Source organism: Thrips palmi, unplaced genomic scaffold, assembly GCF_012932325.1.
Source record: "Thrips palmi isolate BJ-2018 unplaced genomic scaffold, TpBJ-2018v1 HiC_scaffold_10, whole genome shotgun sequence".
Lineage (NCBI taxonomy): Eukaryota > Metazoa > Arthropoda > Insecta > Thysanoptera > Thripidae > Thrips > Thrips palmi.
The window spans coordinates 19,657,326-19,711,648 of NW_023144621.1; the positions used below are offsets into that span (position 1 = coordinate 19,657,326).

The 54,323-nt window shown below is 62.8% G+C and overlaps 1 protein-coding gene across 1 annotated transcript; it reads left to right on the forward strand.

Moving 5' to 3' along the window:
• The first annotated feature begins 25,555 nt into the window (after positions 1-25,555).
• On the forward strand, positions 25,556-52,107 carry LOC117654133 (protein bowel). The gene is made up of 3 exons (XM_034400334.1): positions 25,556-25,832; positions 32,792-33,675; positions 49,533-52,107. Exons 2-3 carry the CDS (start codon positions 32,804-32,806, stop codon positions 50,782-50,784), a joined length of 2,124 nt encoding a protein of 707 aa, XP_034256225.1. The 5' UTR covers positions 25,556-25,832; positions 32,792-32,803; the 3' UTR covers positions 50,785-52,107.
• Positions 52,108-54,323: the final 2,216 nt, after the last annotated feature.

Below are 54,323 nucleotides of genomic sequence, written 5' to 3' on the forward strand. Positions count from 1 at the left end.
GCACCTGCAGCAGCGCCGCAAACGAGTGTATGTCAGTGCACCGCCACGCAGAGAGGCGGTAAACCTCTAAATAAGTCGTGAAGGCCTTTTTCTCGACGCGCGATGTCACACGTCGATCGTTAATTACGTCTCGCCGTCGCTCCCCGAGCATCGACAACGACATCGGCGGGGCGGACACGGGGGCCTGCGTGTAGAACAGCGTCGTGCAGCACACCGTGCTCCCGGTGGCGCGCGTCGAGTATGTTTATGTGGAATGAACACCACTTCCTAATTTTATGGCGCCCATGTGTCATAAATGCTGCCGTGCGGCGCGGACGACACGGACGACAACGAGTATACGGTGGAGGCACTGGCCAGGTCACGCTGCGCAAACGGCCGCCAAGCACACGACGGCCAGCTGTGCGTCCGAGAGTGCTGGTCTCCATCGAAAGGTAAAATCCCTTTTTGACATGAATTTTTGCAGGAATACCCCCAGGCCGCAGCACTCGTAATTTTAGGCGGTTCGTCGACTCGCTTGGCCCGTCCTTGTGGAAAATAGGCTTGTCCATTTAGCCTGCAGCGGTAGGCGTGGATACACCGCACGCGTATTTTTGAATTTCATGACAGACACATACACATACACACACACACAAGCGCGAACTAGCGAGAGGAAGACACACACACACACACACACACACACACACACACACACACGAATTAAGTTCCGAAGTATATGGTGGCGCGTCACGGCGGTGACTCTGGGCGGTATGGCACGGCCAGTGGAGGGGGAAGTTAATGGCCAATCTGGTTCGGACGCTCCGCGGCACTAAATGGATTTATTTGAACACATAAATCGACGCCACGGTACGCTGCCGCTACGCCCCGCCCCGCCCCGCCCCGCCACGCCCCCGCGAGGCCCTAGCCGTGAACACGACGGCCTGCCGCGACGACCCACCGCGATGCATCGCGCGGTCGCCGTGCAGCGCCTGCAAATAAACATTTCGAGATGTCGGACAAGGCGCATTCCGAGCGGGGCTCTCGTCGCTCTGTCTCTCTCGCACCCAAAGGGCGTTCCGCGGTTCCGTCGGGGTGCGAGGGAGACAGAGCGACAGAGCGGAAATGGCCGCCGCAGCAGCGCGGCGGAAGGAGGAGTCCGCATCCGCAGCTCGAAGAAACGCCGAAAATTCCATGTCACCGCAGCGAGATAAAGGTTACAAGTTTGTTTAATCGTCTAAGTGGCGTCTGCCGTCTATCGGCTCCCGCGCGTCGCAAGAGGTGCCATTCTTGTCATCATGCTGTCATCCCGTTTATTTGATGTCATTCTCTGTCTCGTGACGCGTATATCATTACATCACGAGAGACGCTGCGGGAGAGATCGAAGCTCGGAGTATTCTGAGGTACCCAACCCAGTCTGCCGCACAGTGTGCCGCACCTGCTCAGCGGCAGGCTCATTCCGAACGGTGCCTTTGTCGCGGCGGTCTCTCTCGCTCCCACGGCGGCGTCCAGTCATGCCGCGAGAGAGACAGAGCCGTGAGTGTGGAAGCTCTGTTCGGAATCAGCGCAGGGGGCGCATGTTTGGCCTGTGAGGCGATAGACAAGGGTTTACGAGTGTCGGGCGACATACACGGCCCCAATGGCGGTGCCGGCGGAGCTGCGGTGCTGTGTGCGCGCAGGGGGCTGTAAACTAATTCCAAGGGCTGAGACATAAAATCCAGAGCCGATAGGCGCCGATCGGCGGGGCGAGGCGGGGCGAGGCGGGGCGTGGCGGGGCGTGGCGGGGCCTAACTCTACCTAAAACACACCGCCCACGCCCTGTGCGCCGCGCTGGCCGCCCCGAAGGCCCGAAGGCGCGACACGTTTACTGTGGGTGATCCCCGGACAGGCTGGGCCCCGCTCTGACGGGCCACTCAATTCAGTCCAAATAAACCCCGGAGTATTGAACTTGTGGGGTTATATGGTCCATCAAGCCGCGCGCCCCGCGCCATCTGTGCGACTGCGCCTCGCCGGCCCGGCGTGGCCCGGCCAGACACACACGACCAGTTCAAACAAAGCGAGCGACTAAGGACGGCGGTACGAAGCGTGTCGCTGAAAACTGGGTTCAAAATGGCCGCGGCGTACGTAGGGCGTGTGCGGCGCGCTGGCGGCCGCGGACACGGTTGGCTGTGCTGCTCATGGCCCCCGCCAGGCTGCCGCCCGGTCGCTGGGCCATCCCAGCCGCGCCGCCGCACGAAGAGCTGCCTACCCGCACGGCGCACCGCGTCCGGGCCTCACTCCGCGCCTCGTGCCCACACGGCCCTGCTTGGCCTGGCTTGGCCCTGCTGAGAGTGCAGCACACGCACGCACACTCATTCACACGCCACGATGCACTTGTTGCACCGACGCGCGGCCCGCAGATGGAGATTAGTACGGCCATGAGCACCACGAAGGGCGGCAGGCGCATCCTCACCCAATAAAGCGTGCAATATATGGCGGGGCGTGGCGGGGCGGGGCGGGGCGCCGCTTGACAGCAACACCAACACACCCTCGGCCACCCTCCCGCGCCACCCAGGAGTGGGGGAAAGGGGATCCCGGAGGGGGCGCGTCCGGGAGGGTCGCCGTCGGCCGTCCTTGTCGCCCCGCCAGGGACGTGCCGAGGGTGCGAGAGAGAGCGGCGCGGTGCCTGCCGGTGCCCGAGCGGGGGCGGCGGGGGGTGGCCCTATCAGGGGCTCGCTGTGTTCCATCCTTCTACTTTACGAGGTGCGCAGAGCTGACACCTTGACGTCAACACGAGGCCCGGAGTGAGAGAGCGCGACAGGCAGAGGGGCGCTGGGCCGGCCGGGCCATGGGCCAGGCGCCAGCATCGCGCCAGCATCGCCAGCAGGACGCTCCAAGTGGCGAAGAAGGGCGGAAAAGGACACCGTTTTTTCAGCTCTGGCATTTCAGCTTACGGTGTGGTCGCCCACCAAGCCGGCCTCAAGCACGCGTGCTTCCTAGAACTTGTCCGCCACACCGTGCGCACGTTGCTGGCCGGCTGCTGGCATATGCTGCTCCCCTGCGTCAAGGAGTACGTCGGGGAGGACCGCGGAGGTTGGCAGTGCGTGCAGCGAGTAGGGTACCTCGCGTCGCGGGCGTTGGTACCCGTCGCCGACGCCGACGGTGCTGCGGCCGGGACAACCGGCGGGGAATGCGAGAACTGAGGCCGGTCCAGCGGGCGTCTGCGCCCTCGCGTGTCTGCCGCGAGATGGCGCTGTGGTCTCGGCCCAGCATCCCGACGGGCAGGGCCGCGCCGCAGCCTCCGCTCCGGACCCCGGACGCAGGGCGGACCGGCCGCCCTGCCCGCCCTGCCCGCCCTGCCCGACGGGCACTACGGCAGCCTGGCGGCCAGCCTCCGGACGCGGCCTACAGATGGCGCGCGCGACGCGCGGGACGCACAGGATCGTGGAGAAGAGGAAGGGGGAGGGGGCAGATCCGGGACGCGAGCTTTTATTGATTCACGCGACGCAAGGCCCGAAAGCAGTTCCAGGTTCCAGGGCCGCCGGGAGGCTCCAGGAGGCTCCAGGCTTCCGGAGGACCTCCAGCGAGCGAGAGCGGCCCAGCACTCCCTGAAGGCTTCTGGGTTATTTTCTATAGCATTGGAACGGCTATCCTGCAGATTGGACACAAGGTTCAAGGTTGGAGGCTGGACTCTCAACAACAGCTCCCACTGTTACTCAGTGATGTTCACTGGAGGCCCTTGGTCCGCACAAGTTCAGGCGCAAAAGTCTACGTGAGTCCCCAGGCCGAGCTCGCGTACACCGCTCCCCAGGGCCTTCTGGAGGCCTTCTGGCGGCCGCCTCGCCGTCGTACTCAGGCACCTGAGTGGTACAGGTGGCCCTGCAGGGCATGCCAGGTGATGGCTGTGCCATGGCTGTGCCCCACGCCCCGCACAGCCCCACACTGACACTGAGTGCAGCGACAAGGGAGCCACAAACGTGTTCCAATGGCCCCACCATACCGCCCCGGCCAGGCCGAGGGCCAGGCCGAGGGCCAGGCCGACCCGCCGGGAAAAACATTGCAGCTGCCAGAGAGGCAGTGCGAGGCAGGGCAAGGCAAGGCGGGCCATCGCGGGCAGCCTCATTGATATGCGACTGCCGTGGCCACCGCGGCCCCCACCCAGCAGCCCGCTCTTCCGGCCCCTTCGACAACAACAACATCAATAACAACAACAACGACAAATACTGTTGATACTCAATGGGCGTTTTCATACTACGGCGTTTAGCGTATCGACGAACCTCCGTTGCTGTCGACTTTTCCTTCGGACAGTCTTCGGACACGTACACACGTGCGCGCACACACACTCACACCACACACACACACACACGCGCACACACACGCACACGTCGTCTAGCCTATCACGGACGAGATTAATTCCAGTGTTGCGGCTATTCTTACGACGGTAACGGCTCCGCCGCGGCCCCGCGGCACGCCGGTGTGAATGGAGGGCTAATTCGGGTGTTCGGTGGCCCCCCGGCTGCCCCGGCCCTGGCCGCCTCAAAGCCCCCGTCCGCGCGAAGGGCGCTCTCTCGGACGCGGCCCCCGAGGCCGGCCCGGGGCCCCCCGCGGTGTCCTCCGAGGGTTTCCCAGTGTTCCCACACGACGGCCGCGCACCGCGCCGCCAGCGCCGCCAGCAACCGCCACTGGCCGACTTGTTTGTTGAACGGCGCGGGCGCAGGCAGGCCGCCCTGGCCGCCATGACCATCCTTCAGGGGAATCGGGCCAGGAATTGAATCGGATGATGGAACGGCCGATTCGGCCGCTGCGCTAGACCGGGCGGGGCGGGGCGGGGGGCGGGTGGGGCGGGCGGGGTGGGGCGGGGCGGGGTGGGGCGGGGCGGGGGGGGCGGGGCGGGGCGGGGCACCACCGCGACCGGCACGGTGCAGTACAGCACCGCGAAGTAGTACCGCGGCCTCCGTGCACCTTCCTTCACCTTGCGCGCCTTGCGCTCGCATACCTCGGCGTAGCCCCGGCGCAGTGCGCCGTGCCGTACCGCGCCGCGCCTTGCAGATCATAATGAGTGCATTATTGCTTCCGGCAGGATGTGAGAGGCTTCGCCGGCTTCGCCGGCTTCGCGAGGCTTCGTGAGCGCGGCCGGCAGGCAGGGCAAGGCAGAGGGCACGGCTGTCACGCCACCGCGCGCCGCTGCGGCTAAGCGTTGGATTTACGCAGAGAGTGACAGCGAGAAGGGACCCGGGTTCGAATCCCCTCACCGCTGCACTGCGGATACTTTGGCAAGCTTGCTTGGCGCTCCGGTTTGAATGCTGAGATGAGGCCTTCTGGACCTGCGCCCTCTGAAATAATAGCCAAAGTTTAGCGGGCCAGGCCGCCGAAAAGTGCCAAATTTTGGGATTGGAAACGGAGCTTCTCCAGAGTGGCACGCAAACTTATCAATGGATTTGCAGTGTCGGTGGCTTGGCGGCTGGGCGGCTTGGCGGCTTGGCGCGCGGGCATCAAAACATTTCCCCCGGCGATCCGTGTGTGGCGGGCACTGGGCACGGCGGCGTGGCGGAGGGGGGCGGCTTCTAATGAAAACGGGTGTTGACTCATGATTTGCGCCATCCGGTGTCCGCTGCCCATGATACAGGAGGCTGAATCCGAACAGCGCTTTCGTCGCTCTGTCTCTCTCGCACCCCAATGGAGCGCCTCGGGGGTGCGACAGGGATGGAGACGGAGGGTCTCGAAGGGCAGCCGGGGGAAGCGGCAGCCCTGCAGCCAATCACCAGCACTGTTTGGCCAGCAGATTAGCAGCAGAGAGCCGGCCCGCCTCATACAGTGTGGTGGCCTGGCCGGCCCCTCGCTTCGCGCAGCCTGCCCGGACGCCCGCACTCGGCATTTGCGTAATCATTGAGCTTTTTGGAAGAGCGATCGCGAGGAAACGGGAACCAAAGCACTGTTCTTTTTGGGGGAACTTTCAGATTGTATCGAAGATGAAACAAGATTAAAGAATTTTAAGTTTGACATAGATGAATTGTCATATGCTTTTTAGATTTTGGAAGCAAATCTTCGGGACGAGGGCTCTGGAAAGGGATGTCCACCCCCACCTGCAGTGTCCACGTCCACGCAATCTTGAAACCCAACAGAGAACTATTGGCACGGCGCAAACCGTGGAAAACTCCAGCGGATACTGCAAACCCTGCACTTCCAATTGCGGATGTTGAAAATTCCACTCCTCGTCATTTCAAAGTGCGTAGAGTTGACCGCAGTGGGCTTCACAGTGCAGGTGCCCGCCTTTTCCCACGTGGCCGAGGGCGCCGAGGGCGCCGAGGGCAGAGGGGTGGGAAAGCCGCCTTTTATCTGGCGTTCGCTTTATCTGCGTGGCAGGCGCAGCCCGGCGCAGCCTCGATGCCGGCCGCCACACTGTCAATACGAACCTGGATCCGAAGTGGCGCCAGCACCGCCAGCACCGCCAGCTCCGTATCTGGCCCCCGACAGGTAGGCCAGCTGCGCCGCGCCGCGAGCCACCTGCCGCGATACAGTGTGCTGCGGGGAAGGCCTGCCTAAAATAGGGAAAACGTAGGGGTAAGTTGGGGAAGAAAAGTGTAGGGCGAGAAAAGCAGAGAAGGGGTACGTTGGGGATGAAAAAGTAAAGGGAAAGAAAATTGGACCCTTCCGGAGCTCAATCTTGACTTTGAGCCACCCCTTCACCGTCAACTGAACGGTAACACTGAGTGTGAACTCCGTGTTGGTTGGATGTCTGTCTGGGCAGGGCAGAAGAAGGCCCCTTTTTCACCCTACCCTCTTGCATGCCGTTACCGTTTGTTGGTTTCTAGTCGACTTTCATCCGTAATTCCCCGTGCAACTCCCATGCCTGCTCCGCGCCGCCACTACACCTTCATTTTCCAGTGCAGGCAGTGCAGGCAACGTGGGAGCCGCGGCGGCCGGATAACGCACGCACGTGTCGTCACGCACGTCCAGCCGAAGAGCGGCGCTTCGTCGCCCTGCCTCTCTCTCTCGCTCGCTCCCTACGGGACGCCCTGCGAGTGCGAGCGAGACGGAGCGACGCCGCGTCCAGCGCGTTGTTTGGGACGGATGCGCGGTTATCAGGTGAGAATGTACGCAGAGACACGCGACCACCCACGCGCGCGCGGCGTGTCGTGATATGATTGGGGGTTCGGCAGAGATAGCACGCGGCGTGGGTGCGGCCGACGACCTTCCGGGACTCTTTCCAAACAGTACTCTGTCTCCCTCGCATCCCTTCGGACTCCTGGCGAGTGCGAGAGAGACAGAGCGACGCAAAAACACTGAATTTCTCAGCTGTCGGACGGATCAAGGTTTGCCGTGCGCTATTAGCGAGACGCTGTTACGTTACACCGACTCGGCCAGCGCAAACTTGGCCGCCGCCACGGTCCACGGACCCGTCCACGGGTCAGGCGGTTATCTGGTCGTTCCATCGCGAGGCCCACGCCGTTCCACGCCGTTCCACGCCCCGCGCAGTTCCCCGTAGTTCCGCGCGCAACGACCTCATTACCGGGCGCGCGATTAACGCATAGCCAAGTCACAATGCCGCCGTGACGTCACCGCCAAGCCGCGCAGCGTTCCTTCGCTATCTGTCTCTGTCGCACTCCTGCGGGAAGCCCCAAGAGTGCGAGAGAGACAGAGCCTGTAGGAGCGGTGCCTGGTGGCGCTAGTCCAGGCGATAACCTGTCCGCGCCCCTTGAATATGCATGGCGGCTGCTGTCGAGCCACTGCGAAGGATCGCCCCCTCTCTGTCGCACTCGCGGGGCGTCCCCTAAGGGCGCGAGAGAGACGGTGTCGGCCAGCACAGCGCACGCGCCGCGCTGTGCTGCAGGCTGCTGGGCTCCTCAAAGATGATGGATAGCCTTGAGCCGCGTTTTTGTGCTTGTTCGTACGCTCATGCTGCCCGGGCCGGGCCGGGCCAAGCCCACCAAGCCCCATCGGGAAGTTATACGATGTTGTTAGCCGCCTGATTGGGGCGCCGGAGTGGAATTTACGCCCCTCAGTGTGCCCACACTGCATCACGCGCCGCGCCGGTCCGCCGTTGGGAGCACTTTAGTGTAGCGTTGCCGCCCTGCTGCTGTTGTTGTTGCTGTTCGCTGCTGTTGTTGTTGTTGTTTCGCGATTGTGTCATTGAGTTTTCGTGTTGTTTGATGTGTTTATCGCCGGGGGTGGTGATGTGTATCAGCTCTGGGGATTTATTGCTGGGGAATGAGAGAGAGGGGGAGAGGGTGGCTCCAGGGTCACCACCCCAGGGTCACCCTCCGCGGGGGGCGGTCCACCAGAGGGGGCGTGGCCGGCGGGGCGGGGCGGGGCGGGGTGGGGCGGGGTGGGGGCGGGGTGGGGCGGGGTGCGTTGGGCGTGGCGCCTGGGTCCTCCCTCCGCTTCCTGGAGCACGGCAAGGAGGCCGACAGCAGCGCGCCGCGGCCTTCTCCGGAGGCCCTGCGGGGGGCGGCCAGGGGCGGCGCGGAGTCGCGAGCTGCTGCGCGGAAGAGAGTGAGGGGGGTGGGGGCGAGGCGGATGGGGAGGGGGGGGCAACAAAATTAGGGCCAGGCACAAAGGCCGCTCAAAGCGCGGCCCGGTCGCCTTGTCGCGGGCCTTTGGGCCTTTAGGGTGTCGTGTTGTGGCCCCGTTTCGCTCCACCCGAAGAAAAGGAAGGCGCGTGGCTGGAAGCTGTTGTGTGTCCCAAGCTGCTGTCTCTCTTGCACTCGTGAGGCGTTCCACAGGGGTGCGGGAGAGACGGAGAGAGACCTACAACGCCTGCTTCGCTTCCATTACGCACTGACTGTGTCAAGGACGCGCGCCCCCTGTCAGCCTGTGTCCAAGACCACACTCGGGCACACTGTAGCACCGCGACCACCCTGGCTTGCAGTCTGCTTGCAGTCCCGCCAGGTGGGCGCCTTCATCAAAACCTGCATGCGGAATGGCAAAAACCAAATCTAAGTGTATGTGCTGATATCATTGTGAATTTAGGGGTACTACGCAAACAATTTCGAATCTCAATAAATTGGTCTGAAAAAAGAGGTTATTCTTCTACAGCGGCCCTGGAGAACCCGAAAACACGCCTGAACATTGTTGAGTAGAAACACCGGTGAACTTTGAGGGAACTTTAGGGAAATGACTCGACCCCCGTCTGCCCTTCTCGCTGGTCGCCCACCGATGCAATGCTGCGAATCCTGAGGGTGGTGGCAGTGTGGTGGCAGGGTGGCCCGATTTCTCGGAAATGTGGGTCAGATCGGAAGGCCACTCCGCCAAACGAAGACAACAACGACGACAACAACAAAAACGAGGCAAAAATGAAAAGGAGAGACGAGAAGAAAAGGACGCGCCAATTTTGATCCAAGGACGCGGGGACAGGAGGCGCGCGACCTCGACTGACTGTCCTCGACACGCCGGCACGCCATAAAGCTTCGCGCCGGTAGCTGCAGGAGTCTGCAGGACCGCCCCGAAACAAAGCCGACGGGGACGTCGAGGACGTCGAGGACACTGTTGGCTCGCTGGGGCATTGGGAGGAGAGCACCACGCGCGCGCCACCCTTCAGCGGGCATTCAGTATTATCAGGACGCTGGAAGTAGGTCACCGCGGAGAGTAAAAAATGTGTCATCGCTGCTGCCCCGCTGCCGGACCGGCGCAGCCCCATTGACACGAAGAAGGTGGGTTCGTTACAAACATGAAGATGTTCTCTTCACTGTAAATCTATTATGTTTCCTTGTTCGGAATTCTGAGAATGCCAAAATTTGTCGGCCCAAACGGTCGGAGAGCCAAATTTTCGTTTTCTCCGAGGGCGTTTATGGGGTCAGGTGATCTAAATTTGGCATTATTCAAAACGGAGTGTCACTGGAGCTGAGAGAAAGCACTGGAGTGGCATGGAAACTGACCTCCAACACACAATTACAAGTCGCCAGTGAAGAGTGGAAATATTACTAGTACCTCCTTTCAATTTACTGGTGGCGTTTCCGATCGTTGAATTCGAATCCCATTTCTCACCTGATTCCCTTTACTTCTGCCTCCAATTCGGCCGTGACTCACCTCACCTCGCCAAGCCAAAACATTGGTCTTCGACACGCCTTATTCCGCTCCCGATTTGGCCGCGTGGCGGACGAGGTGGACGAGAGGCCATTCGCCACGCCGCAGGCCCGAAGGCCCCGAAGGCCCCGAAGGTCGTGTGGCTGGTCGCGCGCCTTGATTCAATTGCGGTACGCTAATTTCTGTTTAACCTACATTCCCCCAGCAACCTCATTCCGTTGCTCTGTCTCTCTCGCACTCATAGAGCGCGCCCCGTGAGTGCGAGAGAGACAGAGTGACGAAAAGATCCTTCGGAATCAAGCGGCAGTCGGGCAGTCGGCCATTCAGGCCATTGAGGGGTGGCCATTGTCCGCAGCGCCTGGCAGTGCCACCGTAGGGCTGCGGGGGCTGCGGGGGCTCCGCCGGCACCGGAGCCCCAGCCCAGTGACCTTGCCGTTTGAGGACGCCGTCGTCGCGTGGCCTTGGCAGCGGCCTCGGCAGCCTTGTCTGCCTCTCTCGCACCTAGACGGGAAGCCCTATGAGAGGGAGAGAGAGAGAGACAGTGTGCAGGCTGAGCCGGTCGTCTCCACAGTGTCCCCACCCCACGCGGGGGGCGCGCGTCAAAGTCGCCGCGACGCGTCCTGTGCGGCCGCGGCCTCCTAGCGACCAAGGGCAGTTTTTCGGAACGGCACACCAGCGAAGCTAGACAGTAGTGGCGGCTCCAGAAATATGTGTGTGTGTTTGGGGGGGGGGGGGATCCCCCTCTCTTCGGTCAGATCTGGTTCCGCCCTGAGCGTGGGCAACAAGCATGGCACTGAAAGAAGGCAAGTGGTGCGACATGGTTCCGTTACGTCCGAGAAACAATTCTAGAGCCGCCCCTGCAGCGCGGCAGGCAGCGGCAGTCGCATCGCGGCGGACAATGAAATGAAAATTTGGAGCCGACGGCGCTGGCGGCTGGCGGGAGTTTCTAAATAAAGCCTCCGCTGTCAGACTCGCTACGCGCCGGGACGGGTGGCATCGTTATTAGCATTTCCACAGAACGCATCGGCCGGCCGGGCAGCTGACTGATTCCCAGAGTCGTCTCTCTCGGACTCGCGGGGCGCCGCGTATGAGTGCGAGGGAGACAGAGCGACGAAAACGACTTTCGGGATGAGTCTGCGGCGAAGCGGCGAGGCCCGCGGCGCGGCGCACTCAGCGAGGGGCCTTTCGACACTGCCGGCCAGCAGCGGCAGGTGGCACGCCCCCGCCCTGGCCCCCGCCTTGGCCCCCGCCTTGGCCCCCGCCTCCCAGCGCCGTCCGGAGGGCCGTCCGGAGGGACCCCGAGGTGCTCAGGTGGCTCCGGGAGTACCCGTACCCACCGGGCACCCTGCTGCCTCATTCGGGGGGATCGCTTCGTCCTGTCTCTGTCGCACTCATGGGGCGTTACATACGGGTGCGACAGAAACAGAACGACGAGATGACACCCCCCCCCCTTTCAAATCAGGCGGCTGCGCCAGGCGAGCGCCAAAGACATGCAAAGAAAGCATTGCGCCGGTGTGTGTTTGTGTGTTCATGGTATGGTGGTGGGTGCTTACAGTGTCGCCCCCTTAGCCCTTTGCGAAGTGACTCAGACACTGTGGACATTTTGCTCCGGGCGATATGATAATGATGGCTGCGGACGCCGCGATCGGCCCGGCGCGCCAAGACCGGCAGACACAAGAGGGCCGAGGCTCGGCGGGGCCACTGCGGGGCCCCCGTTCGTTGCTGTGGCTCGCGCCGCCGTCCCTGCCGCCCCGATGCATATTGAAACCTCAGTCCAATCAACGTCTTCATGAATAATGGAGCCCACGCAGACGCCCCCCCTCCCCCCCCCCCCTCCCGCCCCTTTCCACCCCAATATCCACCACTTCCCGCTCGCTAACCGCGCCTTCCGGCGAGGGAGGCTTCCGAGGCCCCGGAGAACCCCCGCGCCTCGACGGCATCCTCCCCCGCGCACGCCGGGGAGGCTCGCGGACGTTTTCGACGAGCTTCCTCGCCACCATCACCGCCAGAGAAGAAACCGCGCGGCGTGGCCGCAGATAAAAATCAGGTAAACGCGGAACGGGCGGCGCCGACGACGATCGAAATTCCGGAAGTGAGATCACCGCCGCCACCGCGGCGGAGCTGCGTGACCCGAGTGCGTCACTGCCCGCCGCCCGAGTCGTGTGACGCCCTCCTGCAGACGGATTCCGAGAGTCGTTTTCGTCGCTCTGTCTCTCTCGCACCCATCCGAGACGCCGCTTGAGGGCGAGAGAGACAGAGCGACGAAAACGACTTTCGGAATCAGTCTGCAGGTCCAGACGATCGACCGCAAGGTCCAGGACCCCGTCGCCGCGTCGTCGCCTTCGTGCAGACCACCCGGCCGCCCACGCGGCCACCGGTAAGTCCCGCGGATACAGCGTTTTCATCGCTCTGTCTCTGTCGCACTCGTCGGGCGCGCCGCACCGGTGCGAGAGAGACAAGACGAAGGCGCCGTTCGGAACGAGCCTGCCGCGGAGGTGCGCGCCGAGCGCATTTAAATGCACTTGTTGCGCGTAATTGCGCATAACGCCCTAATCGCCTTTTAGAAAACGCATCTTGAATGATGCCGTGAGTCCGAACGACGAGAACGACGCGGCGGCGCTAAATTAATTGCGGCGGCCACCTACGCCTCGCTGCAGCAGACTGAATCCGAGAGTCGTTTTCGTCATTCTGTCTCTCTCGCACGCACACGGGACGCCCCATGAGTGCGAGAGAGACAGAGCTACGAAAACGACTCTCGGAATGAGTCTGCACCGCGCATCGCGCCGTGCGGCCCGAGATAGACATCTCGCCTCCGACGCGCGCAAACTGTTTATGGAACAGGAGGTCATTCAGTTGGCAGAGTCTTTTCGAGAAAGTAGCGAGGCCGCGCTGGACAGCAGGCCGCCGGTAATAAGTGATAAATTCCTGTTGCGTTTGCCCCCAGTGCCCGGCTCTGCCCCACAGTGGCGGGCCGCCATCTTGGTACCAGCCCGCCCCCGGCGTGCCGGTAGTAGTGATAAGCTCTTCGGAATATTCAAATGCGTTCCGGGTGTGGGCTGCGCCGGGCTGCGCGGCCGCGAGCGAGGCACCCGCTGCTGCCCCCGAGTCCGGCCGGGCCGCGTCCAGCCGTCGCTCTGTCTCCCTCGCACTCGCGGGGCGCCCTGCACGGCCCTGTACGGTCCGCAGGGGTGCGAGCGAGACGGCGCGCGGCTGCTTGGGAGCAGGGCACCGCGCAGCGTGGCGCAGCGTGGCGCAGCAGGCCCTGCAAGTCTAAGTACGTGACAACAAAGTGCTTCATTACCGAAATATATGCGACTGCAGCGCCCCCTGCCCTGCGCCTTCCGCGGCCGCCGGCGCTGCGTACCGAGATAGTGCCGGACAGAGAGCCGTCGCTCTGTCTCTCTCGCACTCGCGGGGCGTCCCGTATGGGTGCGAGAGAGACAGAGCGGTGAGGACGGCTCTCTGTCCGTCTGCAGGTGCTCGGAACAAAGTGAGCAGGCGCGTAGGGCGTTGGGGGCGCAGACGCAGTGCGCGGCCAGCGGCTCGGAAACAATTAATTGTTGAGCCAACAATGTAATTGCCAGTGCTACTGCAACACCTGCGGTGGGTACCTGCACTGCGAAGTCCGGTGGGACGTGACAAGATGGACGGAGCGGACGGCCACTTGCTGCCGCTTGCCGCGCCGCGCGCAGCGAGCGGTCGAGTGTAGTGGCTCCAATTATGTTCCAATTTCCATTTGCACCGCGTGCAGGCTGAGGATTTTGAATCGGCGATGAGCCAACAAGGCGGTCCCTGCGGGTACTATACCACGCGGTACTACCTGGCGGGCTGCGGGGTCGTCGCCCTGCTTCTGCTTGAGCCAGACCACGTGGTTTCGCTTTGCGGCTCAGCTTTTTCGCGTGTGCCTGCGAGGGCACGCGCTGTTGCGCCGCCGACAGCGCGCTGACTTGGTCGCTCTGTCTCTCTCGCACTCGAAGGACGGCCCGTGGGGGTGCCGGTCTGGGCGGGGCGCCCGGCCGTGCCCGGCCGTGCCACCCACGAGACTCACTGCAAATAGAGATGCCACCCCGCTGCAAACAGCGCCGCGCTCCGCAACCCTTTCCTGGCCGACTCCTCGAGACTTGTTCGCGGGGATCGTTATCTCGGGCAAACAAACAAGAGCGTGCGCGTCCAAGGGCGCCAAGGGCGCCGAGGGCTAGCTGGGTCGGACGCGCGACTCCGTGTGAACCGAGGAGGAACCACCTGACAGGCCGCCTCTATCTTCACGATGAGGTGCGGGACACTGCACTGTGTACGGCTAGAGTCCTGTCTTGCCGCGCAGAGCCGAGCAAAACCCGCGCCGCCGTGTTTCGCAACCCATTCGGTTTATGGGCCTGGAGGCCTGTAGACTGATTCCGAGAGTCGTTTTCGTCGCTCTGTCTCTCTCGCACTCGGAGTGTCCCGTGTGCAAGAGAGACAGAGCGACGAAAACGACTCTCAGTTTGCTGGAGGAGGCAACGAACGCGGAGCACGCTGCTTCGCGAGGGAAGCCTAGGAAGCGCGTTCGACAAAAAACATGAGCACCGTCGATACGCCACGTGAGAGGGCCTCTCGAGTCGGTATTTTGGTCACTGAGGGGCGAGGGGCGGGTTTTGCTGCGCTGAGCCGATTGTTTGGTCCCTGCTTGGTGCTTGTAACTGCATTTCTCACACCACATCGAGCCGTCACGCAGGGCATGGGAGTGCTTCTGGAAGCAGCAGTCCCCTGCTTCAATGTGTGGACCCTGCCCGGCCGGGCCGGCTCGACTCGATGGGCTCGGCTTCGGCCTCTCGTATTGCCGGCCTCGGCCCATATACTTGTGTTTTAGCACCTCCCCGTCAATTCCGGTCGTATCTGTTACCTGTCGCATCCATCCAGTTTGGGTGGGATTGTTTGTCGGCCATTAATTGTTCAGGGAAAGGGGAGGAAGGGGTGGCCGTCGTCGAGGGAAAGTGATTGACACGGATGGGCAGCGCCCCGGCCAACCGAGTGTTTGTTGCTAGACTGATTCCCAGGGTCGTCGCGCTGTCTCTCTCGCACCTCTACGGAACGCCCCATGTGAGCGAGAGAAACAGAGGGAAGAAAACGACTGTCTGCAGGCCCTTTTGGTTAGATTGGCGGCGATGAGGACGGAAGCGGAACCAGCTCGCCTCAGTCGCCACACTGGCGTGGCGTCTCTTCGGAGAACAAGGCGATGATGACCCGCGGCGCACCTGCCGGCCCGCCAGTGGCGTGCCAGTGGCCTGCCAGTGGCGTGCCCCTGACGGAGTGAGACGCTTTGCATTTACGACTCGGGGCCGGAGTGGGAGGCCGGACGAGGCGACGCCGCGGGCGCGGACAAATTGGCGATCTCGAGCCAACCGAAATAGAAGGGAAAATGACGTGAAATTCGGATTTGACTTCCACTTAGTTTTAATTATTTTGAGCGCACCTGGTGGCTTAGGGGCGAGTTGGGGAAGAGAGGTACAGACAGGGTAAGACAAGTATACATACACCCTTATATGCAGCTATCCTGACTTTTAGCCATCCCTCAACCAGGCAAACAATGATTTCATTGCTCTTGGCACTGGATCCGCCACTCGCCCCCCCAGCATGAAGGGGCCCGGTGCGCGCACCGCGGTGGAGAGACAGAGTCAGAAACTCGCACCTGTGGCTGCAATGATAAGTCACGACCGCCACGCGCTCCCCGCGATAGCCATCCAGTACCTGCCCGAGGTCGGCGTCGGCCCCGTGCGCCCAGCGGGCTGAGAGTCGTTTTCGTCGCTCTGTCTCTCTCGCAGTCGTGCGGCGTCCCGTCCAGGTGCGACGGAGACAGGGCGACGAGAAAGGCTCTCGGAATGAGGGACACTAAACAAACACATTCGGCGGCCCGGGGGCGGGGCGGCGTCCGGGCGCGTCGAGGACTCGGCCCGCGACTCGACCTGCCCGATCAAAGTGCCTAAATTTGGTCGATAAGCCGTTCGATTAATTACCGGTGTGCCTTGCGACACCTGAGCCGTTTTGACCAATGGCTCGGCCCCTGGGCCCTGCCTGGCCCTGCCCTGGGCTCCGACACGCCCCTGACAACTTCTTCGGGGCCTCCGCCGCCCCCGCCCGCATATGTGGCGGCCGGGCGGGCCGGAGTTGAGCGGGTGTTGCGCAGACGACGGCGACCTGGCCGGCCGTCAACCAGGTGTGTTTGTCTGGCCAAGATTACGAGGAGATCGGCAGAGACACCGTCGCCACCCCCAAGCGCCCCGAGCCCGCCGACCCCGTGCCCGCCCTGCCCCAGTGGCCCGAGCCGCCGAGCCGCCCGAGCCCGATAGCGCGGCCGCTGATGATAGTGCGGCGATGACTGCGGGCAAGCGTCTTCATTTTTCTCCGGCCTTTTATGGTAATTTTGTTTATTTATCGTTTCGGAACTGTGAAAAAATAAGGGACGCAGGTCGGCAGAAAAAACGCGAACGGCTTTTTAATGTGTGAACCCCTGTCCGCAAGGGCGCCAACGGGGTGGGTCGAGGTTCTCATTAGGAAATGAAGGATTTCAATTTGTCTGGCAGTAGGCCACACTCTTTCCCCCGCCTAGGGCACAACTTGACCACTGCAAATTTGTCACCACCGGCCGCTCGACCGGCCGTGCTAGGTTGGCCAAAACGGCGACAAATCTTTGAAAGTTGTGAAATGAGCTGACTTTAGGCGGTCCCAGCTTCAAATCTACAGCTTTGGCCACAGCCCTCCACCATGCAACACCTTAATTTCTCACACTTCATCCCGTTGGTAATCGTGCCACATTTTGGTGAGAAATTTGATTTTCACCACAAGGTGGTGAGAAATTTTTATCGTCAAAATTTGGTCACTTCTCGTCCTTTACTAGTGAATCGACGGCGCTCCACCTTCAACTGGAAACACTGTGGAAACTAGTACCCTGTCTCGAGTCCGAGGCCTAACCAGCCTGACCCGGAGCCAAAAAGGCGCGCGCGCGGTGGTGTGCCCCGATGTGTTATCTCTCTCGCAATGAAATATTGACGCGGCCGAAGCGCGGCATATTAAAAACAAACGACCCAAGTGGCGACAGTAGCGCCCTGGGCGACGGGCGGACGGGCCGCGCCGCCGCGCCGCCACCCCGCACCACCTGCAGCACGCGCAGCACGCGCAGCACGCGCTGCACGCCGTGGAGGCGAGGGGCGCCGCAACGACTTAGTCCAGAGGAGCCGTTTGGCGATCCGAACCATTTGCATGCACTCCCACTGAATGGGGAAGAGCACTGTTCTCGCGAGCGAAGGGCAGGTGGCAAGACGGCACTGCCACCACAGCTGTAGTGGCCCTCCACCGCGAGAACTCAGAGGTCTTCTCAAGTTTGCTTAGAGTATACAGATGCAAATGGGTCTCTTTAGCACCTACCAGCCGTTTACTTTCTCTGAAAGAGGATTACTACACTGCACTATACGAAATCATGCTATCTAGCTACGAAGTAACTTGTACACATGGTAAGGAAGGAATCTTGGTTTCCTGATGAGCGGAAATTTGGAGGCAAGGGTTGAATGAATGCAGAATGGCACACGCATGGGGTGCGCGGGCGACGGCAGCGCGCCCACACCGTGCGGCGGCGAGGCCCCGAACTGCTGCCCCCGCAGAGGGGTGGCTGGGGTTCGCCGTCCCGCCGGCAGGGGGCAGCACCGAGCGGCCGGCGCGGGGGAGTGCTGCATCCATGGGGTATCTACCCACCGCCGCCCGCCCTAACCCGGCAAGCCCTCAGCAGTTTGATTCTTCATCGCTCCCATTTCCGCGGCAGGGCCCGTGAGTGCGAGCGAGACAGAGCGACGACGCCACTGCTCGGAATCAAACTTCAGAGTCCCCTGCCTTCCTCCAATAACTCGGGCTTCTTGATGGCGGCCAGAGCGCCCCGCCGCGTCCCGGACCGCGAGCCGGGCTAGGGCGCACCGCTGGAGCACACCGCGAGCATCTCCGGGAGATCTGATTTTGTTTTGCTCTAATGCAGATTCCAGCGCGAAGCGGCAAGCCCATAATCATAGCCTTATCGCTAGCCAGCACGGCTCGGCGAGGAGGGGAGGGGGAAGGGGGAGGGGGAGAGGGGGCGATCGGCGCGAGCGGGCCTCGGGCGCCGCGCACTCACTGGAAGACAGTCGGAAGGGGAGGAGGGGAAGGGGTAGTGCCGCGTATGTCATACCATACCACCGTAAAGCCCTTCGCCCGCGGGCCCGGCAGCCCAGGCCTACCCAGGCCGGCCGAACCGCAATAACATAATGTGTATTGCGGCAACATTTTGCACTCCCCTCCCTCCCTACAGTGCAGGTCCGGCCGGCCGGCCAGCAGGGCGGCGCGGCCTATCCTGCCAGGCGGGTAGATGCATGCGATGCCTGGCGATACGCCTGCGCGGTCGCGCCAACAAGTGCGGGCGCCGATTTCGAACAGTTCGTCTCTCTCGCACTCGCGGGGCGTTCCGCTGGGGCGCGAGAGAGACAGCGCGCCCCGTTCGGGGGACGGCGATACTCCGTGCTGCAGCCACTTTCAAGAACTTTGAGGACACCCGCGTTCGTCGCGGTGACGACTTTGGAGCGTCCAACTGGTGTATTTCTTCACTTGTGAGCAGCGGGACAGATGGAGTTCCTCTCTCGGCAGTGTATCGGTTGGCGCGGATTGCGGTTCGCTGCGAATCAAAAAGCACGTGCCGGGCTCTGGTCTCCAGCCGCACGCCCCGCCCCGCCCCGCCCCGCCCCGCCCCGCCCCGCCCTCCAGGCCCCGCGGCTTGATATGCCCCGGTCTGGACAGGTCCGCGGCGCTGCAGCCAGGCGGCCTGCCAGGCCGGCCAGCCCCAGCCTTGCCGCTGCACCCGATGAGTCAGCCTCCGTAGCGGTTATTAGCCCGGCCGGCCGGCGGAGGCAAGGCAGGGCAGGGCGAGGGGCGCGGGGTATCGACGCGCACCGCTCCTTTCACTGCGGCTAATACGCGTTTTCGTGAAAAAGAACAAAACGTCCGCGTTCGGAAATCAACTTCGTATGACGCATGCACCGTCAGCCCCGGCGCAGCACAACCGACGCGTCGCTACCCCACGCGCAGGGGACTCTCAACGCCAGCCTTGCGGGCGACCTCCGCGCGCGGGGTATCGACGCACCCGCTTTTCTTCTGAGCCGCCGCCGCCAAACCTCTCATCTGCGCGTCGCCACCGCCGGTCGCCAATAATTAGTCAATTTCTGGGATCCGTTTGGCGAGGAATCCCGCAGTGGGCGCGTCCACTTCCGATTGCGGACACGACCGGTGAGTCAATCCCAACGAGTGAAGCCGAATCGCTGTCTCTCTCGCACTCACGGCGCGTCGCGTAGGTGTGCGAGAGAGACAGCGACGTGACGGCGGCGCGGTGTCGCGAATACACAACCAGCAGCCGCTCCCGTGGCCACTGGGCCCCACCGGGCCCCACCCTCGCTTCGCATGCGAATAATGATGGGGGCCGTGGCTTGCTGTCTCTCTCGCGCGTAGACCGGGCGCCCGATGATGGCGAGAGAGACAGACCGCGGCGAGTGGAACTAGAACCGCCCGGCCCCCAATGAATCACCGAATGGGATTCGCCTGGGGATCAGGGATGGGTCCGCTTTGCAACACGAACAGCAGCGCGCACGGAAGGACCACACCATAAATCCAACCCGTCCCCAACAAATGTCCAACACAAAAAAAACACTTGAGAATTTTCTCCAGTGTTGTCCAGAATTCCAGCAGGCGGGCGGGCATGCCGTGTACTCCCGGTGTTCTTCTCCAGCGGTGCTGCCGTGCCTCCAGCAGCTCCAGCAGCGGGCTCATTCCGAGACTCCGTCGCTCTGTCTCTCTCACACTAACAGGGCGTCCGGTACCGGTGCGAGAGAGACAGCGACTCTCTGCATCACTGTGCAGCCTCCACGACGTGGCAGCCTCCGAACCTGTAATTGTGGCGGTGTAGTGGGTGGGTGGACCCGGCTGCCCGGCCGGCCCATGGCTGCCCATGGCATGGACGGGAGCCCGGCGGCCGCGGCCCAATTCAAGGCCTCCGTGCCGTACCGGCCGATGCTCCTGCCGCCCATCTAGTCCATCTAGTAGATCACCTCTCCACGTGGAAGTCGAGCGCGCCCGGGCCGGGCCTTTGGGCCGGGCCTTTGGGTCGGGCACATCGCGTGAGGATCAAACTCGGCGTCCACTCGCGTTGGGCAACCCGACAGCCCCGACAGCGCACCCGAGAGGCCGAAAACCAGCGGTCGTGCCACAAAAAGCTCATTCGGCATCACTTCGATTAGCCGAAGTTGTCGCGAAGCACGCCGCCGACGGCTCTGGCGCTCTGGCCGCCGGCACCGTGCCGCGTGCCGCGGAACGCCGTGCGGGTAGGCCGCCGTCGCGTAGGGCTGCCGGCCGGTTGCCTACCTAACAGGCGCTCTCGGCCACCGCGGCATGGCCACGCCACCCGATGCCTATTGAATCACGCCGCTGTCCAAACGGCTGTTCCAAACTGGCAGGCCAGCGGCAGGCCAGCCCTTCCCCGCTGCTCTGCTGTTACAAATGCTCCGTCGGCTGCTGCTTCCACTCCCCCCCCCCCACCCTCGGCCCCCGCCGCCGCCACCACCTCGCTGACGGACGCGTGATAGGCACCTGACCGATTAGTTCCCTTCCTGTGCGTTGCGCTCGCATTCCAAGGAAGGCAAGGGCCAAATCTACTGAATTTCCTCGCAACGAATAATCCAACAAACGCAAGCGCTATGCCCCTGTACACGGACACATACACTCTTTCTGTCTGTCTGTCTGTCTGTCTGCCTCTCTCTCTCTCTCTCTCTCTCTCTCTCTCTCTCTCTCTCTCTCTCTCTCTCTCTCTCTCTCTCACGCACTCACACAGTCTTTATACAGGCACGAAGCAACGCTCGAAGGAAGGAGATGTGTAGATAAAGGCGACACCTACAGCAGTGCCCCAAAGCAATAAGACACGGTGACCAACAAGAAAAAAACATCGTATCGAAAAAGAATCAAAGAGAATGAAGCAGCAGGGAGAAGGAGCTAGGGAGAAGGGAAGGTGGAAGGAAGGGGTGGGGGGCACTTTCATCGTGAGTCATACTTCGCTAGAAGCAATAGAAGGGGGAGGGGAGAGGGGGAAGTACCGTGGAGGTACGTCCCGTGGAGGGGCAGCCCGTCGAGGGGGAGGGGCGGCCCCTGGGCGCGTCTCAGCTGCTTTTCCTCACGCACCATCTAATTAATATATATATTGCATACCGAATCGGCCCTTTCTTTTCGGAGCCTCCGAACGAACCGCGAAAGGCCGATCCACCGCGGGAACCTCAATCCAGAATGTGTTTGTCATCCGCGGCGGTGGCGGCACTGCGTTCTGCGCGTAATATTGATTGATTTTCGAGATTCTTTGGAGGTGATTTCCCCTTCCCCGCTATCGGGTTGCCTGGCCGCCGCCGCAGCGCGCTGCCCCCGGGCCCGCTACACGAAAGAGATTCCTGGATGAGCTTTAATTACTGTGATTGCCTCTGAGCCTTCCATATCGTTGTACAGGCTCATCGAACGCGTTAACGCAGCCAGCCCCGTCGGCCCCGCCACGCGTCGCGATATCGATGAGGTGCGATGCCCGGCAGGCCGTCATTACGATATCGCCCCGCGGCCCGGACAGTGTGGCCGCTCTGTCTCTATCGCACCCCTTCGCAGCACCCAACGAGTGTGAGAGAGACAGCAAATGACAAAATCTCTGTTTTTCGGAATCAGCCGCCGCAGCGCTGCGAGTCTAAAAGTTGGTGTCGCTCCCAGACATCATGAATCCTTAGCCAGTGGATCGACGGGAAAAATAGGAAAAATCCGGACCCCGGCGTCGCTCCACTGATAAACAACAAGTCCAGCACACTAGGAGGTGCGTGGCGGCGCGCGTGCTTGGAGGCGAGAGGGGATCCGTCACCACTCTGGCAGGCACGTCGCCCTCCCGGCTGTCTCTCGCACACACTCACAGGGCGCTGCGTGAAGGTGCGAGGGGGACAGAACGACGGGGCACTGGGAAGCCCGGCAGACACGCCCCGGTGCGCGGGGAAGCCACCCGAAAGCGTTTGGGCTACCGCCGCTACCGCGCGGCCTTCATGAATACGCCTTGGACGGCGGCCAGGCCGTCCGGGCCGTGTAGAGGGCGTTGCGTTCCCACGCTGCGCGTCATTCGAGTCGCATTCAAATCTTCGGAGTTTGGCTGTTGGGGCTGATACCCGAGGGGGGCGGTTACTCACTGCTTCATTTTGGTACACTTCACATACTCCAAACCATAACCGCCTTATGTAACTGCCTCCTCGGCGAAACTCTAAAGTCGTTCACGGTAAAAGAAAATTTCCGGATTCCAAATGACGCGTTTTTTTTGGAGACTTGCCCGCGTTCGTGCACCAAGTTCAAGCCGTCTCTTTGAAAACGAGGAACAGTGGATACACTTGGGCGACTCGATCGGAATTCGGGATTTTTCGTTTACCGTGTCTCCTCCTCCGTCTCACTCCGAGTGGATGCGGTTCAATCGGCCGGCGCGCAGATCGGCCGCCGGCAGCAAATCCAGCGTGTAATTTCGGTAAACGGAGAAACATTCTTCCCGGAGAAAATGTCCCTCTCCGCGCGCACACGCCGGGCTGGGCTCATGGAGGAGTGGGCAATTTCGCGAGGCGACTGGGTGTGCTCGCTGGGCTGCAGACTCATTCCGAGAGTCGTCGCTCTGTCTCTCTCGCACTCGAGGGCCGTGGCGTATCGGTGCGAGAGAGGCAGAGCGACGGATGAGGCCGCCAGGCCATGGCCGGGCCGTCGCGGAGGATAATCGCGGCGGGGATCGTCATCAGCGCCCTGGGTGGGGGAGCGGAGCGGACTGTACCAGTGTACCGGCCGGGCCGGGCAGGCCGGGCAGGCCGCGGCAGGGCAGTGACACTCGCTGTGCACCACGACCAAGACGGCGTTCTCCAGCGCGGCCAAGACGCCGAAGACGGCGAACCAGAAGGCGAGCAGCAGCCAAAGCGGCGGCGCGGCCCGGTCACGTTCGTGATCACGACCTGGCAAAGTAGTGGGAGGGGCTGGGGCTCGGGCGGGGTGGGGCGGGGCGCGGTGGGGCTTTATATCCTTGAGATCTCTTTCTCACCTGTTTCCAGCCGGGCGCGCTATGGCCAATCCCCGGGGCGGTACAGTCACTGCAAAAACGACACAACTACAAAGTCGCCACTGGGAGCGGTGGCCGCGGTGGCCGCGGTCGGGCTGCACCCAGCCGCCCGCATGTCCCGCATGGCGCGGCGTCGCGTTGTTGTCGCGCTGCAAATAGCGCACCAAGACGAAGGACGGCAGGCCGAAGGCAAGTGCCAATAAGTGTCGCGGCGAGCTGCGACGCCGCGAGGTGAGAAGTGATAAGGCAAGACACCGAGCCGCTGGCGCCTCAACCTTGGAAAGTCTAGTGTGACTCGTCGGGCGTGGTGACCTAATCAACCAGACTCCAAAAATTACATTAACATTAACCCCCCCCCCACACACACACAAAAAAAAACTATTAAAATTTAAAACAACAACAAAAAGTAAAAAATACTACAAAAATGAAATTTTTAAAAAGTTTTAATGAGAAACGCAAAAAAATGCTTTGCTGCAAGTGCAGGCGATTGTCATCCACCTGTTCGCTGACAAGGGCGCGGTTCCGCGAGGGCCCACCTTTACCTCGACCCACCTGCTCGCTCGGTCATGTTAATTCCTTTTTGCAGTATGACCCTTTCACTCCACAAGTTCGACGCGAATAATAAAACACGTACGGCACTCGCGTAATTGGCAGTGCCGTCAACCCGCCACGGCAGCGCGGCCTGACGCGCGGAGAATACCTCCCACCGTCATCATCATCATCAACAGCAACAACAGCAACACCAACAGCAGCGGCACAAACAACAACAAAAGACACAACAGGAGGACAGCAGGGCAGCAATCAGTGGCAGACCGTCTTGTCGTGCGCGGCTGCGCGGCTGCGCGGCTCGGAGGCGCGTTGCGTGGGGCGGCGTGGCGTGGCTGATGTGGTCCGCCAATTGATTAGCATATGAAAGCTATGGCTCTGATCAGACGCACGCCACCAGCAGACGGTACGGACACACACACACGCCATCACATCACGATCACACACACATACACGCGAGTTTCTGAGACTTTGCTCCAATAAGGGTAACTCGACTCGCCGTGGACACAAAACGACTTTTTGACCGCTTTTTACTTTAAACCGTTTGTCCGGAGAGCGTTATGGGCTACACGAAACCGCAACAGTCCTCGGATGCTAAACTTGTTTCCAAAAAATACTTCCTTCTCGTCCATTTTCCATATTTTCTCAGCTTTCCCTAAGAAGCCCCATTATGCCTCGCCTGGTGAAGAATGTCTTCCATGGGCATAGCGCTGCGCTGCACCGCGCTGCTACCGACTGAAATAACAAATGATGGGGCGAGGAGGGACCGCTCCCCCAGCAGCGCCAAGGCAGCGCCTCCCCTGCGCAGCGGAGCGCTGCTGCTACCTTCCGGGGTAATTCTGCTGCTTCTGTTTACGAGCCAAGGGTTCACCCAATTAGTGGAACTGGCTCCGCACCTATACTTATCTCAGGCTGGCTGGCCGGCGCCTGCCTCAAGGGCCGGAGGGCCGCCACGCCACTGCCACCTCCCTCGAAGCCCGGCGGAGCCTCGCTGCCCGCGGGGCCCAGCGGGGTGCCCTTCTGCCTTGCGGCCCTTCCTCGAGGACTTCGTCCAGGACGTCGTCCGCGTCCTCTTGCAGTCCGCTCGCCAGTGCAGTGGGAGCCCCGCCTGAGACTCAGCTCCCCACCTGGACCGGTCAATCGGCTGCATTCAGGGAAAAGAAGAACTGAGCAAGTTCGCATCCAGAAAAACTCCGCGTCGGTTTTTTTCGGAGCTTCACTGCGGGCAGACTTTCGCACTGTACTCCCCACCCTTCCCCCCATTCGTCTCCAAAATCCTCGCAGCGGGAATTCAATGAGGCCGTCATTTGCGGTCCAAGTGTTTCCAGGCGAGTCGGCAGTCCAGACGGTGGCGCTGCTGCGGCTGCTGGGGAAGTCGAAGCTTTCCTCCCGGAGTCCTCCAGCCTCGGCCGGAGTACCGGAGCCGGTAGGGCCTGGCGCGCCGCCACCTGCCCGCCCCGCAGCCCCCGCTACCCCCGCTGCCCCCGCGGCCCCCGCGGCCCCCGCGCGCTGCTACCGCGTCGGGGCCCCGCCGCCCCCCGCCGCCCCCCGCCGCCCCCCGCTGCCCCCGCCACGCCGCTAAGCCCCAGCGGGCGTCTCTCTCGCGCCGCCGGTCGGGCCGCGACGCTCTCCGTCGGCCGGTCTCCGTCCGCAGCCCCGCAGGTCCGCAGCCCGCCCCGCCGCTGCCACCGGTCCGGTGCTGCCGTGACTGCCGTGCTGAGCGGCGGAGAGTCCTACCGCTGCTGCTGCAGCAGTTGCAGTGGCGCGGCCCCTCCGCCCCGCCCGCCCCTCTTACCTGTGCCCGACGGCCGACGGGGCCCTGCCGGCCCCTGCCCCTGCCTGCCGGGCCGCCGCTGCCGCGCCGCCCGGCCCGGGCTTCCTTCAGTACGTGTTCGGCTCCCGGAGTGTGCGCGCGTGAGTGCATATGTGTGTGCGTGCGTGTGTGTGAGTGGGGCCAAGCCGAGGGCCAAGCCTTTGGATTGGATTACAGTGCAGTGCAGTGTGTGAGCGCCATGTGACGCGCCGCTGTGTGTTCAGTGAGTGGTGCAAAAAGTGTTCAAAGTGAGTGCTTCGTTCGCGTCCATGAGGAGTACTTCTCAGCCCGACTCTGCAGCCATGAGCGCGAACGCGCTGGCTTGAAGACGACGACGGACTGCTTCTCCTATCTGCCCCGCAGGTAAGGCGGTGCAAACAGAACGCACACCAACACACACACGCGCGCGCACACACACACACACACACACACACTCACACGCACACACGACAGGCACTACGACACACACACACACACACACACACATGCACATCACGGGCAGAGAGGCCGCTGCTATGGTCCCAAACACTCCCGTCGCGGTGTTTGTCAAATACCTCTTCTCTCTTGCGTCCTTTTGAGCATGTGTGTGTGTGTGTGCATGTGTGCGTGCGTGTGCGTGGATGTGTGTGCCCATCCATCCAGCCACCCATCCCAACACGCCACCCTTTTTCTTTTCTCCCAGAATTGTCATGCCCCCATGATGCATACCCGTGGAAACATCCCATCCCTGGGATCTGTCAACTTTTATTTTTGCGGATCATGAAATTAGCCGCGTCTTGAAAAATTGCTTAGCGGTCGTCATTGTGTCCCTGGCCGTTGCCCTGGCACACCGCGTGCACCGCGTGCATAGGTGAGGTGTCGCAGGGGGGGGGGGCTACTTCTTTGTAATTAGTGTCTCCATTCACGGGCCCTGCACGGTCCAACCGAGTCGGGCTGGCTCTGGCTCAGCGGCCAGCCGGCCGGCCCGCTCCGGACCTCCTGTCCTGTCTCGCCTGCCATCCATTTCACCCAAACGGATAGGATGGGGATTTGGGGATTAAGGCTTCCTTCGGGACAGGCACACAGCAAAGTGACCAACCGCTGAATGGGATTCAAAGCGCGCGCGCACACACATGCACACCCACAACCAACCAACCAACCGCTCACACACACATGCACATGCGCACACGCACGCACACACGCACACGCACACACACACACACACACGCACACACACACGCGCGCGCGCGCGCGCACACACACACACAGACACGCCTCTGCGCTGCGCAAGGAAAATAGCAGTAGCTGTGCGTCGTCGGTGGCGACATCTGGCGGCACACTGTGGGGCGAGGACGGCGACGACGGTGGACGGGGTGTGCGTGCGAGGCGCGAGAAGGTTACATTCACACCTCGGCCCCTCACATCCTCGCCCCGGCCGGGCCGGCTGGCCGTATCGACCGACGCCGCGGCCCGAAGGCTCAAAGGGCGAAAGGGCAGCCAGGGGCAGCCAGGGGCTCTAAGCAGGGAATCCGTACAGTGGCTGCGCGCTGCGCGTCGTGACGTCACGGAGGGGAGCCGCTCGCAGGGGTGCGTCCCGCACGCCCCACCAGCACTGCAATTCCAATGGTCAGTTTGCTTGCCACTCCAGCAGAGGCGCTCCGTTTTGAGAGCCACAACTTGGCCTTCTGGGCCTTACAGGATGCCCAATTTTGCCATTCTGAGGGGGCGATTCGGGGCCAGAAGGCCAGAAGGAAACTTCCCAACGGCATTGCATTGGGAGGCTGGGGCCCGGGCAGCGCACGGAAAAAAATACCTAGTCAGTCCAACCAAATTTTGGTTAGCGCAACCGATGCTTCGGTTGGTTTTGGCCCAACTAAGATGTTCCGTACCAGTAACGAAAATTTCGTCAGAAGAGCAGAAAAGTTGGTTGCCTCAACGAATCCATCGTTGCAGCAGCAAATTGGATCGTTGCAGTAGCCGACTCTTAATTCGGTCGTGCCAACCAAAGAATTCACTGCTGCAACGAACTTTCCGCTCTTCTAACAAATTTTTCGCTCGTCGAACGCAATTTTCGTTATTGGAATAAAAAATCTTAGTTGGGCCAAAACCAACCGAAACATTGGTTGCACCAACTAATTATTTTTTTCCGTGCGCCACGCGGCGACTCACGCACAGAGCAGCGTCTGCGTCGTGTCATGTTTCCACCGTTTCCACGGTAGTGGCCGCTGCCGCCGCTTGCCCGATTCAGGTAGTTGGCTTCCTTATCTGCAGCCGTCACCCAGCTCGTCACCCGTCACGCCAGATAAGAGCCACGCCGCGCCGAGCCGCCGCTACCGCTGGAAGCGCGAGGAGCACGTCGTCCTGGTGCCGAGCAGTGTCCGCTCCGTCTCTCTCGCGCCAGGGGCCTTCGTTGGGGTGCGAAAGAGACAGAGCGACGGAAGCTCGGTTCGCATTCGGCGAGCCTAGCGAGATTCGCGAGGCAGAGAGTCTCCTCCTGGCGATGAAGGCTGGGATGCACCTGGGCGAGGCGGCCGCTCTGTCAATAACGCTCCGCCATTTCCCCGCGTCCTGCGCATATCGCCCCGTGCCGGCCGTGCCGCGCATGAGGCAACATGCAATCGCTTCCCTGGAAATGCATTTACAAGGAATTTCAATTAAAGGCAGCATCAGCGGGAAGCTGAGCCGAGCTCAGCCGAGCCAAGCTAAGGCAAACCGTGCTCAGCCGAGCCGAGCCGAGCCGAGCCGAGCCAAGCCGAGCCGAGCCGAGCCGAACCGAGTGTGCCGAGCCGAGCCGGGTCGGCGCGGTCGCCGCCGCCGTGTGTGCTGTTGTTTTTTTGCTGCGCTGCATCCTGGCTGTGCCGCTGCGCCGCTGCGCCCCGCGAGCCCTGCAGTTGCTGTTGTTCGTGTTGTTGTTTCTTTTTGTTATTGTTGCTGCTGCAGCGGCGGCAACATAGGTCGATGGTTTCGCGGTCGCGGTCCCTGTGGTCGTGCGCGCACTCCGAGTGCAGCAAGGGCGAGCAAGGGGGAGGGGGCCTCGAGGAAACGTTGTTCACCGCGGGTTCGGCCCGCGCACGTCTGGCGTTCAAAGAGCTTGACCCTGCAGCGTCCTTTGTGCCTGGAGTGCCTGGAGAGCCTGGGGTGTCTTCGACTGGAGACGCGGCGCGAGGGTAGGCAAACCCGCCACGCGCGCATGCACCCCGGTTGCCTATCGCCTGCCGCGCAGGCGTCCGGACGCCGCGGGGAGCCGCTGGGACTCTTTTCGGGCGGGACGCGGGACGCGCACCTCTCCACTGGAAATGGGGAGGGGGGGGATCCCGTTCCCCTGTTGCGAAACGGTCGTCGGGGTCTGCATTGCAGGGCGAGGCGGGGCGAGGCGGGGCGAGGCGGGGCGGCGCGTGTTTAGAATGTGTGCTGGCCGTACAGAACATGCAGCCGCCCGCCGCCACGCCCGGCCCGGCCGGATCGGGAGGTCGCCCCTCTTGCTGCAGCGTATAATGCATGTTGCTGGCCGTGCAGGCCGTGCAGGCGGAGGTCCGCCCCGGCCGTGCCCCGGGGCCGTGGGGGCGAGGCGGAGCCCTCGGCGAGGACCCAGATCTCGGGGCTGGTGGTGCCGCCACCGCCCCACACTGCAGTGTGCCAGTAAAGCAGGACCAACTCCGAAAATAAAAATATGCTCACAAAATGGTGCGGCGGGTATTTTTTAGGAGGCGGCGCGACCGAGGAGAAACACGCAACGACGTGGAAAAGAGCGGTTTGGGTGTCACTTCCACTGGACGCGAGGCGACGCGAGGCGACGCAAGGCCTGCTTCTAGGAAGACCACTCCTGCCTTGCTGTCGACGTACTTCTGTCGGGCTTCTCCAGGACACTAGAGTCCACTGTACAGTGTGCTCCTGTCTATGTGCACAGAGGCCCGGAGTAGCACTTCTTGCCTACTGTGCGGCTTTTTGCCTACCTTTCAGGTGGTACTTTCGAGACCATAGGGTTGGTGGGTGGGCCAGGTTTCTGGATCCACGCTTGCCCGCGCAGTGTACTCCTGTACAGCGTGTTGCCGTCGTGGCGCGGCGGGCTCGTTCGCCCTGTGCGAGAGTACCTGAGAGGCTGGCGGGCTGGTCTGGCCGGCTGGCCTGGGTGCTTGCCGTGCCTCGAATCAAGGACGCCGTATCGTCCTGTGATCCTGCGGTCGCCCCCTCACTGCCCCCCTCCCCCTCCCCGCACCCGGCGTCCCCTAAGGTAAGGCCGTCCGGGCGCTCTCGCCCCCCTCCAGCGTTTAGGTCCCCGGCCGGCGAGGCGAGCCCTGCGGCCCTGCGGCCCTGCGGCCCTGCGGTCGGCCCGCGCGCAGGGAGTAAAGGGCTAAAGGGCTGTGGTGGCCGCTGCGCCAGGCAGGGCTCCGGGCTTCGGGTACCCGGCAGGCTCATTCCGTCGCTCTGTCTCTCTCGCAGCCCCGCGAGCCTCGCCACGAGTGCGAGAGAGACAGAGCGACCAAGTCCTGTTCGGAATCAGCTTGCCTGCAGTGCTCAGATCGATGCCAGGAAACGTTGTTGAAAGTCGTGTGTTTTCGGCTTGTCGGAAATGCCACCTGGCTCCGGGACGACCCCGCGCGCGGGCGGGTGACCCGGCGGGCCACGCCGCGCTGCCACGCCGCGCCGCTACGCAACGGAAGGCGGTAGTTGGCTGGAGCCCCTCCACTGCTAATTATGCAAACGCAAACGTGTCTGCGCTATCGCAGCTATCGCAGCTATCGCGGGGATCTGAGGATACACAATGAAGCCACACAGGGCGCCGGCTGAGTCGTCTCGTCTCTCTCGCACCCCTCCGCGACGCCCCGCGAGAGCGAGAGAGTACGGCAGCGGCGAAACCACTCTTCGGAATCAGTCGCCGGCGCCAACGCAGCGCCCGTCTCGCCGTCATCCGGCTCGAGCTTCGAGCTTCGAGTTTCGAGTTTCGCCGAGATCGATTGTTGTGTTATTATTGGCGCGGCGCGCGAGGCTAACCCGATCGTCTAGGGATCGAAATTACACACGATGAGGTCCGTCACTCCCGTGGGCGCCAGGGGCGCCACCTCGCTGCTGCGCGCTACACTGTGCTACTAGTGCGTCAGCGCGACTCCCGGGACTACCGTGGACTCGTCGGCCGGATCAGGTGTTGACAAGGATGCAGTCGAAACTAGAAGCCGCCAGCGCAGGGGCAGGGCGGCAGGGCGGCAGGGCGGCGGCCGGCAGGGCCCAGGCGCCAACCGCGGCCACACTGTTATTCAACGAATGTGGCGTCATGTTTGTTGGAATTTTGTCACTTTTGTTTGAGTATGGGGCCATGTTCAAGTGAATGTGACATCTTAAATTAAACGACCAATATCAGCAGCACTACCGCTGTTTAGTACAACTGTTTTCACTCTGTCAACTTCGGCTTGAAAACTGAAAAGCTCATCTGCGGAACCCGAAGCGGCCGTCGCCCCAGCCCCAGCCGGTGTCAGCAGGGAGCCATTCTGCGTTCTGCGTTCGTTTTATAATCCTTTTGGCCAAGCGCGCCCTGCGCCTGCCTGCCTGCCTGCCTGCCTGCCCCGGCTGTGTTCGGATCGAATATCGGCCCGCCAACTCGTCCCCACTCGGCCCCCCACCTGTGCTGTCCGCTGCCGTCCGGAAGTCCCCGGCCGAACACGGGCCGAACACAGAGCAATCTGGTAACAGTGCACCCCCTCTGCCGAAATGCTTTCTGGCGAGGCGGCCCGGCCTGGCCTTAGGCCTGGCAGCCACAGCATGGGCTTCCCTTGTTCCTGCCTGCTGTCCTGGCGCTTCTGTGTCGCTGAGTCCGCAAAGCGCGCCCCCTACACTAGGAAGCCAGAGGAATGGGCGCCGTGTCCAAAAGCGCGCGCTGTCGCCTGCGTCTCGCCTGCGTCGCTACGCGTGATGGTGTCGCGACCGAATCTTGGCGGGGGTTCGGGTCGCTCTTCGGGTCCCTCTTCGGGTCCCTCTTCGAGGCTCTCTTCGGGTCCCCTGGCTGCACTGCGGGTCCGGTTCGGACTTCCCTAGCCTAATGAGGTGGGGTGGCCGTGTCGCTGCAGCCGATCTGAACCCCGATAGCGAGATAAGCATCGTATCTCTGGGCCGTTTAGCCGGCTGGCTGGCCGACTGGCTGGCCGACTGGCTGGCTCCACCCGGACGGACGAACGGGGCGACTATTTGTCAGTGATGTGACTCCTGCGAGTCCCCGGCGGTCCCCGGCGGTCCTCGACGGGCAAGCACGGCGCACGGCCTGCTGGGCCCAGGGGGCCCCCAGCCTGGGGGCGCAGGGCTGCCAACCACAGCAGCGCGGCAAGCAGGCGCAAGGCTGCCAACCGGCGGCCGCATCCACCTGCAGTGTTGCCAACTGCAGCGCGCGGTGCCGCCGCGGCCGGTCCCGCTATATAAGAGCAGCATCTCGCAGCCGGTGGCAGCGGCCAATGCGACGGCAGCAGCGTCCGCAGGCTGTCTCCCTCGCACTCCTGGTGCGCCGTGCGAGTGCGAGAGAAACAGCGAGGGGAATCGCTCGCAAGGCGATGCGGCTCGCCGACCCGCGGGCTTTCAGTGCGGCTGCGCTGCTGATTGGGAAGAAAATGAATTTCCCGCCGTCGGCCCGTCTGCGAGTCCTGTAGACCGCAGGGAAGCTCGCAGGGAAGTCCCGGCCCGACAGGTTTATTCTTCGCGGCTAGCTGCTTGGCCGCTGGAGAGTCCGGTCCCCGCGGGTGGCGCGGGCCGCTTGGAAGCCTGGACACACACTGCAGCGGAGCGTCGCCGGAGTGGCCGCCGCGCGAACGACGGGCCTGCCGAACGCGCGGACGGAAGTGGAAAATGTATTGGATTGAATGAGGCTGTAATTGAAACGAGCGCCCTGCCCCGCGCGCCCCGGCACCGGCTTTTATATTCACCATTATTTATGGGCCGTGCCGCTCCGGCTGTCCGGCGCAGCCATGGCGCAGCCCGCAGCCCAAAGTGTCAATATCATCAAATATGAAGCAGGTGGAGGAGCAGGGTGGGGCGTGCGAGCCGCGGGCACTCTGCTTTTATACCCTCGTCTCCGTGGCGTCGGCTGCTTAACGACTGGCAATGCATAATTTGAAAGGGCTCACTGCGTCTGCCCAGACTGCCCCTGTCTCGAAGTCCCGAACGAAGTGGTCTGCAAAAAATGGGTCGTGGCGTTTGCTTTCAATGCACCGTGATCCAGGTTCAGCCCTTTGTTGAAAGTGCAGTCTAGAACCTTGAACCGGAGCGAAGGTTTTCCACGCGTCCTGCTGCCTTTACGACTGCCCCCTTTCCGGGTGGTCTTGACCAGTCCTGACCTCATGTTGTTCTGTCCTTGTCTGTTGCAGGGCGCGGTCACCATGCCGACCAGCGGGGGAGGGGAAGGCGGCGGCGGCGCGGGGGGCGTGCTGGTAGCGCCGCCCCCTCGCGACCTGTCCATGCCGCGCTCCGTGTCGCGGGACGGCTCGGCGGGCCGGTCGCCGGGCGGCGGCCAGGGCGGCCAGGGCGGCGCGGCGGGCTCCTCGGGCGGCCGCTTCATGGCGTACCACATGGCGGCCATGGGCCACGGCGCCATGGGCGGCTCCATGGGCGGCCTGGTGGCGGCGCAGACGTCCGCCTTCGTGCCCGTCGTGCCGTCCCGCGCGCTGCACATGCCGTACGCCGGCGGCTCCAACGCGCTGGGCTCCAACGCCCTGGGCGCGGCCACCACCTCGGCCATGGCGGCGGACAAGGCGGCCGCGACGGCGGGCAGCGCGGGCAGCGGCAGTCCCGGCGGCAGCGGCGAGGAGCCGGCCGGCAGGAAGAGGAGCTTCGACCTGATGGCGCTCATGGCGGACAAGCGCAAGGAGCTGGCGCTGTGCGAGGCCGCCGCGCTGTCCGCCGCCATGCTGCTGCCGCCCCACCGCGCGCCGCCGCCGCCCGGCATGCTGGACGCCGCCCCCGGGCCGCACCCCTACTCGTTCCCGCCCGGGGCGCCGCCAGGCTTCCAGTACCCGGCGGGGGCGCTGTTCCCCGGCGCCGGCCACGGCCACGGCCTCGACAGGCGGCTGCTGCGCGCGCCGGGCAGGGCGTCCCGCCCCAAGAAGCAGTTCATCTGCAAGTTCTGCAACCGCCAGTTCACCAAGTCCTACAACCTGCTGATCCACGAGCGCACGCACACGGACGAGCGGCCCTACTCGTGCGACATCTGCGGCAAGGCGTTCCGCCGCCAGGACCACCTCCGGGACCACAGGTAGGTGCACTTCTCTCAGGTTACTTGTCTTCGGTGCATGCTCCGCCATGCTCCGCCATGCTCGCCCCGCAGGTGCTGTCTCTGTCTGTTTCGGCCGGGCCGCCGGGCCTCAAGCCTGGAATCACCTGGAATGGCGCCGTAACTCGAAGCCCCTGCGCCCCGCTGGGCCCCCTTGCGCCCGCCTGGCCGGCCGAGTGGGAAACTGCCGCGCAGCCAGGCTGGCAGGGCTGGCAGCCAGGCCGACAGCCCCCAGGCCGAGCCGCCAGCCGCTCTTTCCATCGAATTTGGCATGCCGGTGGGCTTGGATTCACTCGGGTGCGCACGGTGAACGCGGCAACGCGGCGCCCGATTGGAGACTGGAGCGCACCCTCGGCGGCGACGGCGCCCCTGCCATCTTGCCACCCAGCGCTGTCTCTCTCGCACGCATGGGGCAACCCGAACGGGTGCGAGAGAGACAGCGCGATGAGGAGCACCGTCGGAAACAGTGTCCTCAGCCGGCGCCAGTGTCCTCCAGAGAACCGCGACGCCGAGCCTCGTTTAGCGCTTTGGCATTCCGAGGCGGTCGCGCGGCCTCGCTGTTCCCGGCCAGGCCAGGCAGGCCGACGCCGACGTGGACGTGAGGTGTTGCGACTGCCCACCCGCGTACGGCCCGCACGGCGCACGGACGGCGTACAAGCGGGCGCGGCGTTTGTGACAGTCACGTTCGTGTCGCCCGTTTCTCTGGGCGTGTGCGTGTGGCGGCCCTGGCGGCCCTGGCGGCCTCCCCGCGCTGCCTGGCCACGGAGGCCAACGAATACCTGAACACGTCCAGCGTATTGTGATTCCCTGGAAGCCAGCGCGTCCTCCGCCTCGGCCATGCCTCGGCGTGGTCCTCATAATGACGGTGCGCCCTGCGGCCCACGCCTTGAAAAAAATAATTGGAAACAATAATTAAAAACATGATGCTGGTATTTGAACGCCGGTCCCCAGGGTTCGGGGAGGAGGCCGCCGTGCTCTCAGCCGTGGCGGCCCTTCGACGACAGTCATTCCCTCGCGGCAGCCAATTTCTTGACGCTGTAGGGACACGCCGTAGCCGCACCCAAATTTGAACACCAGAGATCGGCGTCCGAGACGTCCCAGTCCAAGCATCGTCCTTTGTTGTTTCATAAAATAATTTCCATTCCTTTGAAACGCCACCGAAAGTCGCGACCACGTTACTCCACGCGGTTCGTGCCTGGCGGTGCGATGCGCCGGCCGCCCTTTTGCCTGGCCGAGCGCCTGCTGACCGATTCCGAGGGTTGTTTCGTCGCTGTCTCTCTCACACTCCAGGGGCGGGGCACCTCACAGAAGCGAGAGAGACAGAGCGACGCAAACGACTCTCGGAATCAGTCCACTGGGCATGCCATGAGGCCGCCCCCCGCCCCGCCACGGCCTGGCTCTGGTAGCTGCTCACGTACACTGCACCTGGGCCCAGCCTGGGCCGCGGCCGGCCGGTCTGTCATGTCCGCTGGAGTCTCCGTCTCCAGTCTCGCTCCGGCGGGACGCGCGCCTTCCAAGTTGGATTCCGAAACAGTGTTCCGTCTCTCTCGCATCCGCGGAACGCCGTGGGAGTGTGAGAGAGACAGAGCGATGAGAGCACGCGGCCCGCCGGCTTGTCACGCCCCGCGCCCCGCGCCCACCTCAAGGCGTGCGCTGCCGTGGCTGCCTGTCCGGCCTGTCCAGCCTGTCCACCCTCGCACGGCTCCCGTGGGTTCGCGCTGCATGCAGCCTGCAGGCTCGTTCCGAGAGTCGTTTCCGTCGCTCTGTCTCTCTCGCACTCGCGGGTCGCCCCGTGTGGGTGCGAGAGGGGCAGCGACGAGAACGACACTCGGAATCAGTCTGCTGTTCGCACCTGCCCGTTGATCGATGGGGCCGCTTGATTGGTCTGCGGGCCGGAGATCTCTCTCGCACTCACGGGGTGCCCCGTTTCGGTGCGAGAGGGACGGAGCGACGGGACTCGGCCGTGTGCATTAGGCAGATGGCGGGCCGTGCTACCGGGCGGGGCAAGCGGGGCAAGCCGAGGGGCAAGCCGAGGGGCAAGCCGAGGGGCAAGCAGCGTCAAGCAGTGTAGCGCACCTGTGAGGGCGGAGGCGGGGCCAGCAGTGCAGTGGCAGCCCTGGGCAGCCCTTGGGCCCTTCGGCAATCGGGGCGGATTACCGGGGCGGTGTCGGTTTGGCCGTTTGGCGGAGAGCACGGTCACCGGGACGGCGGCGCGGCTACACTGCCTCTCTCGCACCACTTCGACACGACCCGTGATCGCGAGAGAGACAGAGCGACGGCGCAATGGGAGTGTGCTGCGGGGCCCCGAGGCCAGCGCGGCGAGAACGGTATTGAGTGGCCGTTGCCGGCGTTCCCCGAGACCGAGAGTGCCGAGTCGACTCTCGGCAGCGCGATGAAGGCACGCAAAAACACGGCGAGCTCCGCAAGCTCGGCGAGCAGCCCGACCGGCCGGCCGGCGGCAACAAGAAGGAGAGGCGAGCGGCGAACGCGGCGAGAGGCACTACACGCCGGCGGGGAGGAGGAACCTCTGGAGGGGCCGGGGGACGGGGAGCTACACGCGCCGCGGCGTGTTCCAGGCTCCAGGCCGGACGCCGCAAAAAACGACGGACGGGATTCGAACCAGCGACCAGCCACGGCGGAGAGCCGCGTCTCGCCGAGGGGCGTCGTCGGCAGCCTCCGACACTGGAACTCCTCGTAGGACTCTAGCGTGGCGATGTGGCCCCGGCTAGCGCTCGGTGTGTTCAACAGGGGCAGACTCAATCGCGGCCAACTGCACCTGCAGCGGGCAGCGCTCGCGGAAAGAATGCCAAGCCGAGCCGGGAAGAGCTAAGCCGCGCCTAAGCCACACAGGCATGCGGCACGCTGAGGGGCGGGGCGGGGCGGGGGCGGGGCGGGGCGGGGCGGGCGGGCGGGGCGGGGCGGGGCGGGGGTGGGGTGGGACGGAGCACCGGGATGGCTTTCGAAGACCAGCCTTGCGCACGAAGCAGCAACAATCCCGCGGGGCAGAAGTGCGCGGAGGAATGACATCCACTCCCTGGTCCTGCTGGTCGACGGCGACGTCGATCCGAACTTGAGCGCCTTCCGCGTTCGCCTGCGTCTCTGATTCTGATGTGTGCCCCGGCCGCCACGCCGCGCCACGGCAGGCCGCGTTCGGCGTGCAGTTCTTGCTCGTTCCAGCCAAGGCCTGGCCAAGGCCCCGCCGCAGTGGCCGCTCCGATCCTGGACCGTCCTGGACCTCGAGGGGTTTAATTACGCGGGGACCGTAAACTGGGAATCAGAAAAAAAGAGGCCGCACACATTTTTTTGCGGCTCCGCGTGGAAAATTCTCCAAAGCGAAGTGTTTATTATTGTGTGCTTCAGTTTTGAGTTTCTCACAAAGAAAGTGAGGCGGCGGTAATCTGTCTGCCGGAGTCGTTTTTAAATTGCCGCGTTCTGCCGGCTTGACGGCCCCTCGGACCGCGCCAGTAACGCCAACATAAACGCGCCGGAATGGTATGCGGCGGCGCGGCGGCGCGCAGTCACAGTGAAAAACAAAAACAACAACAACGACACCGCATTGTCTCTGGGCGGGCGATTTGAATACAGAAGGTGACTGGGCGCGGGCCTCGCGGGGCGGAGGGCGGAGAGTCCCCTAATATATTCTGTGTGTGCACGGTGGCAGCGGCAGCAGCGCCCTCCGAGCTGCGTCCGAGACACACGACGGCCGTGTTCAACTTTCTAACGCGGCACCGCGCCAGTCCGGCCGCGCATCAATATTCAGGAGTGCCAACATTCCGAACGCCCTTCTTCTTGTCGTCCGTCCCGCCTGCGGGCTGCGTCCGAACAGCGCTCCATCGCCGCCTCTCATGGGGCGCTCCGCAGGGGCGCGAGAGAGACGACGGCGAAGTGTCGCCGTTCGGAGCCAGCCTGCTGGCCGCGGTGCCCGCGGCGGCGCCCTGACAGCGAGACAGACGGACCCTTTGGGGCGACGCTGGGCCAGCAGCGCAACGCGCTGTGCGTGGCGCCGAAAGCATGCGTCGTTATGGTGGCTGAGCTGCGCGCGGGTTCGCCTCCCGATGGCGGCGCGGCGGTTCTCGCTTTTTGGCACCGTCTCAAAGGCTGTTGTACTTGCCCGAGATGGGGCCGCGGGGGCCGCGGGGGCCCGGGTACACGGTGCGTCGTCCGCCGAGTCGCGGGGCCGCTGAGCACATTCCACGCCCCCGTGACGGCGGCCGGCACTCAGGTCCCTCCCAATATCCATGCTTTCTCTGAGTGCCTTTAGTTTCCGTTCGGGATTGAGTCGTAGCTGTAAACGAACAGAACCCTGAGGCCCGGCCCGGCCGGGCCGACCCGGCCAGGCCTAGCTCACTGTTTCGTCTCGGTCACTCATTAGCCATAAACAAATCGCCTGACCCGTGCCCGGTGCGGTGCACGCCCCCGGGCTGCCCGGTCCGTCCCGCCATCAAGAAGGACTAGGCGGGGTAAAGGCCGCCGCGTTGGTTCCGGCTCCAGTTTCGGTCTTGGTCTTCGTCTCAATCGAGGCCCTGTCGTTGCTCACAGCCGCGGGTAGGCAGCCTGGCTGGCGGGCCGCTCTGCTGCAGGCTGGCTGTGTACTTCTCGGTGCACGGCACGCCAGCGGCCAACAAAGGCTTCCAGGAGCCGCGCGGGGGCGGACATGTGGAGCTGGACCTCAGCCGCCGTCCGCTCCCCGCTGGCCTCCGGAAAAAAATGGTCTGGACTTCTGGGACGGCGCGAGGCGGGGCGGGGTGGCGGGGAGGCACTCGCTTTCCTTCATCTTTTCCGCTTCATTACGGGCCTAACGACGCCCGTTTCCACCGCCATGCATCACCACATCAAGGCGACACAGTGCAGTGCCTCTCACTGCAGAGTCAAAAGTTGTACCTTAGGGCCCAAGACAGTCAATTACTCAGCCAAAAAGTCGCCCTGAAGTCAATAGGTCGCCTTAAAGTCAAAAAGTCACCAAAAGCCCACACCTTCCGCAAAAAAAAAGAATCAGGAATTCAGAGACAGGTGACAGGCAACAGTCAAAGCACTCACGGACAGTAAGTCAACGTACTAGCCCCAGTCGTTGTCCACTCGCCCTCCGAGTGGCGGCCCTCGCCGACAGCCCCAGCCCCACCTAGCCCAGCCTCTAGCCCAGCCCCTCCCTTGAGAGGCGTTGCTCCTCTTTTTTCCAGTGAGGTAGGAGGCAGACTTCGGCCCGCTATCGATGCTGCCGGGAACGTGCCGTGACTACTTATGCAGCATGAGTCATCCATGTCGTGCTGGCGGCGCTGGCGGCGCTGGCCCTGCGCCCTGCTCTCCGCGGCTGGCTCTCCATCCTCTCTCCTCTGCTTCCCTTCGTCAGGCTGCGGCTCCCCCCAGCGTCCTCTACGCCCTCAGCGTCCTCCACGCCCTCCGCGGCGTCCACGCCCTCCACTTCCTCCACGTCCTCCGCGTCCTTCACGCCCTCCACTTCCTCCACGTCCTCCGCGTCCTTCACGCCCTCCACGTCCTCCACGCCCTCCCCGTCCTCCGCGCGAGCGCCTCCTTTGTGCCGCCCTTCGCTGCCATGCGCGGCATGGCCCGGAGCGGCGCGGCGCGGCCGCCCTGATTTGATACCGAACCAGTCCCGAGACACATTTTAATTGGGGAGCCTTGTACACCGGGCCGTACACTGTAGGCCGGGCTGCCGGGCGGTGCGAATTAAATGGACGACGGCGGGGCCGCATGCAAGCTGCATGCATTTGCATTAAAATGCCATCGGGGAGAGAAAGAGAGCGCCCGCCGTTCCGTCGTCACTTCCACTGCAGGGCACTTCCAGCGCCACTGCCCTTCATACGAAGTATCACTTACACTCCGTATGAAGAGTCACTTCCACTCTTCTAAGAGTGGTAGGTTCGCAGTGTTTGGGCCCCTTCCAGCGTAACTTCCACTTCGAGTGTGGGGCCACTTCCCGCTCTCTCCAGCGAGCCCGCATTGTCTCTACACATTCCTAACGAAGAGCCCGAATGCCTGCGACTTCCTGTCCCGCGGGTCCCCGTTCGTGTGACTGTGTGACCACCGTCTTTAATCAGGCTCCAGAGCGCTCCAGAGCGTCCCGCTGACCCGGCTCCAGATTCCTCCGGTCTCTGGACGCTCTGGAACCAGTGCGACGGTCGAGGCGATCGAGGCGGTCGAGACAGCCCCCGGTCCTTGGGACTTGGGACGGCCCGACTGACTGCCCGGCAGGCTTGCCGGCAGGTGCACTGTGGTGGCGCGCGAATGCAGTGCGTGGCACGGCGTGGCACGGCGTGGCACGGCGTGGCACGCAGTGCAGGCGTGGCCTCGCCTTCCCAGCGGCCCGGTGGACTTGGTGGCGTGGTTGGCGTGGTCCGCGCCGCTGCAGCTAATGAGGCATCCCGTAAATCAATGCGCGTTATTAAAGTGATATTTGGAAAGGGATTTATAGCGGCGGGGCGGGGCGGGGCGGGGCGGGGCGGGGCGGGGTGGGGCGGGGCGACGCGGGCACATCCCTGCTGCTGCTGCCGTTTGGGGCGGCCGTACGCCGCCGCCGCGGTGCTGGCTGTAAAATAAAATACACTTTTTTATGGGTCGAAAATTACAAAGTACGGAGGCTAAGGCACCCCGCCCCGCCCCGCCGCGCCGCGCCTGGGCGCGCTGGCCACCGCTGGCTGCACTCGGCCGGTAGCCGCGCGGCGTGGCGTGGCGTGGCGTGGCCGGCCGGGGAGGCGTTTAGCGGGTTAATGAAGCAACCGCCCCGGTGTACGCGGTGCGCCTTTACGGCGCCGCGTTTTCCCAGAGGCTGGCGCCATTCTGCGGCAGGGCCGCGGGCTGCGGCTCCAGTGGGCTCCAGGGGTGGTCCTGCAGTCCTGCAGGCCGGGGTCCTGGAGCGCGGCCAGGTTGGCGGCCAGGTTGGCGGCCAGGCTGCCCAGCAGGCCGGACAATGTCGCTCTGTCTCGCTCGCACTCATGGGGCGTCCCATAAGGGCGCGAGAGAGACGGAGAGACCGGCCGGGGGTCTCGGTGATTGCACCTTAATTGGCGGGCTGCAGTTTTTGCCCTCTTTGGCGATCGTTCTGCCGCCCTAAACACGCGGCGCGTTTCGGGAAAAACGCCGTCGGTGGCGCGGGTTTCGAACCCGACCCGTTATACGAGCCCTTGCCACTGGAAGCCGGGAAGGAAACGCGGCGGTGTCTACACCGTCAGGCCACGGATGCCGCGGCGGCGCGGCCCCCTCTCCGGGTCTCCAGGTCTCCAGGCTCGGGGAGTTGTTGACCTTGGGATGCGCGCCCCGCCCCGCCGCCGCGCCGCTGGATTGGCTTCGGGTCGACTTCGGGTTAACTTCGGCCGCGCGACGGTTGTTACACGAACGGCTGCAAGTTCGGCGTAACGCCGATAACCCCTATGCAAGGGGACGTCCGAGCGGTTTTCGTTTTGCGAGGCTGCTGTGGTCTCTAGTAGGAGCTGCTGGCTCATTATTTGGGAAGCATAGGTGGCTGCGTCGCTGTCACTACACTCCCTGCTACGCCCCTGCTACGCCCCTGCTACGCCCCTGCTACGCCCCTGCTACGCCCCTGCTACGCCCCTGCTACGCCCCTGCTACGCCCCTGCTACGCCCCTGCTACGCCCCTGCTACGCCCCTGCTACGCCCTGCTACGCCCCGGCGCGCACTGTACAGTCGCCCGCGTTGAGGTCTCCGGGCGACGACGGCGGTGCTCTCTGTGTTGGACAAACACACACTGCTTGAGGGAGGGGCGGAGGCACACCGCCGCGCTAAGCGTCTGGGCACACAAGCCGAGATCGCAATGGGCCTGCAGAGAGCTGGACACACATACAGACTCACACGCGCGCGCACACACACACACACACACACACACACACACACCATAGGACACATTTTCCAGGACGGCCGGTCAGGCGTCTTCGGCGAAAACAATGTGACGGCTGACGGACGGCCGCTCCTTCTGGGTACCACACTGGTACCACATCCCGTCGACAAATAGTTATTACGAAGCGGACCGTTGCAGCGTCATGAACGGCGAGTATAAATGTCCCCGTAAAACGGAAAAACAATTAGCACCTGGGTTCGATACATCGGGAAAAGGGCCGGGACGGGCACTGCCAAGGCATCGCGACTGGCGGCCGGCTCGGCCGATGGCTCGGCTCACCACGGCCCGGCAGGGGAATGTGCTGAGTCTGGCCGGCTCCTGGAGGCTGCTGAGGCTGCTGGAGGCTGCCGCCTCGAGTCCTGGAGTCACTCCAGTGGAGTGGCCTGGAGTGGCGCGGCAGCGCGGCGGCAAGCCGGCAGGGCAGTCCAGCTCGACCGGTCTGGCTGACTTGGGCTGGAGCCAGCCGGCCAGCCAGGCCAGCAGACAGCCAGGGGCCTAAATCACTTCCGCTTTAAAGATAGCCAGCTGTCACTTAAGGCTGACTAATCTCTAAACGCGAAAAAATAGCAGCTCGGAGAGTGGCCGGGCCCTCGGCCGGGCCGGACTGGATCAGAGCGAGTCCCAACCAGGTCGGACCAAGACCAGGATCGGGCTTCAGTCAGCTTCAGCTTCAAACAGCGTGCAGTGCAGCGGCTAGCGCACCAGTCGCGCCAAACGACACCCACAAAAAGGAAAGGAACCTGACCTGATTGAGAAAACCTGGTGGAGCGTCAGGCCGGGACAGTGCGCTGTTCACAGTGTACTACCCGCGATACGGTACTCGCACCTTTACAGCACGCACTGCAAAGCACTCAGCTCGGCACCCCAGGGCAGGCACTGCAGCCAGGCACCTGAAGCGACGCGGAGAACGCCGTGGACCGCACCGCGCAGCACCGCGTGACTCATCGACCGCCAGCAGCGTGGCGGCGCGGCCGTGGTGGCCAAGTCTTGGTGCTGGCCAAGCCGTGGTGGCCAAGTCTTGGTGCTGGCCAAGCCGTGGTGTCCAAGTCTTGGTGCTGGCCAAGCCGTGGTGGCCAAGTCTTGGTGCTGGCCAAGCCGTGGTGGCCAAGTCTTGGTGCTGGCCAAGCCGTGGTGGCAAGTCTTGGTGCTGGCCAAGCCGTGGTGGCCAAGTCTTGGTGCTGGCCAAGCCGTGGTGCTGGCTAAGTCTTGGTGCTGGCCAAGCCGTGGTGGCCAAGTCTTGGTGCTGGCCAAGCCGTGGTGGCCAAGTCTTGGTGCTGGCCAAGCCGTGGTGGCCAAGTCTTGGTGCTGGCCAAGCCGTGGTGGCCAAGTCTTGGTGCTGGCCAAGCCGTGGTGGCCAAGTCTTGGTGCTGGCCAAGCCGTGGTGGCCAAGTCTTGGTGCTGGCCAAGCCGTGGTGCTGGCTAAGTCTTGGTGCTGGCCAAGCCTGATGCTTAGGCAGTGTAGCTGCAAAGAGGAAAAAAGATCCGCGGTCTCGTAAAAAAAAGTGAAGGGCCCTGGACTCGGATACAAAGGGTGATCGAGATCGCCAGGGTGCTGAGCTAGTCCGGATATTTTCTTTGCGCACTTTGGAGCTGCGGCGGAGCCGGGCCAAAGAGAGAGGGAGAGAGCGGTGGGCCGGGTGGCCCGTTGGCCCTTTGTCCGGGGCTGACAATGCTCTGTCACGTAGAGGCCGGCCGTTACAGGCCAGCCACAGGCAAGCCGCCAATAGAAATCCAATAACGCGCGCGGCCTCGTCCTTTATCGAATTAATAACGCAGGCCGCGTCGCTCTGTCTCTCTCGCACCCCCGCGGAACGGCCCACGAGAGCGAGAGAGACAAGCAGTGCTTGGATAATCAGCCTGCAGGGGCGGCACCTTGCTGCACTGGGAAAGGAGATCGAACCCTTCCAATGACTTCATCGGCGTCCCCCGGAAACGCCCCCCCCCCCTCCCGCCGCCGTGGGCTGGCCGAGGCCGCGCAACCCGTCATCTTGGAGTCTCGGAGTCTCGGGGGAGGACGCGGCGTCGCGCGGCGTACCCGGGACCAGGACCACCCCCGCTTCCGGGCCTGGGGGCGGTACTGGGGGCGGTACTGGGGGCGGTAATGCCAGGGCAGCGGGCGTAATGACCGTTCGAAAGGTTGCCGGCTGCTGCTGGCCTTTCGAGGGTCGACGCGCAGGTGCTGGCGGCGGCCTCGGCGACACGTCCCCTCCGTGGTGATGACGCTCTGCTTGAGGTAGCGCTCTGTCTCTCTCGCACTCGAGTGGCGTTCCGCAACGAGAGCGCTGCTCGGCGGGAGCCTGCTGGCCGCCCCGTCGCCCCGTCGTCGGTCGGAAGTATCAATCACTCCGACGCGCGTGAGACGCGTGAGCGGCGCGTCGGCCAGAAGACTGATTCCGCTCAGAGCTTCGTTGCTGTCTCTCTCGCACCAAAACCGGACACCCCACGAGTGCGACAGAGACAGAGCGACGCGTGGAATGGCGCTGCAGGTCGTCCTTTCGCACGCATTGTCCTGCGAGTCCCACGCTGCAGCCTGCAGCAGGCTAATGGCTGCCGGTAGCTGCAGCGCCAAGGCGGTAGCGCTGCAGTTAGCGAGCGGTGTCAGTCTCGTCATGTTATGCAAAATTTCGCTAAACGCGGCGCTGCTGCGCGCTGCCGCGCGGCGCGGGGCTTGCTCAAGCCGCGGCCGAGCGAGCCACCGTGCTGGCGCACTGGAAGGGGGCGAGGGGGACTACACAGCGCGGCGGCGCGGCGAGCCCTTTGCAGTGAAGGCGCCATCGTTCAGGAAGGTTTAATAATGAAGAGCATTAGCGATCCCTCGGGAGCTCCGAGCGTGGCGTGGCGTGGGGGGCGGGGCCGGGCCGGGCGGAGCAGCAGGAGACCGTCCGAGCGCCTGTTTAGCTCCAAGTACCCGGCAATTTGGGAGCGCGGCGTGGCGCGGCGTGGCGCGGCGTCCGAGTGGGCCGCCGGGCCGCGTCCGCGACCGCGGGGCCCCGGCCAGGCCCCGGCGCCGCGCAGGACTACGCAGGGCGCAGGCACGACTGCGGACGGCACCACGGTACGGCACCACGGTGCGGCCCCTGCGGCCCACACGCGGATCGGCACTGGCTATCCGAACAGAGTAATGGTCGCTCTGTCTCTCTCACACTCATGGGGTGTCCCGTAGGGGTGCGAGAGAGACAGAGCGACGGTGCGCGGCGGATTCAGTCCAGTCCACGGACGCTCGGCAAGCGGCCGGGCCGTCTCCGTGGGACGCCGCGCCACGCTGCGCGTTTCGGCACTTGGAAGCCAGGCTTGCGGACTGATTCCGAGAGTCGTTTTCGTCGCTCTGTCTCTCTCGCACCGAAACGAGACGCCCCATGAGTGCGAGAGAGACAGAGCGATCAGTCCGTCGAGCTGAGTGATGGCCGCTCCGCTGCTTCCCGCGCGCTGCCCCGCGCTAAGCACCCGACTGTGCCTGCCATTGTGCTACCGACGCTACCGGCCCAACGGCCCCCAGCCGGCAATAGTTTTCTTCTCCTTTCCCGTTCCTCCGGCAACAAATGCACTCGTTTCGCGCTCAGCTCCACTCAGGGCCTCGGGGCAAGGCCTCGGAGCTCCCTGCCTGGAACCTGGAAGACCTGGAATCGGCAATTAGCGCGAATTGTGCCCGTTTTTTCACAGCTGACTGCCCCCGCCTCGAGTGTGGTTGCGAACAGCGCGCCGTCGCGCCGTCTCTCTCGCACTCGGAGCAACGCCCCATGAGTGCGACGGAGACGGAGCGACGGAGCGCTGTTCGGAATCAGTCTCGCTGCTCGGCCGCCGCGTCGAGCTCCAAGCGTGCCGCGTGGTCTTGGCGCAAAGTGTTTCCGCTCCGGGCGATCGCACGCCCTCCGGCCCGGCAGGGCCCGGCCTCTGCGCCGCGGCCCCAGGAAAGGTGGACAGGCGGGTGTTTGAACCCCGACCCATCTCCACGGGCTGCCGTTGAGGCACCCTCGCTCGGCGAAACGATATTCCCTGTCCACAGGTGTCGACACGTCAGCAACAGTCGCTCAACAAAAGGGATAACCACAACAGCCCCCTATGCTCGACCGACAAAAAGTCTGTTTCCCAAACTACCGGCTGGGCCCCCGCTACCGTCCCTCAGAGTGTGGTGGCTCCCGACGACCGCCCTGCCCAAGGCCCTGCCCGCCCCCTCGGCCACCGCCCCGCCTCCGGAGCCCCGGTAGCCCCGCCCGCCCCCGTGCAGTAGTACCCCATCCTGGAGCCCCCCTCCCCGAATTCCTATCTTAATTGCCCTACTGTTCGGTAGTCCAGGCGGTATGCCCGGGCGGCCTGGGCGAGCCGCTTCTTCGGTGTAGTGGGCCGAGCGGCCAGGGACGCCTCGCCAGGCCCTTCCCTTCCCTTCTCCGGCGAGGTGAGTCACTCACGCAGTCCGGCTCCCCTACCCTGCTTCCCTCTTCCCCGTCGTCTATTTTTATTCCATCCTCGTTTTTTCCCCGTTTTACTCCCTATTCTTTTGTTCGAAAGCAAAACGGTGTGGTGGCGGCGTAACGAGTCAGCTCGGGAGGGGCAGGTTCGTGGGTTCAAGTCCCGCCACCGCCGCCGCCCCGCGAGCTTGCCTTTCCGAATCCCCAGCAGTCGCTCGCAGAAGAGACGACATTAATTTGAGGGGGGTACCCTCCCTGCTCCCGCCACTGGACGAGTGTTTTACGCCACCGTCGCCTCGGAGGAAACAAAACCCCAAAAAACATCCGTTACGGCAGGGAGGCTGCGAACTGCTCCTCAGACTGTTGCTATGGTAAAACTCAAAAAGATTTCACCGTCGGGGTCATTTTTCTGCACAGTGTAATGGATGCGACTGGGCAAGCCCGCTCTGCCTTGCTGCCGCTCGCTGCGCTGCTCGAAGTCGCTCGTAAACTGGACTGTAAATTAGGATTTGGTTAAACACGCTGACTGGGGCAGCGCAGCAACGCCATGGCAACGCCATGTGGACCAATCACAGCCAATGCAATGCTCTCTGTCGAAAAGCCCGTGGGAGAGAGAGAGAGACAGAGAGAGGGGGAGTTGCAGGAAGTTGAACCTTAAGCCCGGTGTGCTGCGCCATTTCGAGCCGCGTGTAATCTGGATATTTACGGCTCGCGTAATCTTTGTCGTAAATCCGAGTTTTGTTCTTGGAGACGCGCGGAGCGGCAGAGACCAGCAGCGCAGGCCACCTGACTCCGAACAAGTGCTGTCTCTCTCGCACTCTCGGGCCGTCCGGGCCGTCCCACCCGGATAGCGGCGACAGAGAGAGACTGTTCGGAACCAACCCACAAAGACGCACGGGAGTAGTCGCGCCAATCCGGCCGCTTTAGCCGTTCGTTTACGAAGCGTGTGAATTAGGATTTATTGGCACTTGTTATGGCGGGGCGCCCCAGCCCAATAAACAATGTGCAGCCGGACGGGACGGGACAGGTGGACGGCCTGGCCGCCTGACGGCCCGACGGTGTGGCGACTTTGTGTGTACCTCGTCAAAAGTGGGTGCCGCTCTGGCACCGCACCGCCCGCTCGGTTGTTGTTGTTGTTGTTGTTATTGGTGGAAAATAACGCTATTTGCTCTTAGCTTGTTGTTGTTGTTGTTGTTGTTGTTGTTGTCGCTGGTGGAGAACTCTAAGACGTGGAAAATAATGATATTTGTTCTTAGCTTCTTCATGTTGTTGTTGCGGGTACAGGTTTCTAAGGCACCGCGTAAGGCACGGAAAATAACACTATTTGCTCTTCGATTGGTGTTGTTGCTGGTGCTGTTGATGTTGTTCGGTGCATCGCCGGCCTGGACCGTGGCCTGCGTCTCGAGTCCTACGCGTGATAAGGATCAGTGGCCGGCCGGCAGCACCCCCCCCCCCTCCCCTCGCCCTTGCTTCTAGTTGGGGACGCGTACGGCCGACGTGGCTCGCCGGCTGGGCTGCGGGGCACGGCGGGGCACGGCGGGGCATGACGCACATTTAGTATCGGTGCAGGACATGTTGCCCGCAAGCACCGCGGAGCCATGGTGGAGCCCAAGGTGAGCCGAAACCCGTTTGAACGCAACTTTTGCACGCGGCGGCAGCGCGGCGGTGAGGGGTGGCGGGGCGGCGCGGCGTGGGGCGGAGCCCCTGCCGCCTCCTCCCTCCCCACGCGCCCTTCGCCGTCCCCGTCGTGGAGACCCCCTGGGTGCTCCGCGGTGCTCCGAGACGACGGACGAGTTCGCGGTGCTGGTCAAGCGAGGCGAGCCGAGAGCCACTGGCGGGGCAGCGAGTCCGAACGCATTGCTGCAGCCTGCAGCGATGGCATGGCCTGAGCGCCCGGCAGGCAGGCAACCGACCGGCTGTGCAGCGCGCCCGAGTGCACCGGGCTTGCCTACCTCGCCGGCGTTCCGCCCGGCCGCTCAGAAACCGCCGAAGGTTTTCGTTTTCATCAGGCGGTTCCTGCTGCAGAGAGACTCATGGAGAGACTCACAGAGAGACTCACAGAGAGACTCACAGAGAGACTCACGGAGAGACTCACAGAGAGACTCACAGAGTCACCGCGAGACTCTCCGAGAGCCTCACCGAGACCGGTCCGCTCCGGGTCCCGGCGTTGCCAACTTCACGCAGGGAGCGTAACGTGTTTTCTTGTTTGTTTCTGTGCACTTCCAAGCAGCGTCGGCTGGCGGCAGGGCCAGCAGGGCCAGCAGGGCCAGCAGGGCCAACCGGGAGCCGGGCCCGGGCTTTCTATTACGATCCCGGCGTAAAAGGGCTCTGCTCGGCTCTGCTCCAGGTTCCAGGAGGTTCCAGGAATTGGGCAGCGTGGCTGCGTGCTCCGCATTCATAATTCATTTTGTTTCCGAGGGAGTTTCGAATCAAACGAGGAAGGACGGACGGGCCCAAGCCGTCATGAAAAAGGTGTGATGCTTGACCCTTCGGCCCTGCCGTCACCGCTGCAGCAGCGAGTGTTGTTTTTCCGACCCTCGCACAACTCGAGAGACTTTCCTCCTTTTTCTTTTTTCTCCCTCGCCATTTCCTCTCCTTATGTGCGTCGTTATTTTAAGCGTGCGGTAGGAGGGAAGCCTCCCGGGAAAGGGAGGCGGGCGAGGCGAGGCGAGGCGGAGAGTGGAGGTCGGCAACTTGAACGAGCAACCAGCGACTCCAGCGACGGGGTCGGAACGTCGGAACGGAACGCACAGCGCCCGCCGCGCGGCTGCTGGCTGTCTGTCGGCCTGCTCGCCGTCCGCTCGCCCGCCGGAGCGACCGCCAGGGCACCGCCAGGGCACCGCGGCTCGGAGGACTGACTGGGAGGACATGGCGGGAGAATCGCGCATTGAGGCCACGTTTGGAAGGCGGGAGGTGGCGGGACTTCGTGTGGACGGGCAGTATAAACCAATTTGGTTACCCCTTTTAGCCTTTTAGCCGCCGTCTGGCGGCCTGGTGGTCTGGTGGTCTGGCAGTGAGGTAGCCGCGGCGGGGTGGCCCGGCCGGCCATGCAGGCCCAGTGGCTAATGGTAAAGGCGGCCCCATGCTGCAGTGCCCTCACAGTGTTATGCAGATGAGGACGAGGGGTGCCTTGTGGGAGCCTGGGAGTCCAGACCGTCCGTTCGGCACCGCCCCGGACTCCAGGGCCTCCAGCTCGGCCTCCAGGCCTCCAGGGCAGGGCTTCCATTCCATTGTCGTCCTGCCAACAGGAGCACTCAGTGAGGCCCGGCTGGTCGACCGTTGCGCCCCGCCCTGCCGGCCCTGCCCGTTCACGGCCTCGTCTTTTTAGAAAGGGCCAAAAATAAAAGCCGTTTTGGGGAAAACGAACGAGCCAGGCTTTTATTGTTCCTTGTTCCTTCAGCCTTGGAAGGCACTTAAGAGAAAGAAGCGGCTGACTGATGGGAATTCAATTGTATCGAGCGAGCTCTCAATATTACCCACAATCTGTTGAAACATGAGTGAAAATGCGTCACAACTTTCCTCGGAGTGGTTTTTGATGTCCGGCGTTTGCTTCTGTGTTGCAGGTACATCCACTCCAAGGAGAAGCCCTTCAAGTGCGGCGAGTGCGGCAAGGGCTTCTGCCAGTCGCGCACCCTGGCCGTGCACAAGATCCTCCACCTGGAGGAGTCGCCCCACAAGTGCCCGGTGTGCAGCCGCTCCTTCAACCAGCGCTCCAACCTCAAGACCCACCTGTTGACGCACACGGACCACAAGCCGTACGAGTGCGGGTCCTGCGGCAAGGTGTTCCGCCGGAACTGCGACCTGCGCCGCCACGCCCTCACACACGCCGTGGGCGCCGACGTGCCGCCGGAGGCCGACGACGACGCGGCCCGGCCGGACGACGCCCAGGATGACGACGACGAGGACGAGCCCGAGGACATCCACGTGGACACGGACTCCGAGGAAGACGTGGACCCGAGACTGTCGCCACGGCCGCGCCACTCCGGACACGCCATGGAGCACGCGAGCCGCGAAGGGTCGCCGCTGCGCTCCCGATCCCCCTCACCCTCGCCGTCATCGTCCACGTCGCCGGCGACGTCCAACCTGACGCGCTGCCACGAGACGGGGGCGTCGTCGTACACGATGCGGCCCGACAAGGCGGACCGGCTGGAGCGGCCCGACCGGCTCGACGCCCCCGCCGCCTCCACGTCGACGTCCGCGTCCACGTCCACCCCCGGCGCCGCCGTCGGCCCCCGGCTGCAGGTGCGCTCGGACCTGGAGGCGCCCAGCGGCCTGCCGAGCGGCCTGCCCAGCGGCTTCGGCATCTTCCGGCGCCGCGTCCCGGACCCCACGGACCCGTTCGGCAGGCCGAGCCCCTTCTTCAACCGGCGCCCGCTCACGCCCAACTCGCCCTTCGCCTTCTCCAGGACGGGCGGCATCGTGGCCGCCGCCGCCTCCTCGGCGCTCTCCGGCCCCGGCGCTGGCGCTGGGTCCCGGGATCTGCTCCGGGCCAACCCGCTCCGGGACCCCCCGAGGGACAAGGACATGCCGGGGCCGTCGGGTTTGTCGGCGGCCGCCAAGAAGGCCGACGCCCCCGCTGTGGACGACAGCTCCAATCCCCTGCCCCCCGTGGGGCCCCCGTCGGCGTCGGTCGTGGTTCCCAGTGCGCTGCGGCCGGCCGACGCCCCCGCGCCGCCCGGACTGCCCCCGGGCCCACCCCCCGGGCTGCCACCCGCCCCGCCCCCCGTCGCAGCGCCCCCCGTGATGCCCCCTCAAGCGCCGCCCCCAGCCCCCAAGAAGCAGGGCTTTAGTATAGAGGAGATCATGAGACGCTAATCCGCTAGCCCTGTGTTCTGTGTTGTGTTGTCTAGTGCCGTAGAGGTCTGTCTGTTGAGCGTCCTGTTAAGGGTAGTCGTAAGTGATATGATTTTTAGACCAAGTGATTAATGTTGGCGCCGCTCATAGCGCGTGCAGTCATTTATGTGAATCGAGGCCAAACTACTTTTGTTAGTTGGGGGGTGCCGTGCTGGCCAACATGGCCAGAACGACCTTGCCCCTTGCTTGTGTTCCTGTAGGGTGATTCCAGTTCGTTCGGGAGCGTCGGCTCCGGCCGGCTCCGGCCTACTTAGTGTAGACTCAGTAAGACTTTTCAAACTGCACAATCGAGTAGGCGTGTTTTGGTGCCATCAACTCCGCTTCTATCTGAGGACACGAAGCGTTTTTGTTTCAATTGTTTTACCATTCGGAGAACGTTCCCGCAAGCGATTTGTTAGATAGATATGATCTTAAAAATAAGAATATATATAAATATATATGTTTTGTTTTTTGTAATCTCAAGTGATATTACATGTACATTGTTCAGATAAAATACTTTTGAATTTGTTTAGAGACTTTTAACTTGAAGTTGAGCGTTTGTATATAATGTTAAAGACTTTTGTTACTATAGAAATTTATTGTGTATATGTTTTAGAGTGATCTCAGAAAATGGGAACACACAGGAAGCTCTCTTTTGTGATACCTTCATAGCTATGGTAGCTCGTCCTCTCTGTTCCCATCTTAAATGATCTGCAGTCGGGGAGGGTGGGGAAAGGAGGGAGGCATGTCAAGTTTTCATGTTGAAAACTTGTGAAATTAAAATTTTATTTTGTTGAAGCCGATTCTCTGTATTCTTTCTCTTACATCCACTGTGTTATTTTCTTGAAAATTAGCTTCTCAAAAAATGTTTTCGCGTCGTTTTTGAAAATGTGATTTATTTGATAAATAGACATGCCGTTTGTACATATTGTGGTACATAATTGAAATAGCGAATTGTGAGTGATAAGCTGAAGTTTTCTTTTCAAAAGAAGGTTTTTCAGAACTATGTGTCCTTTATTTATGTCCTTCAATATATACGTTTGCCATATGTAGCGTTACAACACTAGCCTGGAACTTATTTATAATTTAATTACTTGCAGGCTTCAGTAAAAGACTGTGAATCATTAGAACCTGTTCGTCCTGTCAGTGTCAAACGGACTTAGTTCTGTGCAGTTCTGTTAAAGCCGTGTGCCTGTCTCTGAGGCTTGACTGATTTATGCCTCGATTGTTGTTTGAGTATGGTGGGTGATGATTGTTGCTGAAAACTTTCCCCAAGAAACACAAAATAAATACAATCTAAAATGACTTTGAGTTTCTTTGACTGCTCTCCCCCTGCACCTGCAGACTCCACATGGGGCCAGAAACGAAAGGCACTCCGCTCCAAATACGAGATGTAATTCCCCGCGTGAGGTGCGCCCAAAGCAACCAGGGAGCCGATCCGGCCGCCGCATCGGCCTCGGCGATCTCACAGCCAAATAAACAAGTAATGAACGAAACGGAACACATTTTCCCCCGCTTCCCATTGAAGTAAACAAGTGATTTACGGCTGGAGTGGAATCGATGCTGTCAGATGCAGCGAGTGAGAAAGAAGACCGGCACGCAGTGGCACGCAGTGTAGTAGTGGCCGGCCGAGGGGCCGAAGGGAAGGCCGAACCTAGCCGTCAGTAGCCAGGGCGGCCAGAGCCGCTGGAGGGACTGGAGCCACCACAGCAGCGAGCAGCACCCAGCCGAGGCCGCGTCCGGAGAGCGAACCGACGGGCCGACGGGCCGACGGCGCAGTCCGCACGCAGCCCCACCTCGCTGCGTGCGCTGCACGAGGCGCTGCAGGTGGGGGCGTCTGGGGCGTCAAGGGCTCGGCGACCCGGACCGCCACCACCGCCTCCCTCGGTACCTCGGTACCGTGGTACGTGTATGACTCACCGATCGGGCACTATCATTACCGTCATGATGCGCGGCGCGTCGCGGCGCGTAGCGCGTACACTGTACACCCAGCGCTCGGGGCACAGGGAGTGCACGGCGTGCACGGCGTGCTCGGAGTACGCCGCGAGCCCTGCCCTGCAGCCTGCAGCGACCGCAGCGGAAGGAGCCACGCCTCCACTGCCTCCAGCAGGCTCATTCAGAGAGTCGCTCTGTCTCGCTCACACTCGTGGGGCCTCCCGTATGAGTGCGAGAGAGACAGCGACGAAAGCGGCTCTTGGCATCAGCAGCACCGCGCTGCCATCGTCACCGCCAGGACGACGTCGCACAGTGAACCAGCAGCAGGCCAGTCAGCGGGCAACTCCCGTTTGAGCTTGCGTCCTCAATGATTCGTACCAAACACATCTTAGTGTTCCTTAATTGTCCTTTGAACGCGGAACCCACCGTCGCTCATCACTATCGCGTTTGGTTTTGGTTTGGACCCCATTTGAGGATGAGTCTTTGAAAAGTGTGCAGAGAACGGCCAACTGGACGGGTCTTTCTGGACCACTCTGCACCAGACCAGGTGAGTCCTCCCGCTGCGGTGCTCTGATTCTGAACAGCGCTCCGTCTTTCTTTCTGTCTCTCTCGCACCCCTGGTACGCTCAGTGAGTGCGAGAGAGAAAGGGCGACGATAGGCAGAGCACTGTTCGGAGGCTGCGGGCCGGCTCTCGAGGAGGCGCACGTCGAACTGGATGGACCTCTTTAGTCCTTACAAATCCAAATCCCCAATCAGGAGGAATGGAGGGCAGGGCCGCTGGGACGCGGGAGAGAGGGGGAGAGCGAGAGAGAGAGGGAGAGAGGGAGGGAGAGAGAGAGAGAGAGGAAGGGAGAGAGAGAAAGAGAGGAAGGGAGAGAGGGAGGGAGAGAAAGAGAGCGAGGGAGACGGCGAGACGCGGCCCTCTCTCTTTCCCAACGCGTTCCAGGGGGCGCCTGCTCGATTAATTGTGAACAGCGGCTGCCCTGCTGGACCGGGCGAGGCTTGGGAACTTCCATTAGCGCTCCTGCAGCCTGCAGGCCGAGTCCGGACAGCGCATACGTCGCTGCGTCTCTGTCGCACCCGGAAGGGACGGAAGGGACGCCCCACGAGAGTGAGATAGACCGAACGACGGAGCGCTCTTCGGCTTCAGACGGAATCACAGGGCGCCGGCGAAGGCGAAGGCGAAGGCAGGGGTGAACGGGTTCCTTCCCTTAGGTCAGCGGTTCTCAACCTTTCTCGGCTCGCGACCCCAAATTTGTAGCCAAAAATTCCGCGACCCCCAGGAAAAGTTTCGCGACCCCACGGGACCTCCCTTAGCATGCCACTGCGTCTGATCCGAGGCGGGCATTTTGCTCCCTCAACGGGCAATTGGTCTTTGGACTTTCCTTTAGCATGCCTCTGTTACGGAGTGCGATTATCAGTCTTAGTTTGGGGGCAGTATTGTCTCAAAGTTGGCCAAAACGCTCAGAAATGTCTTTGAAAAATCATGTTTTGGGTCGATTTTAAGCAGCCACTGCGTCTGATCCGAGCCGGGCATTTTGCTCCCTCAACGGGCAATTGTTCTTTGGATCTTCCTTTAGCATGC

Excerpts from the sequence above, each read along its gene's own strand:
- LOC117654133 (XM_034400334.1), top strand. The coding sequence starts at position 32,804 with ATGCCGACCAGCGGGGGAGGGGAAGGCGGCGGCGGCGCGGGGGGCGTG. Across the intron at positions 33,676-49,532 it reads GACCACCTCCGGGACCACAG|GTACATCCACTCCAAGGAGA; the intron begins GTAGGTGCACTT and ends TCTGTGTTGCAG.